The 71067-nt window shown below is 51.8% G+C and overlaps 1 protein-coding gene across 1 annotated transcript; it reads right to left on the reverse strand.

Moving 5' to 3' along the window:
- Window positions 1-14700: 14700 nt before the first annotated feature.
- On the reverse strand, window positions 14701-59824 carry SFRP1 (secreted frizzled related protein 1). The gene is made up of 3 exons (XM_082863921.1): window positions 58107-59824; window positions 52855-52932; window positions 14701-18046 (listed from the first exon to the last, which is right to left on the reverse strand). The coding sequence occupies exons 1-3, from the start codon at window positions 58630-58632 to the stop codon at window positions 17724-17726; spliced, it is 927 nt and encodes a 308-aa protein (XP_082720047.1). The 5' UTR covers window positions 58633-59824; the 3' UTR covers window positions 14701-17723.
- Between the last annotated feature and the right edge of the window lie 11243 nt (window positions 59825-71067).

Below are 71067 nucleotides of genomic sequence, written 5' to 3' on the forward strand. Positions count from 1 at the left end.
TTTTCTGTCTTCTGCCAATCACCTTCCTTCCATTTATTTATTATTTAATTAATTATTTATTTTTATTTTTGTCTGTGTTGGGTCTTCGTTGCTGCGCGCGGGTTTTCTCTAGTTGCGGTGAGCGGGGGCTACTCTTTGTTGCGGTGCGCGGGCTTCTCATTGCGGTGGCTTCTCTTGTTATGGAGTGTGGGTTCTAGGTGTGCCGACTTCAGTAGTTGTGGCACACAGGCTCAGTAGCTGTGGCTCGCGGGCTCTAGAGCACAGGCTTAGTAGTTGTGGCGCATGGGCTCAGTAGTTGTGATGCATGGGCTCAGTAGTTGTGGCTTGTGGGCTCTAGAGCACAGGCTCAGTAGTTGTGGCGCACGGGCTTAGCTGTTCCGCGGCAAGTGGGATCTTCCTGGACCAGGGCTCGAATCCGTGTCCCCTGCATTGGCAGGCGGATTCTTAACCACTGCGCCACCAGGGAAGTCCCTTCCTTCAGTTTAAAATGGTAAGAAAGAGATGGAGGGAGAGGGTTGGTGATAATGCATTTTTTTTAAATTGAAGTATAATTGATCTCCAATGTTCTGTTAATTTCTGCTGTACAAATAATACATTTCTTGAAGAAGGTTGGTGGCTTCATAAAAGTAGATATAGATGTGATCTCTCTGTGTACCACCTCAGGCCAAGGGGCCCTGGGACTAGAGCAGAGGTCAGCAGGAGAGTTCCCAGAGGAGCATAAATAAAAGTGTCCCCTGGAGTTGGGAAGTCCTAGGGTCATGCGTCTGACTCTCAACAGTAGACCTCTAAAGGCAGCAGGTGGGTGGTTATTTGGAAAGCCAAAGTCATGAGAGGGCTGCCCTGGGAGTGGCTTCAAGGACCAGGCTTTCCCACTGGGGCAGAACAGGTGGCTGGGAGGAGCCCATCTAAAAGGCCCAGGTGACACTGGCAGACAGCTCTGGGATTGTCAGCTGGAAGATGAGATATCGAGGTATCTCTATGGGGTGGGGGGCGGGGCAGGGGGGGAGGATTTCCAATAATTTATTAAAAAATATTTTAAAAACCATGAGAGAAAGCGTCTAGATTGGGGCACCATCCAAATTAGGTGGCCTCTAGTCCAGACGACTACCTGCTAGAAGAATGAGAACTTCTCCTGCTGAGCTCCCAGTGCAGGGGGGTGCAGGACAAAGGGAGGAAGAGACCACCTCCCCTTTCTCCCCTGTAGGTTTCAGAGGCTGGAGGGGGGAGGGAGGGAGACGCCAAGCCTGAATAAGAACTTAAAACTTTTTAGGTAGTCTGGACTCTTTGGTCCATGAAAACGAGATTCCTCCTTAGTACCTGCAAGGACCAGAAAACTATGGAAGTTGCATGAGTTCTCGGAATCGGGATCCAACCCAGCAGGTGGGAAAAGCAGTAGCTGGAAAAGGGAGTACTGTTTCCTCATTTCAGGCCAAGTTCAGTTCATGGAATAAACCAGGTACAAATACTAAACATGTGAAAATAGTTTATAGGAAAAGAGATGGGGCTCCAAAGGTCAAAGACAAAGGCCAGCTGCTGCCGGGCCTCCCCTGAGCCCATGATGGTGGCCTTGCTGTGGCCGAACCAGGGTCCATATCTACCTTACCACCCAGAGTGCCCACTCCTGTCGTGGACACTTTAGACCCGTGTCCTGCCCCACTGTGTGGGCTTCACATGGCTATGCAGACACAGCAGGTGCCACGTGTGGTCCATCTGGAGAGAGGAAAGAGACTGGGCTTCACATGACAGACCCCAGCAAACAGTGTGAGGGAGAATGGGGTCTGTTTCAGGAAAGACCACAGCGGTAAGTGAAGGGACTGCTCCCCCAACTCTCTGTCATGAAAGACTCGTGAGGTTTTTCTTTCCAGTCTGTCCAAGAACTCTATATATTGTAAGATACAATAAAAACAAATTGTTAGGAAAAAATTGAATAAAAGCAAAGCATACAAAATCCAAGTTCAACATTCGTATCATTAGATTGGACATGCAATCACTCCATCAAATAGCAATTTTGTATCATTAGATTCGACATGCATTCACTCCATCAAATAGCGATTTCTGCACGCATTTCGTATTTCACGTGTCTAGTGACAGCCCTCCATGGTCGTGCTCTTGAATAGCACTAGCCGGGTCAGTTCAATGGCAGCCACTCGCTTCTCAAGCAGCTCAAGCCAGGCTGTGTCTGTCCTCCTCCCTGACGGCCTCTCCAGGCTCCTTGAAGCAACTTCTGATTAGGTCCGTCTCCAGAGCGCGGGTGGGTCCCGCGGCATCAGCTCCGTGCCCTGACTCTCTCTCTCAATGTTCGTGCTGTTCCCTCTGCGTGGGACACCCTCTTCTTGACTCGGCATATCCCATCGTCACTCTTCTCTGGGGCCCAATGTCAGTGCCACCTGCGCTTTCTCCATCCTCCTGGATGGCATTGCTCTGAGGCCTCTCTGATCTGGTGCTCCACTTTCTACGTAGCACTGTGGTCAAGTCCATGTCTTCCCTTCCCTAGGAGACCGTAGGATACTTGGGGGAAGGATTCATTTATGCTTGATCTTGGCGGCCTTCATAAAGGCAAATAGTGAATTGCCTCCATGCCAGTGGTTACCCGAGAAAGTTGGCTTTTATCAGTGACTGGCAACAACAGAACCGTCTCGCAGAGTCTGGATGGAGCAGGCCGGGCAGAGAGACATGGTTGTTTGTCTGTTCTTCCTAACCTCGAGGGCCAAGAATGTCCAGGCCCTGAAGGCCCCTGGCCAGGGAAATCCCAACAGCACTAAGAAAAGCAGCGGATTGCTAAGGGGACCCTTTTGAAGGGCTCTGTGCCTCTCAAAGCTCTTCAGAAAATGAGGCCACCAGCTGTCCCCTGCCTCAGTCAGGCAGGACGTTTCCTTTCATCTCACTCAGGCCTCTCCCTGCCCAGCAGGGTGTCACAGCCCAGAGCCAGTTGTCCCAAGCCGGGGAAGCAGACCTGGCAGATGGAAGACGGGTCAGCTGTGTGTGAAGGGAAGCAATTTTGTTTAGAGCCTCGCGTGCACGGCAAGCACAAGTCTTGATTACAGGGTGATGAACCATGGGAGGAACGCGCCACCTGGGCTGGGAAACCATCGTGGCTTGTTTTTTTTCCTGCATCCAAGGACAGCACGCAGGCAAAACGTGCCACATTTCATCCCTACGGGAACGGACCACGCCCCTCCTGTCCCTCAGTGAGGCTGCCGTCCCCTCAACTCTGCCGTGATGACCCTGCTGCACAGCAAGCTTGGATGCCCTCAAGTCAAAGGCAGTGTGAACTGGCTGGCTGAGAAGCGTGGGGAGCAGGGCAGCCTCTGTAAAGGAGGCTGCCTGACCTGGTACCGCGGGGACAGAATCCCCGAGTGTGCTCCAGCCTGCGGGAGAGTGCCTGCTGCATCCCGCCTCAAAACACAAGTCCCCGAGCCAAGGATTGTATCTGGCTGTGAAGGGGAGCTGAGAAAGCAAGGGGAGAGCTCGGAAAACAGGTAGGAAGATTGAGGGTGGAGCAGGGGCCGGAGGCAGAGCTATGAGGAAAGATGATTTTTTGTGACTTTGAATATTTTTATTGAAATATATTTGACCTGTAACACTGTATAAATTTCATGCATATGACATGTTGACTTGATACATGTATATATTGTAATATGATTGCCATCATAGCAATAATTAACACCACAATCATGCCACATAATTATAGTTTCTTTTTAGTGGGTGGAACAATTTGGATCTAGTCTTTCAGAAGGTTTGATGATTATAACACGACACTTTTGTCTGTATTCACTATACTGGGCATTAGGTCTCTAGGGCTATTCACTGCTTGTTGCAACTTTGTACCCTTAAACCTCTGTGCTATCGCCCCCAACACACACAGCAGGGATGGACTGAGAGAACATTATGTTAATTAAGTCACACAGAGAAAGACAAATACTGTATAATATCACTGAAATGTGGAATCTAAAAAAGCCAAACGTGTAAAAATGGAAGGTGATTCAGACATAGAAAGCAAACTTATGGTTACCAAAGGGGAAAGGCGAGGGATAAATTAGGAGTGTGGGATAAACAGATACACACTACTATATATAAAATAGATAAACAGCAAGGACCTACTGTATAGCACAGGGAACTATATACAATATCCTGGAATAACCTACAAAGGGAAAGGATCTGAAAAAGAATATCTATACGTGTGTGTGTGTGTGTGTGTGTGTGTGTGTGTGTGTGTAACTGAATCACTTTGCTGTACACCTGAAACTAACACAACATTGTAAATCAACTCTACTTCAATTTTAAAAATGGAAGATGATGAAAGAAAGAGAATGGAAAAGAAAAAAGGAAAGAATGAGCAGCAAGAAAGGAAAACAAAGGAATCTTAAAAGCCGGGGGGGTGGGGAAGAGAAGGCAAATAGGGAATAATGTTTGCAGAGCCTCGTGGATTGATGGGTGCTGTTGCTTGGATACATGTTCCCTCCGAGTTGGGGCTTTTGGTCCAAACTCCGTCTTCTCACACCAGCAAGGAGCAGGGCCACACAGGTGAAGCCATGAGCTTCTCAGCAAAGCCCAAAGCAGCCCCATCCCCTTTCTCCTCCCAGTACAAGTCCTGGGGGCCCGGGGGGGCGGCAAGTTCAGGGTTCCACTCCAGCCCAGCAGGGGCACTGGGAAATGGTGTCATTTCACGCAGGACATCTGCTGAGCTGGCTGGAAAGTGTGTGCATGTGAGTGTGTGCCTGTGAGCGTGCATGCCTGTGTGGAGGGGCGGTTGAGGAGCTTGCCTGCCCGGGTTGGAGAATCTCGCCCCTCGGAGAATTCTGCTCACTCTTGCTTTGGGTGAAGCTGGTTTCCCCTTGTAATCCCCAGTGTGGTGGGCAGAGGAAGTGGGAAAAGCACCCCTGAGGTTTTTTCCATTACGGAGGCCACGAAATTGCACAAGGAGCTCAGAAATAAGGGTCTGCTGCACCCGTAGCTTCCGACTCACATCGTCCTGGGCTCTGGAAACCCTATTTTGTCCCGGAAATGCCCAGGAGAGATGGAACAGTATTTTTTAAAATTATTTTTAATTGTGGTAATTACACATGCCAAAATCGACCAACTTTTTTAAAACTTTACCTTTTATTGAAGTATAGTTGATTTACAATGTTGTGTTAGTTTCTGCTGTACAGCAAAGTGACTCTGTTATACATACATATATACATTCTTTTTTATATTCTTTTCCATTATGGTTTATCACAGGATACTGAATCTAGCTCCCAGTGCTCTACAGTAGGACTTTGTTGTTTATCTGTTCTATATATAATAGTTTGTATCTGCTAATCCTAAACTCCCAATCTTTCCCTCCCCTCCTCCCCCTTGGCAACCACCAGTCTATGCCCAAAATTTACCATCTTAACCATTTTGAAGTGTAGAGCTCAGTAGTGTTAAGTACATTCACATTGTTCCCTTTTCATCTCACAGACTTGAACTCTGTGTCCATGAAACAACTCTCTATTTTCCCCGCCTCCAGCCCCTGGCAAGCACCATTCTACTTTCTGTCTCTATGAACTTGACTATTCTAGGGACCTCATCTAAGTGGAATCACACAGTACTTTTCTTTTTGTGACTGGCTTTTTTTGTTTGTTTGTTTGCGGTATGCGGGCCTCTCACTGCTGTGGCCTCTCCCGCTGCGGAGCACAGGCTCCGGACGCGCAGGCTCAGCGGCCATGGCTCACGGGCCCAGCCGCTCCGCGGCGTGTGGGATCTTCCCGGACCGGGGCACGAACCCGCGTCCCCTGCATCGGCAGGCAGCCTCCCAACCACTGCGCCACCAGGGAAGCCCAACCTCTTGTTCTTTTGAGTACATACCCAGAAGTGAAATTGCATGGATCACATGGTAATTCTATTTTTCATTTTTTGAGGAACTGCCATATTATTTCCCACAGCGGCTGTGCTATGGTTCCCTCTCTCTAGCGGTGCACAAAGGTTCCAATTTCTCCACATCCTCGCCAATGCTTGTTATTTTCTGTGTGTTGATAGTAGCTATTCTAATGGATGTGAGGTGGTATCTTGTTGTGGTTTTGATTTGAATTTCCCTAATGATTCGTGATGTTGAGAATCTTTGCATGTGCTTATTCGTATATCTTCTTCAGAGACATGCTTATTCAAGTCCCTTGCCCATTTCTTACTCAAGTTCTTTATGTTGTTGTTGTTGAGTTGTATGTGTTCTTTATACATTCTGCGTCTTAAACCCTTATCACATGCATGATTTGCAAATTCTCCCATTGCATGGGTTGCCTTTTCACTCTTCTGATTGTGTCCTTTGATGCACAGAAGTTTTTAATTTTGATGTAATCCAATTCATCCATTTTTTTCTTTTGTTTCCTGTAAGAAGAGTATTTTAGCCAATTTCAATACCATGGCTCTTCTCAAGATGCCTTTAAGTGAGAGAACAAGATAAAACCCTGTGCTGATAACGGGTGGCCTGGATCGCAGTGGCCACCCTGAGCAAGTGTGGCCCAGGACAGGAGCTGACCTTCCCTTTCTGTTACTTTCCGAGTCAGAGTTTGTACGAGGTTATAAGAAATCTTTTTTTTTTCCAGACCTATGCTAAGCTTAGGGGTTTGGGTTTTGGCTTCTTTGTTTTGTTGTTGCTGGTGGGGTTTTGTTTCGACGCTGGGTGTTTTTTTGTCCCTGCCTTCTGGGTACACATTTTCCCGTCGTACAGCAAGGAATCTTAAAGAATTAACTTCACATACAAGATCCAAAATGAGCCACTTATTTAGGAGAAAATATCCCAGGTTTTCTGGCCAGTTCAGATCTTCATGACTTGCATCCGACGGGACCACCCTAAAAATCAATAAAGGGTCCCCAGGGGAGTGAATGCGAACATTTAACTGCTCTGAAAGATAAGGAGCTGAAAGCATCTTAGAAGAAAGCACTGAGCATTCAGGTCTTGGCTCTGTGCTTTATGAGTCCTAACTCTGATCGGTGTCAGTTGCTGAGTCCTCTGCCAAAGAAATACTGGCAAGCCAGCTTTCCCTAATTCCCTCGGTACGCCAGCAGCTGAAGGTCACCTTCTGTGAGGCCAGACCAGCCTTTAATACATTCCAGTCTACTGGCATGAACTCACCACCTTCCTCTCATAATGGAAAAAGCAAAGCTCGTTTAATTGAAGACACTTTCAACCCAATGGTGCCACAGGAGGTGAGGAAGGGCTCCAGGGCAGGGACAGCAAAGCTACTGCCACACTGCCCACCCTCTTCACCCTTCCACTCTCTTTCCTCCCTCCTGGGAGGCCTCACACATGCCCCCATCTGCAGATTCGGAAGTCCCATTGTTTCCACCCATCCCTCTTGTTTCTTAACCATAAAAACAAGTTACCCATGTGGACAAGTTACCTGAGTACAGGCCATGTGCAAGGCAGTGGAGGGGGGTGACCCAAAATTAGTATCACACAGGTATAATGTGGGTATAACTTATTACCATGTGTAATGCATGGTATAATGTATATTACATTAGTATTAGACCTCATGTGCTACAAACAGGTTGAAGGGATTAAAAGACATCCCAGGAACAAGAGAGACCCATATGAGAGAGACTTGTCACCGCACCACTTAACGTTCCATTATATATCAGGCGTGGTGGGTGCTCAAAGAAGAGGGGCCTGTGAGGAGGGGACCACCACCGCCCCCCCGCGGTCTGGTAGTAGAGCCACGTTACACACACAGACACCAACACCAAGGCGAGCACACACGTCCCAACATCAGCTCCTGCACGCTCTGACACACACACACACACACACACGCCTTCCATACACATCCACACCCTGCAAAGAGATGTGTTCTCCGCACACCAGTTCACGGGTAATTGTTTTTTGTTGTTGTTGTTGTTGTTGTGTTTTTCTGCGGTACGCGGGCCTCTCACTGTTGTGGCCTCTCCTGTTGCGGAGCACAGGCTCCGGACGCGCAGGCTCAGCGACCATGGCTCACGGGCCCATTCGCTCAGGGGCATGTGGGATCCTCCTGGACTGGGGCACGAACCCGTGTCCCCTGCATCGGCAGGTGGACTCTCAACCACTGTGCCACCAGGGAAGCCCCGGGTAATAGTTTTTAAGTTCCTCTGCTGAAAGAAATGAGAAACGGACAAAAGCACATAGCTTTCTAAAGAAGTTTGGGCGGCCCAAGAAGGCGCTCCCCGCTGAATTCTTTTTACTGAACCATAGTTGATTTACAATGCTGTGTTAGTTTCTGCTGTACAACAGGGTGATTCAGTTATATATATATATATATATATATATATATATATATATATATATGCACACACATGTACATATATATTCTTCTTCATATTCTTTTCCATTATGGTTTATTACAGGATATTGAATACAGTGGGACTTTTGTTGTTTATCTCTTTTATGTATAGTAGCTTGTATCTGCTAATCCCATACTCCTAATTTATCCCTCCCCCACCCCCTTTCCCCTTTGGTAACCATAAGTTTGTTTTCTGTGTCTGTGAGTCTGCTTCTATTTCGTAAATAGGTTCATTTGTATCATATTTTAGATTCCACAAATAAGTGATAGCATTCACATTTGCCTTGGTCTGTCTGACTTAGTATGCTAATCTCTAAGTCCATCTATGTTGCTGCCAATGGCATTATTTCATGCTTTTTTATGGCTGAGTAATATCCATATACATATATCTACCACATCTTCTTTATCCATTCATCTGTCAATGGACATTTAAGCTGCTTCCAGGTCTTGGCTATTGTAAATAGTGCCTCTATGAACATTGGGGTGCATGTATCTTTCTGAATTAGAGTTTTCTCCAGATATATGCCCAGGAGTGGAATTGCTGGATCATATGGTAACTCTATTTTTAGTTTTTTAAGGAACCTCTATACGGTTTTCCATAGTGGCTGCACCAATTTACATTCCCACCAACAGTGTAGGAGGGTTCCCTTTTCTTCACAACCTCTCCATTGGCTAAATGTATAATGTCATCCTCCTTTTGCCCCATTACAAACAGGCTTTATAAGTAATCCATAAGAAAATGCACCCTAAATTCCTGGAAGGGTTGGGCTTTTCGAAGGAGTAAATTAGTGTCCATGGGAGGTGGTCGCTGGAATTTCAGGTGAAGAAGAGAAAAGTGCGAAGCATTCATCCCGGAATTTCGAACGCTCTTGCGGTTAAGCGTTTATCCCATGAACAGACGCTGGCCTCTCTTTTCATGGACTCTGGCTCGTTTCCAGCACAGGTCAAGTTCAAATGCTTTATGCTGCCTAGACAGTTACTGGGCCGTGAGCAAGTCCAGGTGGTTCTGATCAGGTCTAGAGACGCCTGGCTTTTCCACTAGAGAATCGGGGGCTTCCAAAGGTCGGCATTCCTGCCCCTCGGTCAAGTTTCATGCCGAATGGAACGTCGTTTCCCGGTTCAAAGTGAAGATCCTTGATTCCTTTTTCCCACCTACCCTCCTCACAAAAAGTCATAAGGAAAAAAAATGGTTGGCTTGGAATAGAGGCCCTGAGGTTTGTTTGGATATCACCCACCCCTTGTAAATCAACATTTTAATGAGTTAAGCACACAGTGAGAAACACAGGGGTCACATTCCTCTGAAATACTTGGTCGGGGTGCATTTAGCCTAATCCCAAATCAGGTGGCAGGCCAGGCCCTTGTCACATCTCCCTTGTCCCCAGGTTTGGCTCAGCACCCAGGACCCCAGATGGTCATGACAGAGCAGGGGCTCACAGCCTTGAATTCCTGTGCTGGTGGGTGACAGCTGCCTGACTGGCCTGCCTGGGGAGGGCTGGGGGACACCGGCTTCATGATGGATACCAACAATTCCCACCGCTCCCGCCCGTGATGGCCTCCCCGAGGGGCAGGCAGGTAGAATAGGAGGCAAGTGATAATGAGAACAGTGAAAGGGTCTGACATGGAAATTTCAGTAGGAAACAAGCAATTACATGAGAACAAACATTCCCAGCGCCACTCACAATCATCCCAACACATAACAGTGATTATAAAAACGATAGCAACAAATTGAGACCCGGAGCTGTTTGCACTTTGAGAAAACGGTCCTTCTGGGGCGGAGCTGTCTGTCCTCAGGCACGTGTGTGACTGTGTGTGTGGTGGGGGGCTTCTGAAACACATGAATTTCATTTGACTTGATTTAAAACTGGATCTCTTTCCCCTGCAGTTGAAACCACTTCTCCTGAACAAACACATTTCCATCCACCAGGAGGGGAGGAAATAGTGAGTCAGAAAAGAGGGGAGGATTTTTGTGGACCTGCTGTAGGTTCAGTGGAGTCCTGATTGGAAGCGTTCAGACCCGAGAAGAATGGTCCCCAGGGCAGAGCTCAGGCTTGGAGGTCGGATCACAGTGAGGAGGGTCTAGGACGCAAATATTTTGCTGGGAGCCTCACTGACCACGAGCTGTCCTTTTTTTCATCAAGAGTCACAGCACAGTCGAGCTGGTTCTTAGGGTTTTAAAGGTGAGTTCTTTTCCTTCCAACTCACTAAACGGAAATAAAAGTAAGTCTCTGGGTCCGGCTGTCCATCTCAACTGTCCCTACATCGTGGGACGCCTTCATCACCCCTCTCCAGCCCCCACCTCGTAAACAGCCTGAAGAGAGGAGACGTCCAAGAGTAAGGAGTCAGCTCCGGAGAATTAGGAGCGGGCTCGGAGAGTTTAGCTGTGACAGTGGCTGGCAAGTCAGGGGCAGAGCTAGAGAGGCTTCCTGCTGCCATTAATTGCCGTTTGCAGACTGGGGTGCAATTTTCCTCTAGCCGGCTCCACGCTGTGTCTTCCCATGCCTCTTCCTTCTCTGCAGGGGTCTTGAGGCCTCCCCCAGGCCTGGCCCAGGTCAGGGCCTGATTTGCATGCCGGAGGGGAGCTACTGTTGCTAGAAGTCACTGAGTAGCCTGCGGGATGGGCAGCCAGACTTGGATGTCCCGTGCTCTCAGCTGCCAGCCTCTGGAGGGAGTGCTGACCCCCCAGGAATCCAGTCAGTTCTGTGGAACCCACCCTGGCTGTCTCTGGGTCACACTGTGAAACACACACTTGGGTTTTGGCATGCGATGCCTTTATTCCTTCAGCTGATGGGCTAAATCTTCTAGGCAAAGAGGCAAAATTACCCAGATCTGGTCATTACAGACTCTCCAGAGGACTCAACTGCAAAACTGGAAACCGAGGCCCTTAAAGCCCCTCCCACCCCCAATCCATTCCCAGGTACAAACAGTGACGGTGATGCTGGTGTGAATTATTAAAAAGCGCAACAGAGGTGGGATCATGTACAAAACACTGCAGCAGCATCTCCTCTTTTCTTTCTAATTCTCTCTCTCTCTCTTTTTTTTTTTTTTTTGAAAGGAAATCAAATGTGCACTTCTGGGGTTTGATGGCTTTATTTATCTCTAAGTCCTGACATCCAAGGAACCTCAGAGCAGCCCTAGCCCAGGATCCCACCTGGCTAGCTGATGGACAGGCTTCTGCGGTGTGCTCAGGTTCAGGGCCCAGGACTCAGGAAATCCAGGGAAGAGAGAAGGTAAAACCATTGCTTGCATCTCGTGGATGCCTACAGCAGAGCTTAGCTGAAATGCCGAGGACAGGACGGTGAGAATTCCGAATCCTTCGCCCCCCGCCCTATCCACCAACTCTGGTGCTCAGGTGACGGGAAGGTCATCCTAATTAAAGCCACGTGGTGGGGTTTCAGCTGTGGAAAAATTGCTGGATCCTTTCTCCTACCTCCCATCTCCTCTGTCTCTCCTTAAACATACACATGCAACCTTCCCTCCCTTTATTTAAGCAAACAACTCTCTCCGTGATTAAGTACAGCCCCCGCTTATCTAAATAGTCCACAGATCTATTAAAGACACAGGCACTCTCGGGTGCTATTCCGAGCTTGTTCTGGCTCCCGTCTTCTCCAAACCTACAAAGAGCAGCCTTCCTCGGCCTTTGCTGACAGAAATTCCTCACGCCTGTTCCCCGGGTAAAGCAGCCTTGCTCGGCAGGCTGTCCTCAATTTATCAAAGAGGTGGGATTTCCCCTCCAAATACTTCATTCCCCCCGCCACCCCTCTTTTCGTGGCCTCTCCCATAACCTGCGCTTGAAGCTGCCCAGATGTGAACATCGGAACATGAAAAGCCCCCGTTCTGTTGTCAGATTCTGATTCTGTTTGGCGGTGGAGGGGAACACCATCGAGAGGTGAACTCCAAGGCCCCCCCAGTGGGCGGGGCTGGGGGGAGGGATGGCGGGGAGGTCCAAAGGCAGACCTGGACAGGACAGGTCTGGATGGCTAATAGTTTGCTGAGGAAGGAAAAAAAAAAAGGGAAAGGAGTCTGGGGAAGAATCAACCCTGGAGAGCTAGGACAAAGAACCCTAACGAGTGGATGGAGAGGATGGGCCCCCAGCTTTGGGTTTCGAACTGCGACTCTCCCACAGTTTGATTTTCTTTCCACCCCAACGCATGGTTCATATTTTGAGTTCCGAGGAGATGGGCGCTGCGTGGGGACCCAGAGGTGACATTAGTAGCGCAGGGAGCCAGGACACTGCTGAGCGGGCAGCCCTTCTTCTATGTGCCGCTTAGAGCCTCCGAGGACCCGCAGCGCCAGCTCCGCCCCTCACCCGGGAGCCAATCAGAAATGCAGAATTCCAACCCGCCCTCAGATCTATCCAATCAGAACCTGCATTTTAACTCGGTCTCCAGGTGACTTATATGCATCTTAGAGGTTGAGAAGTACTCCTTGGAGAGCAGGATGTACCTGGCAGTAAAGAGTTAGGTTCATCCCCTCCCTCGTGTATCTAACTTACCTCTGTTAATCAATACCTAGTTAAGAATAACTCACAGAACTTCAGAAAGGGCTGCAGCAATATGAAGTGTGTGAGTAGGGAAAAGAGATACCAAAATAATCGTCTGCCTCTCATTCCCAAGCCACCACGTATGTCCTACTAGAACGTCATGCAAAGTAGACCCAGAGGACTGCTGGCATCTGGAAAACCTAGAGCACTACCTCAAAGTTGAGATTCTAGGGCCCCATGGCAAACCTCTCGAATCTAAATCTCTGGGAGTGGAAGACAGAAACTGCCCGTTGGTAAGCTCCCCTCGGTGACACATGCTACAATTTAAGAATGAGCCTCCCTATTTCCTTTAAGTACTGTTGGATTGTTGGTACGGATTTCTCTTCCTCCAGAGAGAAAGTGAATTGCTAGTACTTCTGGATCCGTGGTTGCCATGGAAATAAGACCCACCTAACTTGGATAACACTGTGACCCTGATCTCTTTCTGCCCCTGAGTTGGAGTTTCTGCACCTGTACAGTTCCTTCAAGAGGTGTGAGCGCTATGGAGCCTGAGCGTAAGGCTGCTGTTCTCAGCCCTGCCAACCCTCTCTTAGTCACGAGGCTCTGGCAGTCCTGACACTTGGAACAACCCAAACTCCAGGGCGACGCCAGCTGCTGAAGCCAGGATGCCTTTGAACACACTTCATCATCTTTTTGGTGATTTGATTTTTTTTTTGGATAATTCTATTTTAACTTTTAAATTTTTTTAATTTTAATTTTTTTAATGAAGTATAGTTGATTTACAATGTTGTGCCAGTCTCTGCGATACAGCAAAATGACTCAGTTATACTGATTTGATTTTTAAAAATGCAAAAGAGCAGTGAGAACATATGGGTCGTGGTGGTAGGGTTCAGTGGGGTGAAAATGATATCCACGCCCAGCCTAAAAGAGATTTTCCTTCTTATTAACCACAGAGGAATAAAAAGGAAATGCCAGTATCTTCCTTGGCTGGGCTGGCATTCCAGGTACAGGTCCACTAGTATGGGAAAATCTTTTGATACCAGAGCACGACTTAGTGGAATTTTTACAAGTCCTCATACCACGCCTTAAAAATGGTGTCTCTGTGCTTAGGTGTGGTCTGGGGTCACTTGGAGTATTTGCTCACTTCTGGGTGAGACTGCCAGTTGTCTGAGGTTTGGAAGTGCCTTGTTAGTCAGGGAAAGACATGAACTGAAGTTGTCAGTGTCATCGCTCACAGAATTAAAAATCACAGCGAGGAATTCCTTAGGCAAGAAGCCTATAGCAGCCTATAGCCTCCTATCAGAGAGCTTGGGCTCGCCAAGTGACACAGTCTGGGTCCAGAGGGAGGCTCAGCTGTAATTCAGACCTTGATCCCATAGGACTGGGACTTGGGAGCCCTGGGTTCTGGTTCCAGCAACGCCAGTGACCTGGGAGCCCCACCCTCCTTGGGAAACCCTAGCCATCTCACATCTGGCTTCCCATCTGTAAATTAAAGGGGCAGACATGGTCTCCTCTATGGCTCATGTGGGTCTCAGACTCCAGGTCCCAAAGAGTTTTCAGATTTTAGTTGGAATTTTAACATAGAATTGGCTGGAGGGGAAAGATCATCTGAAACCAAAAACATGGAAAAGAAACGCAGGCAGGTTGAAAAATACATTCTTGGAGAGCAAGTATTTAACTTTCTCTCTGATCTGAAACACACAGCCGGGGGAAACTTCTGGAAATGATTCATGGGAGCAGGTGGCGTATGTGGGATGGGATGAGGGTGTCTGCAGGGCACCCCAGGTACTCCTCTGGCCCACCATGCCCCGTTACCATTTGAAAGCTGTTAAACTGGGACCCGAAAAAAATCAAGAGAGGGGTATGTGCGCAGTGGAGGAGGGTGAATTGTGCGTCACTGGCGGGAAAAAGTCACCATGCACATTACCGTTGATTAATTGAGTGATTTTAGTTGAGTGAATATTGATACATGGCAGGAAGGCATGAAAATAAAATGAACACATACGGGAATTACTATTAACATAAGTGATAACATCAAAACATCTGGTAAAATGCAGTTAAAAAAACAACACACAAATGAAATGGAATGTAAAACATTTTCACAGTATTCAAAGCTTTTGTAAGAGATTTAGACTCTATAAGAGGAGTGCTACGTGGAGGAACTAGAGGAAACAGGAATCTCGTCTGTGTCCTGCGCATCTGCTGGTGAAAGGTCAGGAGGGCCAGCACATTATGCCACGACAGTCTCTCCTAAAACAGAACGCCTGAGCCCAACACATCCACGGGTTACAGCAAAGCCATTAGTTACTTGGAGTCTGATGAGAAAGACAGACTCTAGGTTTGGGCAATGGGGTTTCTGTAATTTACAGACCCAGGTGCCTTAGGGAGCCCTCAGTGCTAATTCACCGACACCCAAAGCCAAGTGTGACACAGGATGCTCTAAAAATGAAGTGTTCTTGGAATTCTCACCTCACTTTCTATCTTCTAAGATAAGTACTAATATTCTTCAAAGATTTAGCTGAGTTCTGCCCATGACCTCACTGGATTCCACCCAGAATGATGATTTTAAACCTTCACAAACACAACCTTTGCACTAGCAATAATGACCAAATCACACACAGACCTCTTTTGGAAACCAATGAGAAAGCCAGTGAGTCTGCACATCGTTTTTGTTACATCCTTTGTTGAGAAAAACAAAGGTTTGTGATCAAATGCGGCTTTGGGCCCAGAGCCTCCCTTTGCCCTGCAATGGTTGATGTGTAATAGTCAAGGCTGTCCCAAGTCCACGGTGAAACTCAGTCCCGGGACTCTGTGGCTGGACTCTACAATTGCAATTCACATTTCCAACTTCTTTTGAACTCTCTTACTGCTTCCTACCTGAGAATTCCCACTTAGAGAGTCCACCTGTTCATTTATAACCTTCCTGGGGTAACTGCTATGGCCCACACAAAGCCTTTCCCAAGGCCCTCACCCTGGACAGAGGCCTTGTTGCCTGACCCGCTCTGTCCAAACAAGCAGATGCAAACGAGCACAGAACTCTTGAGTTAATCAGTCAAGACCATACGCTCATGAAATTGCTCTGAATTTCAGTTGACAACAGGAAAGTAGAACATCTCTAATTAACTAATATATATACACATTTTAAAAAAATCATCCAAAATTACAGGCAAATCACTTAAGATCCCCAACACTTTATGATTAAAGGTCAGAGAGAACCAAAAAAAAAAAACTATTAAATGATGGGTCACTAATTGTCAGGGGTTCATTAGATCAGGATAACCCTCAAGAAAGTACTGAAGTCGGCAGGCTGGCTTTCAGACTGGAGTTTTGGGAAGTTAACAGACTCTTCCACTGTTTCTGTGTCAGGCAGAGGCCATGCGGGTGACGCCTTCCAGCCCCACTGAAGCATTGGATTGGGTATAAACATTTGCCCAGAGGGACAATCGTTAAATCCTCGAGGTGTTACAGAGAATTAAGAATCAGGCTTGAGGGAGAAATTAATTTGGGAGGAATTACTTCCTATACATTGAACAACAGAAGTCAAGTTGCTTCCGTGAATGGGTTTATGTACATCACTCATTAAACACGATGGCTTTGAGAATTATCTTAGGGCCCTTGGGGGAAAACCGTAGCTGCTTTGCCTTTTAAACTCCCTCCTTGGACTGGGACCCTTGTAGCTTAGCTTTCCCTCTGCAGAAATGAAAAAAGCAAAGCCAAACAAACATTTTTTTTTAGTGCAGAGGACAGGCAGGCAGGCTATTCTGAACTTCTCGGCTCTCTAGGCAATCAAGTTCAAAGGAATCCATTTCTTCACAGGAAAGACAGGAATGGGATGTACTGTGAGTTTTGATTAGCATTGTGTTCGGGCCAGGGCAAGCCAGAACCCCTCAGGAAGGAGGACCCACAGCTACACTACCAGGAGAATCCACCTCCCACCGGAAATGCTCAGAGAGACAGCCACTCAGCTAGAAAGTTGCCTCAAAGGCACCAAGAGACCCCAGTCTTACCACACCTTTCAAATGCTCAGTAGAGATTTTTTTTAAAACCTTGAAAAGTAAGTGGGTCTGTTGGTCGCTTTAAAACAATGTGAAATGAACAAACAAGGGAATTAGAATACTAAGGTCTTTGCCCAATGACAATTCACCCTAGACTAGCAACTGGCTCGACTGTTCTCAATTTTTTCTGTTTTTCTCCTTTAACTCTGTTTTTTGAAAACCACCGTTGCCTTCTCAGTCTACGAATCATCACCTCTGTCACACCAAGGCAGGCCCGTGCCGCCCTCCACGTGTCAGGAGGTGAGATCAAACCCGAGGCTGGCGGTAACCACCTCCAGGGCATCTGAGACTGGCTGGTTCATATCAGAGATGATACATGGCCACAGGGCCAAGCAATGCAGGCCCCTCCCTTTGTTCTTACTATTTCTCCTGTGCACTGTCACTCTCTGAGTGTGGTGTGTGTGTCTGTTTCTGTCCACGACGGACAGAAAGAGAAACTCCTCTGGAACTGAAAGCCATGCATCTTACCAACAGTTAGAATTTTCTAGTTCCAAAGGCGTAGATTAGCGGATAGATCCATAAGCAATCTGTAACGACACAAAGAGAGTGGCAGAACCTAACGTTTGCTGCCGCCTCTCCCTTGCTGCCCACCCCCTTTCTTTACCGGCAGCGTTTTCTTTTGTAGTGACTGTGTCTCTGATTGAGATGATGCTGCACCTCCCTTCCCCTGGGGACGTGCTGCTCCACACTGTAGGTCTTCAGAAGCTTCCTGATCTAAATGGGTTTCCTCATCTGGGCATGCGGCTTTAAATATCGGCTATACTGGGGTCTGGAGCATGGGGATGGAGGGAGGGGTGGGAAATGCTGCAAGGGCAAAGTAGCTGGATTACGATGCCCTCCACCTCCAAGGATCAGGGGGTGTGAACCGCCGAGGGTCCACGGGTGTCCTCTCCCCCCTAACCCACCCCGCGAGAATCACTTAAAGACCGACTGGAAAGTGGGACATTCGTGATTCTTCATCTTCTTCATGAAGTTTTTGAATTCTTTGTTTTTCTTGTCCCACTTATGGATGGCCGTCAGCAGGTACTGGCTCTTGACCTTGCGGCCCATGATGAGGAAGTGGTGGCTGAGGTTGTCCAGCTGGTGACAGGGGCAGTCAGCCCCGTTCTTCAGGTATAGGACCAGCTTCTTCAACTCCTTCTTCTTGATGGGCCCCAGCTTCAGGGGCTTCTTCTTCTTGGGAACAATCTTCTTGTCGCCATTTTCCTTTTTCACTTCTTTGATTTTCATCCTCAGGGCTAGAGAGGGGGAGGACAGAGAGGGAAGAGGAGAGAAGGGAGAGAGAGAGTTTTAGAACACGGCTTTTCATCAGAAACCACAACCCACCCGCGGGCAGAAGAGCAGGAGACATAAAAGGCAAAGATCACCTAAAAGAGGGAGGCCCTATCTGTCTATTCTATAGATAAGGACCAAGGTCTCAGCTCACCTTCACGTACCAATCCTGCCCCCTGGTTTTGCAGTATCTGATGGTATCTCAATGGTTGTCACAGGATGCCGTGAGAGTCTCAGATAAAAGTTCAAAACCAAATCATGTGTCTCTTTTTTAAAACTCCAGGACTCAGACTATCATACGATGCTTTAAGAGAAGAAGGGGATCATCTAATCCAATCAAGTCCACATAATCCAATGCTACCAACATCAGCACTCAAAGAAAAAACTTACCCTGTTTTGTTTGTTTGTTTGTTTTAAGGAGAAAGTTATTGGTTTACGTTTTTTTAAAATATCCAAAGGACCTAAAATTCTTTGTCAGTTGGGTCCTGGAAAGAAGACAGACAGAACCTGTGTGTGTGCAGTCAGCAAGGGAAAGCTGACTGCATCAAACGTCAGCGTCCACCTTTGTCATCAGAGAAACCAGGGTTCCAACCACTGGGCCTCCAGGGCGTTCAGACAGCAGGTACCATTGACGTGCTGTCCACCACTCATCAACCACTAGATGGCGCCACTAATGGGCTATCCTACCCACGTGTAGACCCACAGAACCAAACTCGACTTTGACCTCTCGATCCATTCGAGCAAGTCCTGGTGAGGGCCTGATGGATAAATCCAGGTGGTGATTCCTTAAATCTCACATGGTACCTGGGCTTCTTCCATTCTCAGCACGGCTCCCCGAAGAGGGGGAAAGCCAGCCCTCTGCCAGCTGTGCCTTCCGGCCTCTTTGTCTCTACAGAGCCTGAGTCAACAGTGCTTCAGGGTTAGTGTGTGGACCACACACTCTAGTGCTGGCTTCATGGGGTTAATTGGTGAGGATAAATTAGCGTGGAGGCGTTCTAGTCATCGGAAATGCACCAGAAACACAAACACAGCGTCCTTACAACAGTCAACTCCCCTGGAAGCCTCGCCAGCCCTGGAGAGTTCCGAAGGAGTTGGAAATCATTTCTAGATTCTGGTCACCAGATGATGTGTCCATCCCTTGAATTCTTGTGAATTCCAAATCACCAAGCCCTCTCTTTTGAATAACTCTAAGCTTCCACCCACATTCCATGAGGAAAGACTTGAATCGAGCTACAGAACAGTAGCTAATGACTAGGAAAGCATCTGGATGCCCTCAAGAGCGCTGAGTATTTTCCATGCACTTCCTCAGTGAAACCTGATACCTCCACGAGGAAGGTGCAATTATTTCCCCCATTGAACAGATGAGAAAACTGAGGCGTAATGGTTACGTTTACTTACCCAGAGTCACTGACCCTAAACTAAACCCACGGACTGAGTGTGCACTTATAATCACCGTGCTGTCCAGGCCGAATTGCAAAATTCTTTATAATGAAGCTGACATTTCAAGTGCTGATTAAATGGACCAAGACAATACGGGAAAAGGGCTCGGGCTCTCTTCCCAGGTTTACCCACATTTCAAAATGACTTTACTTACGAAATGCTAAGAGTTCCTCCTGGTTGAAAGGGAACACCGCAAGAGCGAAGGCTTTATTATTTATTCTTTAGCTGATTAGAAAGCACACCCTTGGCCACCCCAAGAATTAGGAGAAATTCTAGGAACAAAGCTTCAGTGGATGTGTCAAAATCAGGAAATCAAACGCACTCCCATCCCTTTTGCTTACAGAAGGAGTCCCAGCTCTGCAGCCACCGAGCCCCGGGTAACAGATACCCCAGGCCCGCAGCCCCCAAGGGTGGCGGAGGTTTTGGGGACTGGCCCAAGCAGCAGATGGTTAGCCCTGACCTCGCAGGCTGGCCCAGCCCCCTGCCCACGGGAGTGCACTGAGCACAGTTTCCCAGTGAGCTCCTCTCTTTACTGCCCCCCGCCCCACGGAACCAGCCACCGCCCAGCACCTCTGATTTTGCTCGATTCCTGCACCCACTCCCACCCTGAGGGCAGAGGCAGGGGGACCAGCAGGTGGGAAAGCCGCAACTAGGAACCAGCAGAGACCACCCCTCTGGGACCTCCGCCCAGACCTGCCCAAGCAGCCCTCCCTCTCCCACCCCGGCTCAGCTCCCCTTGTCGGCTTACCATCCTTGTACCCGGTGGGTCACCTGAGAAAAGACTTCACCTGGGCCAGTCTATAGTTCGCTCATCTAGAAATGTGTCCGGGGGGTTGAGCCAGAGGAGACTCCCTGCCCAGGCCCGGGCAGATCAGGGCTCCATCTCTGCCCGCCCTCCGCACTGCGAGAACCGACTGACCCAAGGAAGGCGGCCAGGGACTGCAGGAAGGCGAGGCGGTGAAGACACCCTCCGAGAAGTGCCCCGACGTGTCACGTGACCCAAGGTCTAAAGCTGGGATCAATTACATCACTGGCAGGGACGAATGCATTTCCAGTGACAACTGGGCAGCCTCTTTTCTGCAGAGAAGTGAGCCATCATGTTTTTTGGAGAACCCACTGTGTGCCAAGCACAGGACAGGTGCTCTCTGTGCGGCTCTCCTGACTTAATGCACAGCAACCGCTGTTATTACTGACGACGATCGAGGAGAAGGACTCAGGTTAAGGAACGACACGAGGCCACACTTTGTGAAAAGAGACTCAGGACTATAGAACCCACCCCTGACCCCAAAGACCACGCTGGTTCCTACTATACCATGACGGGGTTTCAGATGCTATTGCTTCAGTGGAAACTATTTCCCTCTTTTGATTGTGTTGCTTTTAATCACAACTCAAATCAAAAATTAATGTTCCTTTGCCATGACCGTGTCAAGGAATTTAGTTTACATAGGTGGGAGCATGGTGGGGAGAGGGAAAAGCAAACGATGGAAATGTGTTCTGCATTAGACTCTTCGTGTCTTGCCATTTGGCTCCTTTCTCTTTTTGAGGTAGGGAGAGCAGGGAAGGAGGAGGCACATGTGGCCAGAAATTACTAACATCTTTCCATCTTTCAGGGCTTTATTTCAGGGATGCAGATTACCAGCAATGTTTGGATAGGCGATTAGCCATCCCAGGTCGACTTCCCCCTGCCTTGTGGGTATGTGTGCAGCCGCCCACCACATACACCCAGGGGCTGCTGGGACGGGGTGGGGGGAGACTGACCACTTCCTTTTCCCCCACCCGGCCTCCACCATGCAGACAGCCTGGACCCCAGGGATTTCGCTCGCCCAGGGACTGTGTCTGCGCTGCAACCGGTGCTGGTGGGCAGCGGGGAGCAGCCCCAGCAGGCAGCAGCTGGGCTCACGACTGGGGCGCTGCTGGAGTCCCAGGTCCTGGGTTCTAACTGGGTGGCCACAGAACCTGGATCTGAGCTCCTGGAGGCTGTAAAGCGTGGAGTGCAGTCTGCCTGCCGGCCTGGCCGGTCGGGCATGCAGAGGGCCCGTGCTGGGCAATCCCAGGCAGACTGCTGCGCCCACCCTGTCCCCGTCCTTCTCTGCCCCCTCCCAAGCCTGTCTCCCACAGGGTGATGATTCTACACCTGCCTCAGGCCCTTGATCTCAGCTACCCGTGACAGCCAGGCCCTGAACTAAAACAAAACAAAACAAGAAACAAAACCCTTCTCTGCGTTTTTTCTTAGCAGCAACTGAACGCCCTCCAACAGTAGGATATGACTCCTGCCTTTCACCTTGCTGGTCAGGGCCAGCGAGGATGCAGAGACCAGAAACTTTGAAAACTCAAAACTTAAGGTCACAGTTAGGGGCTGTCTGGGTCTTTCTCCGCAACCTTAAAATAAATAACCCCTTCTATTCAGGTTAGACCCTGAAAGTTTCATCCCACTTGCAGTCACCGAAACCATATTTTTTGCCCACAAATGATACCCCCTCGGTAGCCTCCCCATAAAGCCTGGCCATTTTCTGAGGCTGAAACGAGCAGAGGAAGCTTGTTACACTCATCCCAAACCCACACTCTCTTCAAAACCATCTTTTTCTCCTGACCTGCTTATGCTAATGGGGCCGCCATCCTTCCAAGTACCCAGACAGGGAGCCTGGACGAGAGGCCACTGTTGGCCAAGGGCCAGGCATTTACACGATCCACAGTGTGGAATCGCTGCAGGAGTGCAAGAAAGGGCCTGAGATGGGGAAGGTGCCGAAGAGGCTGAGTCAGTCCCCAGCTTTGTGACTCCTCTGATTACAGATAACGGTTGCAGTGAAGAATAAAGTACAGAGACGAGAAGAGAAGGAGGAACCTCCACTGGGGAGTCCCTGCAAAGTCATCAGAGGCACGGATGGAAAACTAGGTAGCTCAGCGTCTCGGAAAGCACAGGGGGAAGGCGCTTCAAGTGGAAGAAATGCTCCTTCATCCCCAACGCTGCAGGAGCTTAAGAACGAGCGTGGGACCAGCTTGCCAGCCTTGGCAGTGGGGGGGTTGCTGACGACCTGTGGGAGCCACAATCCCAGGGGGTGAGGGAGACTCCCAGAGAGCTCCAAACCAATGGGAAGTGAAAAGGTTTTCCATCCTGACAACCACCAAGCGTCTGGAATGTTTGTGAAGAGTCATCGCTGGCCACTTCTAGCCAAACATAGTAGATTGAGCACACAATCATTTCCACCCCTCTAAAATTATAGTTTAAAAAAAGTTATAAACACACGCAAGAAAATGGTAAAGAAACAAGGACATCACATTTAGTATAATAGGAAGCAAATGGATGGTGGGTCCTGGCTTGATGAGAAGAGAAAAGCTGAAACCCAGCTGCTAACAGAGGGAGCTGACAGTAAGAAAGCAGCAGGTCCACATGGCAGGACCCAGACGTGCTCGTGAACTGGGGCCATTGGGTGCTTCTGCACTCGATGACAGAGACTGTATTAAATATAGGAACTGAGGAGTCTGCATCAGGGCACCCAGATCCACCAGCCTGGCCATAAATCCAGATGACTGCCCCTCACCAACTCCAGCGGCAGCCAAGACGTTTATTCCGTACAGAAGGTCTGAACCCAGACAGACTGGGCTTGCGGACACCAGCCTCACAGGAGGACGGAGTAGGGGGGAGCTGCCCCGACACCAAAGGGTTAAATGGAAGTCTGCACAGTGAAGGGCGAAACCCTCAGGTCTTAGAACACTACAGCAATACCCCCAGTCAGAGGACTGTAGGGTTTCTATCTAAAGAAACTAGTAGCCCCAAAGAGAAGACTTACAGCTCCCCCTAACAAAATTCCAAAATGAGGCCCAACAAATCACAGGCCATGCATGCACGCAAAGAGCTCCAAGTTAGTGCTTTACTCTTGAGCTCCAGCGGCCGGCCAAGATCAGCAGGCTTTTAAAGGAAAGACTCTACATGTGAACGAGAGACCAAAACGCACGGAACACACAGAAAAAAAGAAATCAGAGATAACAGAAACAAGCTATGGCACAGAAGAAAACTGTTTACAAAGATAATGGAAGATACTGTATTCATGAAACCAGCACAGAATGCTGTTAAAAGGAATGTTCAGAGAACCAAGAGTATTTGAAGTTTTAAAAGGTAAGAGCAGAAATAAAGAATGCAACACACACGTGCTTTAAGATAAGCTTGGAACAAAACGACAAAGAGATGGAAACAGGAGAGAGAAAGATAAAAGAGAGAACCCAACCAGGAGGTTCAACATCTGAATAAGAGAAAACCAAGAAGACAAATGAGAGAAAATACCAAAGAAATAATGCAAGAAAAATTTTCCAGAAATGAAGAATGCAAGTTCTCAGATTACACAGTGCCCGGGTCAATGAATCAGCATTTAGAAACACCAGAGGTAAAAAGAACTTATAAAATCCTCCAGAGACAAAGCGAGGCTACATCTGCTGCAGAGGACCAGGCATCAGCATGGTCCTGGATTGGTCAATAGCAACACTAGAAGCCAAAACAATTTCCAAATTCAATACTGAGCCAGTCAATGTGGGACAGGAGAATAAAGACAACTTCAGGCATTTAATGGTTAAAAAAAAAATCTTCCACGTATCTGTTCTTAGGAAACTGCCCCAAAAATGCAGCACAAGACCCAGGATCAGGAAACTAAAGCTCTCACATAAGATAAAAGCGATGGAAGTCTTAGAATGGTTCCTCCAGAACAACTGTGTGGCCGGCGCAAAGCTCAATCAGTCCGGACTGAAACAGGAGGACAGAGGGATAGATGTACACCTGCAGGAAGGTCTGGGGCGGAATTCGAAGCACAAACACGAGGAGCCAGGAAAATAAAATGAGGCAACTACTATCTCAAGGGAAAACAAAATGGTGTATAATAAAGGAACTATAAATGCAGTACACTACACGGCTCAGCTGCAGGTAATATTGACATAATTACAAAAATTAAACGCTGAATGTCAATTTAAGCGGAAGTGTGATATGACTATATTGAAAAGAATGGGGAGAAGAGGGAATAGGGTATAAGACAGATGTCTTTATCGTCAATCATAGAAAAGCAATAAATAGTGTCTAAAAAGTAAAACGAAGAATTTAACTAAAAATTAAAACTGTGTAAAAATTAAACAAAAGTGAGACAGATCTTTGTCTTCAATAATAGAAAATCAATAAGCAATGTCTGAAAATCAAAATTAAAAATTAAAATTAAGTATGGTATTTATTTACTCCATTTTGCTATCTATCATAAGAAATAGCTAAAATAGCTGAAAATTATTACCTCTGGGTTGTGGAAATTAGTGGTTGGAAGGCATGGGGCAGAGGCCTGCAGTTTTTTGTTAAAAGCCTTTTAATACTATTTGACGTTTTAAATTGCATTGATTCTGAAGCAAAAAACTTAGATTTTAAAAAAGCTTGCTGTCTAGTAAAGAACTGAAATGTATATAAAATGTCAGTGAATCACAAAATGGGAGCTCTTAACAGAAACACAAAGATTACATTCCCTGCCCTTCACTCCCCGTTCAGCAGGAGCAGCTTGGCGTTAGGGCTTCTCAGGAAGGGTTTTGTTTAAGAATTCTGCTTTTTCCACTGTTTATTTGGGAGCACGGGGTAGCCTATAGAGCTTGTCAAGCCGATCATTTTTCAGATAAAAAACCAATTAGGTTAGAATTCGGATTATTTACTTTGAATGCAAAGGGACGTCAAACCTGGTTCAGCTGAATAGGCTGCCCGAGGCTGGAGGTGCCCACAGCTCCCTGCCTCTCAGCCCAGCCACAGCTCCTCCAAGAAAGGAGCAGGAAAGCATGGGGTCCCTGCAGATTCTGGGGACAAGTGACCAGCAGTCAGATATACTATCTCCAATAAGTGCTAATAAAAAATCATCCTAGGGCTTCCCTGGTGGCGCGGCGGTTGAGAGTCCGCCTGCCGACGCAGGGGACACGGGTTCGTGCCCCGGTCTGGGAGGATCCCACGTGCCGCGGAGCGGCTGGGCCCGTGAGCCATGGCCGCTGAGCCTGCGCGTCCGGAGCCTGTGCTCCGCAGCGGGAGAGGCCACGACAGTGAGAGGCCCCGTACCGCAAAAAAAAAAAAAAAAAAAAAAAAAAAAAAATCATCCTAGGGGCTTCCCTGGTGGCGCGGTGGTTGGGAGTCCACCTGCCGATGCAGGGGACGCGGGTTCGTGCCCCGGTCCGGGAGGATCCCACATGCCGCGGAGCGGCTGGGCCCGTGAGCCATGGCCGCTGAGCCTGCGCGTCCGGAGCCTATGCTCCGCAGCGGGAGGGGCCACAGCGGTGAGAGGCTCGCGTACCGCAAAAGAAAAAAAAAAAAAAAAATCATCCTGGGGCAGGTAACCCACCACACAGTCTGACTCCTGACTTGCTTGCTTTCCTAAATTACTTTCTCTGACAGACAGGGCTGAAGTTCCCAAACAGATGATCTGTGCAGCAGATGGACAAACTCTTTACTGAGTGTCCTGTTCCCAGACCCCAGGACCAGAAAGAGCCCACAGGTGGGCGCCTGGAGCATCAGCCCTGGGGGTTCAGCTTACACCCCTCCTTCCACCCTGCCTCCTGGTGAAAGAGCCTGTTCAGATAGCAAGACCTCACAAAGCAGTCAGACAGAGAGGACCTGCTTTTCTACGTCCCAGTCCCAGCCCCGTTTTCACAAATCTCTTGGGTGGGCGACCCTGAGGCAGAAAGCGCCATCCCCAAAGCCAACTGTGCAAATGAGATTTGGTAACAGCGCTGGGTAAGGGCGGGGCTGGGAGAAACTGCCGCTGCTTCCAACACTCAGCAGAGGGTCTGGGCACCGCACAGGCTGGCTCGCAGGCACTGGGATCCAAATGAGTCCTGCTGACAAAGGCCCTGCAGAGGCAGCTCAACAGACCTCCGTTCCCAGCAGGGGCCAGTGTTTGCATCATTAATTCCTTTAGCAAAGAAAGGGGCTCGCGCTTGGTACAATACCTCAGACTCTCTCCCTGACCACAAACCACGTGCTGCATACTTACAGGCATCTACCGGCTGCAGGGCAGACGCTACAGAGAGAGAAGGAAAACAAAGACAAATCAAAACAAACAAACAAAAAGACTGAAGCAGCTTTTCTTTTTTCTCATTTACAAGAAAACAGCAGATGTAAAAAATGCTCCTGAGTGACTTATTTGAGACAAATTGTTTAACTGAAATTGTCCTGTTTTCTGGATCCCAGACCTCTTGGGGAGGGGGGGGACGGTCAGGCGGGAGGGTGGAATTTGCAGCTCTGTGCCCTCCCAACCCACTGACAAGTACTCCCGCACACAGCACGGCGGCGGCGGTGTCAGCCATCGGAATCCCGCTGCCTAAGCGCTTGATTTCGTGGCTTGTGTTGAATCCCCACTGATCGAAGCTAATGGTGCAAAATGGAAACCCCACTTCGAGAGCAAAGGGCTGCCTGGTGTGGGTTTATTAGGGACGACGTGTGCACCGCGGCCCAGGCAGCAGGGGCTTGGGCCCCTCTCCTCCCCCATGCCTCCCCAAGCAGTCGGCAGAGGAGAATAGGAGACTTGCTTAAATAAAGTCACTCAAAAGGATTAATGGAACCTTGGCTCCAAGTCCGGGCCAACCGGCCAAGGCAAACAGTCCTCCTGCCGGAGGGCTCACTAGTTTTCCATTCCACCCCGCAGTGTTCACGCCACACGGCACGTTGGAGTGCGCAATGGTCCCTTGGAAAGAAGACGATGGGGAGTGGGTTTCAGAACCAAGAATCGGAAAAGCCATGAGCTAGCCCTAGCTCTGAGAGATGCTCCGGAGAGGGGTCCTCAGGATCTCCTGGAGGACTTGTTAAAATGCAGATTGGGGGGCTTCCCTGGTGGCGCACTGGTTGGGAGTCCGCCTGCCGATGCAGGGGACACAGGTTCGTGCCCCGGTCCGGGAAGATCCCACATGCCGCAGAGCGGCTTGGCCCGTGAGCCATGGCTGCTGAGCCTGCGCGTCCAGAGCCTGTGCTCTGCAACGGGAGAGGCCACAACAGTAAGAGGCCCGCGTACCGAAAAAAAAAAAAAATGCAGATTGCCAGCCTGCCCCCAGAGTTTCTGCTTCAGCAGTAATGGGATGGGGCCTGAGAATGTGCATTTCTAACATGTTCCCAAGTGACTCTAATGCTGCTGGTCTGGGGACCACACTTGAGAACCACTGGTCCAAAGGGTTTGAGGGTGGGCTTTTTGGTCTGTCACCTTGGTTATTCAGTGACGCATTCTGAGGACGCTTTCTTGGATGGTGTTTAAACTTACTGGAAGCCCAGGGCAGCCCTCCAAACTCATTAAAACTCAGGCTGAAGTCAGCACGGGCAGGTCCAAGACCCAGCTGACCTTGGGCAAGCTGTTCTAGTGCCATTTTCAGAATCGCTGAGGTCTCTGGGGCCCCTACCCCGCAGAGGTGGAATCTTGCAAAGTCAGGAAAACCAAGGCTTTGTTGGCGAGAGGCAGCATCTTTCAGAGTAAAGGACTCTAAGTCCAGAATCAGCCAACTCCAGCTCCTGGTTGGGATTCCATCACTAACTTTTGTACAAATCATTTTACTTCTCTGGGTCTTCATGTAGCCATTTGGACCAGTGAATCTCAATTTCCATTCCAGCACGGGCAATCTGTCTAAGTCTTCATACTTCCTTTCTCTGTCTTGAAACTCAGTATAGATTATCCAAGGGAAAGTAGCCTCTGTCTCAGATGGTGCCGGGTGCCCTCGCCGGCTCGCGGCGCCCGGGGGCCCTGCTGACAGTGGCCGCAGCCCAAGCCCACAGAGAACACAAATGGTACAAGAGCCTGGCCCTGGCTGTGGGGTTGTCTAAACCCAAAGGCAGCCCCCGAAATCATCCCCAGCACGGCGGCAGGCAGGTCTTCACACTATCCCATCTGACGGATGGGAGAAGGGGCCTGGCAGTGCCCTGACCCCTCGGCTGGGAGATCCCCCAAGCAGCTGTGAGTCAGGCCCCTGAGAAGCGGCGGCAGGCACGCCTCAGATCTCCTCCCTTCACTGTTCTCACAGTTGATCCCTCTGAGCAGAGGGTGTGCTCCAGACAAAATTTATGCTTTTCCTACCCATCCTTCCGGCCAAGCTACAGATCATCTTCTCCCTGACGGTGATCTTCTCCAGCCCTGACCTTCAAGGTCCCACCCCGCCGTCTGCATGGACTCAGCACAGGTGGTAATTACCCGTGAGTGTGCTTTCTCAGCGCCCTCCCACCGTGAGCCTGCAGGCCTGGCCCACCTACCCACCCCTGTCCCTGGACTAGTGGGCGCCCCACGCATCCCAGAGCTCAGCTAACACTGATACACACGCGAACGAAGAGATGTAAACAGCACAGTCTGCCCTGAAGTTCACAGCCTCACTGGTGAGACGGGCTTCATTCACTCAAACCTCTGCTTCAGCAGCAACAACGATGGCCAACGGCTACTTGGCAGATCAGGCCCTGGTGTAGGTGCCTTTACACGCTAACTCACCGAATTCTCTAGCAACCAACCCTGATAACTGGCTTGCTGATCGGGAGGCTAAGGCAGGATGGCTCAAGAGACTGGCCGAGGTGCCACGGATCTCGAGGGGACACTGTGCCAGGAGGAGTGGAGGTGAGGCCATCACCGTCCACCGCCTGAAGCACGGACAGTGCTCAGCTAAGGTCCAGGGGACCCAGGCCTCGTGCGAGGCCTGGGCCGGTGGCCGCTGCAGGCTGGGTCTCACTAGTTCTTCCCTAACACACAGAGAATGTTCTCCGACAAACCGACCCCAATCACTGTCCCTAACAGAGGTATGCCTGTGAAACCCTTGCATGGTACCTATAACTAAGAGAACATTTCAGAAACTAACACCACATTGTAAATCAACTTTACTTCAATTAAAAAAAAAAGAGGACACTGATACGTTGAAACAGTAAGTAAAAAAAAAAATCTCTGCCTTTGAAAGGCCTAGGGTGAGGAAAACTGCAGAGCAATTTTAGGGGTGTAAAAGTCTACCACGTAAATTTATTTGGGAAGCAATCTGTATGCAAAATTGTGCACATCAAAGACGCAGAGGAGAGAAATACTCCAAAATGTCGGCAGTCGCTGTCTCTGGGCTCTGAGAACGGCTGATGTCTAAGCTCTTTATTGTGTTTCCCTTTATTTTCCAGGTTTTATAATTTTTATAGTGAGAAAAAAAATTATCCCAAAGAGAAGAAAGTCTTGTCGTACTCTGGGTAAATAAGAAGTTTACAGCTTACAGTTCATGACTCTTCCAGCAGGTGTTCAGCGGGTCTTCACAGAAAGCCCACGAGACACCAAATTAAACATCGATTAACCCTGTGTGCATTCGACCAGATTTCCCAAACAAACAAAAACTCAAATTCTTTGCTACCCCCTGAAGTTTCCTGGGGCAGCCAGCAGGGAAAAGCCCTGGTCATGGGCAGGGAAGCGAAAGGAATACAACTGAGCCTGCAAACCAGGACACTTCGGAGACAGGAAGGGCCATTCGTTTTTACGCTGGGACCACAGGAATAAACGGGGACCTTCCTGAGCAAACAGGGTATGTCGCCACCCTAACAAGCAGGTGGTCCGTGTGTAAAGGGGAGGTGCATGCTTCACAGGTGTGGCTGACATGGAGGTGGTGACGAGTGGCCTGGCGGAGGAGAGGGCAACGGAGGCCCTTCTTCTCCCTCTCCTGGCTCCCAAAGCTACCAGGCAGGTGCAGAGGTCAGAGGGTCCGCACCCTGGCTGACCGCGGGGCTGCCCACACTTCCACGGCCCTGGCTGGGGAAGCAGAGTCCAGTGGATACAGAACCATCGGGCTGGAAGGAGCCTTTGCCACAGCCGTACGTCCCACGTCCCGTTCCCTCAGTGCAGTGAGGACAGCGAGGCCCGGTAGTGCCAGCGCCGCCGGGAATAATAAGCAGAACAGGAGACCCGTGTCCTAGGGCCTCCTCCGCCGACGGGGCCTGGGGGCAGGCAGCGTCCTCACTCAGGAGTCACTGTCCCCCTTTCCCTCCCAAGGGCGTTCGAGGTATAAAAGGATTCGGAAAGGGAAGTACCTCTCTGCTTCCTCACAGATGTCTCTCAAGTACCAAGTTCGAAAGAAGGCAAAAAAACAGCCTATGTCCAAAATCGTTCATTCTAACCATCACAGGATGCACAGGCAGAGACAGAGGCTGGTCCTACCTGAGCCCACCCCTCGCCCGCCATGAGGCTTCTTCCTGCCCATCCGAGATCCTGACCACGTAGCTACCCAGCTGACTGCACGTGAATGTTTCTGTTTCTTTTTTTCAGTCTTTCTAGTCTTTGTATAAAGAGCAGGGAGGGCAGAAGGCCCAGGCACCCCGGCAGCCTACCTGACCCCGGCCTGGGAGGCGCCGAGCGTCAGCCTGAGCCCAGCCCGCCGTGCACACCTTCCCCGTCCATCAGGTAGGGCAGCACCCGGCTTCACCCCAAAGCCCCAGGGAGGGGCAAGAGCACACACGTTCTCCTGCCACCCGCCCGGCACTGCCCCACCACAGACAGACGTGTACCCCCTTGGATGAAAACGTAATGCAATCAAGATGGAGAGGAATGCTGGTCTCCCGAAGGTGAAGTCTGTCTTGGCCTCAGGTAGGTCTGGATGAAGCCAAGAATCTGAAAAGTTAATGGCAGTCGGCACCCGGTCCTAGCTCTGAGCTGGCCTCCTCTCGAAAAGGGAACCCTCCTGCACTGGTGGTGGGGATGTAAATTGGTGCAGCTGCTAAGGAGGACGGAGGTTTCTCAAAAAATGAAAAATAGAACTAACATAGGACCCAGCCATCCTACTCCTGGACATATATCCACAAAAACAAAAACACTGTGTATGTTGAAAAGATACATACACCCCAATGTTCATAGCAGCATTATTTACAATAGCCAAGACGTGGAAGCAATCTAAATCATCCAGATGAATGGATAAAGGAGATGTGGTGTACACACACACACACACACACACACACACACACACAATGGAATACTACTCAGCCATGAAAAAGAATGAAATTTTGCCATTTGCAGCATAGATGGACTTGGAGGGCATTATGCTAAGTGAAATTAGTCAGAGAAAGACAAATACTGTACGATATCACTTAAAAATCTAAAAAATACAACTAACTACTGAATATAACAAAAAAGAAGCAGATTCACAGGTATAGGAACAAACTAGTGGTTACCAATGGGGGGGCATGATGGGGGATGGGGAAGGGGGTGGTACAAACTGTTGGGGGGAAGATAGGCTCAAGGATGTCTTCTACAACACAGGGAATGTAGCTAATATTTTGTAAATGGAAAGGAACCTTTCAAAACTGTATAAAACAACGGATACAATACATTGAAAGCTGGCCTCCTCTCTACTGGCCAGCCTCCTTGCTCCCGGCCCAGGAAGCAGGCGCGCAACGTGGCCCGGGGTGTCGGCCCCGAGCTGGGGGTCCCGAGTCCTGCTTCCAGATCCTGACTTCACTGCGTCTCCTTTCTTTCTCTCCACCCACCTGGAGCCCCACACACAGGTAAGGGGGCAGATCTGGGTGCCCCCCTTGGGGCTCTTTTCTGCTTCTCCAGGAAAACTACTTATTAAAAAGAGACGGAAACAAAAATCAATACATCAACAAACAAACTTCCCCATGGCTGCGGAAGCCGCTGCGCCCCGGGGCCGAGTTGGCCCAGAGGAGACCCCTGGGGAAGCCGGTGGATGGGCAAGGACTCGGATGATGGGGACAGAGCTTCTTGGGCAGCAGGTGTCTGACCACATCCTGGGGCGGCGCACCAACTGCCAAGGCACGCCTACCACTCAGACGGCCAGTGCTTCCGACGTGTTTACCAAGCTCCTGGCTCCGGAACCGACAGATTTTGGTTAATGGGCCCCAGGACGCCCCGTGTGCGGTGCATCCCTTCCTGCTGAAGACAGTCAGGACCCCGGGGTTCCGGGCGATGGCTCTGGCTCAGTCTGCTCCCCAGCATCTGGCTCCCTGGCCAGGCGTGCCCTTCACTGGCAGAGGTCAAGAGGGCTGACCCTCTGAGCCCACACACTCGCTTGCCCCCAGTTGTCCCCCCAGAGCTGGGACGAAGCAGGAGGAGTCGGGAAGCTGGGCGGGTCCCCCCGGATCCGCCCAAGAACGGAGGTCACCGCCCTGCTCACGCGCCAGGCATCGGGGACTGATGTCACCGCCACTGACCAGCGATGGTGGAAGACGAATGTCACCCGGCCTACGATCAGAGCTCCGGCACCAGCACAGACACTTCAGGACCCAGAATGCTCGAGCTCACGGCCACCACCCAGCCATTGCAGATAAGCTGGTACTACGTAGGAGGCACCTTGTCACCTGTCAGCACCCGTTTTGATCTTTGGTGGACAGACGTATAGACACCGTACACCCAACAGCTACAGTGCCAATTTGTCGTAAATTGAGGATTTGCAGTGAAACCATCCTTAACACGGCCTGCATGCGTGACTAATTACTGCTGGTAGCCTGAGGGGCTGACACACCCTCTGTATGAAGAATTTCATTTGCTGGCCAGTGAGGAAAGATGCGGTTTCAAGACCCAGGCCCCCGGGCAACGCTGCTGGCCGTCCTCTGGCCTTCTGATCTCCCCCAGTCGCGATTTCTCCAAAGTTCCTCCCTCCTGTGAATGCATATTTTGTGCCTCACGTTCTCCTGCCTCACGTTCAACAAATAAACGGTTTTTAAAGGGTCCTCATTTTCTAAAGCGCTTCAGATGAGCTGCTGGGGCAAACCCATCCAGCTGGATGGTTTCGGGTGGAGCTGCTGGAGACCCTCGGGGCACTGCAGGCCAGGGGCACAGAGGGGGGCTCCACGATCGCTCCCGCCACCCTTTAGAACCTGTTCCAAAGATGCCTTGGGAGCCGACCTTGCCCCACATCTGCAACTGACTTTCCCTGGCTTGGCTGAAGGGAGACATCCTCTCACCTCTGATGCTCTAGACACTGCACCTTGAGGTCCTTGCTTTTCTGCGGTTCTATTCCCAAGCTCACCTATAATGTTAGAAATCGGCCTTGTAACACCGCTGCCCCCAGCAGCTAAACAACAGAGCCAGGCTGTATTTGGAGCTGCTCCCTGCTTCCCAGGGGCCACCAGGAGCCAGGCCCTGCTGTGTGTGACACGGCACTCAGCGGGCCACCATCTCACATCTAGAATTTTCTCTGCCAGGCCAGGTGCTCCAGACCAACAAGGCTTTTTATCCCTTACAAATGCCTTCCACGATTCGCGCATTGGTACTCACCGCGTGAAGCCGGCTTTCTTTGTCTGCGACTCCATCACGCCTTTGACGACCACCGCCCTCTGCTGCCACCTCCCAAGTCCACCTTAGGGACCCCGGTACTGACCGCAAGTGTCAGGCATCATCCTTAAGGGCCTTACAGAGACCTGGTAAAGTCGGTACAACTATCATTCACCTTGTAAGACAAGAGGATTTAGGCTACAGTTTTCCAAAAGACAACAGCTAGTGAGTAACGGAGAGTTCAGTAGCGTGCCCCCAAATTCACATGCAACTGGACCCTCAGAATATGACCTTACTTGGAAATGCAGTCTTTTCAGATGCAATTAGTTAGGATGAGGCCACACTGGATTTGGTGGATCCCAAACCCAACGACTGGTATCCTTACAAGAAGAGTAGAAAGGACACAGACACCAGAGAAGAGCCACGTGGAGACAGAGCGGAGACTGGAGCCATGAGTCAAGGGATGCCGGGATTGCCGGCGGCCAACAGAAGCCAGGAGAGGGCCCTGGAGCAGAGTCTCCCCAGAGCGTCCCCTGGAGAGCACCCCGCCTTTGGTGAGCAGGTGGACCCCAGCAAGTGCAGGCTGGCAGGGCCACACGCTGTGGGCAGCAATGTCATCGTCCATACCCACAGGGGACAGGCCAGGGGACACTGGGTAAAGGCCCCGATGTCCGTCCAGGAAGAAACTACACAGCGAGTGTCTCATCGGATAATCACAGCCCCTCTTCCTTGAGGTAAGACACCCTTCCACACACCCAGGAACCTCTTAAAAGAGTAAGGGTCAGTCATGCACCGCGAGTAAGAAGTGGCCAGGCCAACCCAGGTCCAGGCCGCCCTCCTCCAGTGTAGAGGCCCCCGTGGACCAGTTTCTATGATGAAGTCAGGGTGAGATTTCCTTTGAAGAAAGGTTCCACTTCGTGGTGTGTGTGTTTACAGAACACCACGTTAGGACACAGCACATGCCGAGAGCGACGTGGGATTTAAGAGGCCATCCAGCCAAAGCCTTCTTCCAGAGATCAGTGAACAGGGGCTGAGAGGAAACAAGGACCCGGCTCATCAAGAGCTGGAACCAGGACCCCCGCTGCCCCCCGCCTCGATCCCCTGCGAACAACCCTCCCCCTGCTCCAAGGCCAGAACAAGATGCCCCAAACCGGAAAACCAAGCTGCAGCCGGGCTGCAGGACAACCCCGGCTCGCTCTCACATGTCACTTCCTCCAAGAAACGTGGCTGCAGTGGAGGAGGAAAGCCGGGGCCAGAGGTCCCTCTGCCTGTCCCCCCACCACTTCAAGGAGAACCTGGCCCCTCACTCTGACCCAGGACCACCCATCAGGCAGAACAGCAGGCTGCGGCCCAGCACTCCATCCCCTCCGGTCCTGGAAACTCTTACTGAGCCATCCTGGGGCCTGTCCTCGTGAGTCCCAGACCTGCCTTCCTCTGGGGGCCTTTGGGGGTGAGTCAGTGGCTTGGACGGCAGGCTGCACTCCCATGCGTACCCTCATTAGAGAGCCGCCGGGAAATGGGCTCTCAGGCCTCACACCCCCGTGACAGCCAGACCCAGGGGGAACGCCAGGGACCCTCCAGGCCACTGCACAAGGAGCTGCGTGCCGGTTTCCTGAGCCAGAGTTTTTTGGGGTGTGGGCCCGCCTGGAATTTCCACGCTGAGGGCTCCCAGGGAGGAACAGGAAGCTTCTCAGCTCTGGCTGGGGTTCCTCATTCTAAGGCCCCGGGGCCAGGCAGGAGCACAGAGAGTTCTCAGCTGGTCCAGACCGGATTCCACCCCCCAACCCGCTCGGGAAGGGGGGACCAAGATGGGGGTGGTGAGCAAAAGAAAAGGAAAGCACCGGTGCTCTGCGGGGCCTGAGTAATTCGAACAAGGAAACCTGCCAGAAGACACATTAGGTCTGTAAGGAAAGAAGGCTGCAGGCGAAGAGCTGTCAGTCACGAGCAAACCCACACCAGCCACGGAGCCCCGTCCTTCCAGAGAAGCCGGTCCCGGGCTCCGCTGCCCCCAGCGCCTCGCACACACACCCTCACACACACAGTTACACAACTGGGAAAGCCAAGTCCGCAGGAAAGCTGATACCCGGAGCGGGGGGTGGACCAGATGTCCCGGCTGCATGAAGGAAAGGCCAGGAGGGAGGCCCGCCTGGGCCTGCACTTCATTCCAGGTCTGTCGGCCTCCTCCCTGGCAACCAGAGGACCGGTCCCCAGGAGTCAGGGGCTCCAAGCTGCCTGGTCTTCGCCACAAAGACACGCAACTCGGACCAGCTTCGAGGTTCTACTGTGCACACCGGAGCCGGCCTTTCCCTCCTGAAGGGTCTACGCGTGAGGGCGGGGACTCGAGGCTGGCATCCCACGTTGCTGGGTGACTTGACCAGGCCGCAGGCTGTCCCTCCACCTTCCTCCGGAAAATCAGGCGACGTCCTCCCGAGAAGGAAGGTTCGCCCTCCGACACAGCCACCTTCCTGGGGAAGCCACCAGCAGGAGTGCCGCCAGCAGGTGCCCTGTGGACCACGGACTCTGTGGGGCTGGAAGGACCGGAGAAGTCATCCTCCTGCTTCCTGCCAGATGCAGCCCTCTCGGGTCCGCAGGCAAGAGGCCATCCCGTCTGTGAACGGCTCCCTGGGGAGGGGGGACCCCACCACCTTGTCAGTCAAGGTTTTGTTTCCTCAGCAAGCCGGGTTCTACCTGAGCTACACAGCACATGACTTCCCTTGGCTGGACAAGCCAGTCCCAGTTCTCTCAGCCACTGTCCTCCTGGCACTTGTGGTCCTGAGAGGCAAACACAGCCTTGTCGTTTGAAGGAGGAAGTGGGAAGAGAATCACCAGGCCCCAGAGAAAGCGGGAAACACCCAACTTTGACCCGGTAGCACCTAGGTGTGACGCTCACAACCTACCTGCTGACACTTCAAGCTGCTGCCCACACGAAGTATCCAGCATTGGCTACCACGGGCCAAAGGGATGTTGGGTGCTCATTCCACACGCCGGCATCAGTGCAGAGGACCAGTGCAGAGGGTGTCAGTAAAAGCCCCGGGTCACTTGCCACTGAGGGACAGAGGCTCCCAGAGGTGACCTGTCTGCACCCGGCTTGCCATGGCCACTGGCCCCTCTCGGGGACAAGACTGACGCAAAGTCTCCGTCCCAGACGTTCTGAGTGTCCTCTCCACCTGATGATTTGAACTTTAGTCTTCAGGTGAGATTTGCTCCCCTTGTGACCCCAGAGATGTCTGGGGGGTGAAGTCTGTGTGTATTTTAATAACCTCTAAAATTACTGTGAAGCTCCTCTGAGAAAAGCATCACCATTAAGTATCCTGGTTCAGATCTGGTCTATCTGTAAAATGCATTCATTTTATTTTTTCTTTTTTAAGGAAAGCCAAGTGTGTGGCTTAGGTTAGAAATGCTTTAGGGAAGAGCGGCCATGCGGGGTTGCCCAGCAGAGCTGTAAGATGGCACGTGGGACCGCAGCCAAGGTCACAGGCTTGGGGTGGATTTGCAGTGTGTCCTTTCCGGGACACATCGGTACAATCTCATGGGGTCTATCCACCAGTTCTGAGAAGTATACACAATTATCCCGATTTGGCAGGTGAGAAAACTGAGGCCCAGAGAACTGGAGTTGGCCAGAGTCTCGTGGCTGACAAATCATGGGGCTGGAATAGAAAATCGGTTCTGAGGTTTGGAAAGTCCTCCTTGGAAATCACCCGCACCGTGTCTGCAAATGGGTCTCCCATCAGGCTGTCTTCCCCGCACAGGTGGAGAGGGTCCCCACTGTCCCTGGGTTTCTGAGGAAGCATGGGGGGACACGTCCAGGAGAGGGGCTGAGGTCGGGGTGCCCAGCAGCCAGCCAGGCCCCGTCAGGGGATGCGGACCTGCTGTGGACCAGTGCCGCTCCCAGGCTGCGGGTCCCACAGCTGCACCGCAACCCAGCTCCTCCGCGACGGCCTCCCACTCACTGCTCAGCTCTTCCACACACGCCTGAGATGGAGACCCAGGTCCCCAGCAAGCAGGGAGGTGCCAGCAGAGATATTTATCAAGAAACCAAGTCACAGAGTTTTGCGGAGCAAAACCATAAGATTTCAGAGCTGCAAGGAGCCTTAGAGGTCAGCCAGGGTGACCCCTTCAACTTGCTTAAGGAAACAGGCTCAGAGACGTCACCGACTGGCCGAGTGGCAGCGCTGGGTCACATCGCAGGACTCCAGGATTGGGGCGATTGTCTGTCACATCCCACTTTATCTCCTCGCACGGAAGTTTTTAAGTTTGTTTTATTGTTGCGTTTTGTGTACAGGTGGGTAAACTGAGTCATGGAGCAGTGAAGCGGCTTGCCCAAGCTGACACAGTAGGTGGTGGGACCAGGCCTTGAACTCAGGCCTGTATGACACCTCAGGCCGTGCCTGTTTCTCCGGATGGATTTTTCATATCCCAGGGATTACACCATGCCCTTCCCAACAACCCCTGCGAACCGCTGGGATCTGCCGAGGAGGTGGCTCTCGCCCAGAGAAGCAGCGGTTCTAAGTGGACTTGCTGCAAACACTGAAACCTAACAAAACCAGCCCGGCTGGCATCTGGAGGAATAAACAAAACACGGGGACTGGAGGAGGGCTCGCCGACCCGCAGAGATGGCCCTGGGCGCGCCTGCTGCCCAGAAATCCCTGCCAGGCTCCAGAGCCCTCCCGAGTCTGGGGAATCGGTGGCGGGTTCTGGAAGGCCTCTCTCTGGAGCGACGGGGAAAGCAGGAGGCCCCTGACCTCGGCCGTGGAAACTCAGCCCCCGGAGGGGTGACTGGCACCCACGCTCACCAGGCAGACACGCTGTGCACAGATCAGCGCGCTCAGACCTACCCACACACGCTCAGACGCGCGCACACACACAAACCACACTCGCACCCCAGCCGAGGCCTCCCCCGCCCCCGCCCCCGTGTGGCCACAGCCCCTCTTGCCTCCCCCTCCAGGAGGCCCCAGACCCCTGGGTTGACTCGGCCCCACCATCACAGGCCTGGCTCCACGGGCGCCAAGCGTGCCGCCCGCCCGGCCGCTAACGAGGTCTGGAGAGCAAGTGCGCAGTTCACATCGGCTCGGCTCCTAATGACCGCTGCTCTCGGGAATGACCGGCTCGGCGGTGGCCCGCGTGCGGGCTGATGACACTCTCGGGCTCCTGCCCCGCGCACCCCAACGGAGGTCTCCCGGGGCCCTGACCGCAGCAGATGGCCTGCCCGGCTGCCCGAGTCGCGTGCCGACCTCATCAGAACGGCCGACAGCGGCGCCTTCCAGTGGGTGGCCCGGCACCGGCCGGCGCTGCCCTGAGCCCACAGGCCCTCCTGTCCCAAACCTCTCACCCCTGACACCTGAGGCTCTGCACATCACTGCTGTGGATGAATGAGCACCTCCTCCTTCAGTTTTCCTCCTCCCCCTCTTCCTCCCCCTTCCCTCTCCCCTCCTCCTCCTCCCCCCCTCCCCCAGACCTTCCTCCCTCTCCTCTCCCTCCTCCCCCTCCTCCCCCTCTTCCTCCCACCTCCCTCCTCCCCTCCCCCTCCCCTCCTCTCCCTCCTCCTCCTCCTCCCCCTTTCTACTCCTCCTCTCCCTCCTTCCCCTCTCCTCCCCCTCCTTCCCCCTCCCCTCCTCCTCTTCCCCCTCCCCCTCCCCAGCCCCTCCTCCCCTCCTCCTCCTCCTAACCCTCCCCTAGCCCCTCCCTCTCCTCTCCCTCCTCCTCCCCCTCCCCTTCTCCCCTCCTCTCCCTCCTCTCCCTCCTCCCCCTCTTCCTCCCCCCTCCCCTCCCCTCATCCTCACCCTATCCCAGTCCCTCCTCCCCTTCCTCTTCTCCCCTCCTCCCTTCCTCCTCTCCCTCCTCCCCCTCCCCCCTCCTCTCTCTGCTCTCCACCCAAGCCCTTCACTTTAAAATAGGCTCCTGGCCCCTCATTGCCAACAAGACAAATGTTCCTTTCTTCAGCATGGCATTCAAGGCCCTGAGCTGACTTTTGACTACGCTGTCAATCTCATTTCTAGATACCCGCCCCCATACGCCTTATAAGCCGTCCACAAAGAGAATCACCACTCCCCCATATACAGATGACATCATGCCTATGTGTCCTGGTCTCTGAGGGGTCTACCACTTAGAATATTCTTCCTATGTCCATCTTTTTGGTGAGAAACTCCAACCAATCCTTCAGTGGACAGCACAAGGCGCCTCCTCTCTGAAGCTGTCCCGACCCCTCCCCAGGAAGACCTGCTCCCTCTCCTGTGCTTCCATGGCCCCAGTGCTTACCTGTTACAGGAATTTCAGCGTTGACGACGTGATCTTATACTTGCCTGTTTTCTCCCCTCTGTCTCCTCCAGACCGTAAGCCTTCTGAAGGTAGAAAGCACACCGCTGTCGTGCGCACTCACTGCTCCTGAGTCTGCAGTGATACAGCCTTCAATTCCGCCGGCATTTACGACATCTCTAACGCAAATGCGGGACTGGGTCAACCACTCACTTCCCTCTCAAGGGCAGGGAACACCATATGGACTGGCACAGAACTGGCGGGTGCCAGGTCCCGAGAGGCAGAACAGAAGCCCCATGGGGAAGCCCCCAGATGAAGCTTTGGCCTCAAGCTGGCTCCAGGAAGAGGGAGGGTGAGGGGCCCTGGTCTTCCTATGAGGTCACCTAGAGAACCCCGCCCCCCGAACACACCACAACCCCCTCCACCTCCACCACGTCTGGATGGAGGCCTGATAACGTGGGCCACTCACCCCCTCAAGGCAGCTCAGTGCAGGCCTTCTCACTGAGAATGCAGTTTGAAAGGCTGCACACGAAAGGATGGACGGAACTGCCCCCACTACAAAGCTCCCCTGATGTGCACAGGTAAAAGCTATCTTCTGCCTGAGGTCTGACCTTCCTCGCCAAGGGCAGAGCACCTGCAGAGAAGAGACAGCCGCTCTCTTTGGCTTTGACTGTGCGGACCCCCCTCCTCCCAGGCTCTGGGAAGAAACAGTACAAACACTCCTGTCTCTGGATGTCTGTCGATCCCAAAGTCAGCATACGTAGCTTAAAGTATAAGCAGGGCCGTGTCCTCAGCAGAAGCCCAACAATCGTCTGTAGGATCAAATCTGTGCAAGCCTGCCCACCTTCTGCGATCGTTAGACTTTTCAAAAGAAAACACACGCACACGTCATATGCCTGTTTTTAAACGAATGCATGCCAAGAGTAAAGGAGCTGTCACCCTAGAGGCTGGGTGCTAGCTGGCACCTGGCACGCTGTGGGCATCCGAGCCTCCGCATCTCAGAACGAAGGCCAGGCCATGACTCTCTCTAGTCAGCCCCCTCCCTTTCATGGAAGCCGCAGTAGTTGACATGAAGTTAGAGGCTGTCTTCGTAGGCTCAGTTGCCCAGGGCAGACTGCCACACTCCCCCTGCAGCCATGCCCCGCTGGCAGGATCCCTGACTCGGACCCACAGACATGCTGGTTGGGTCACCCCTGGAACACACCTGCTCCCTCCGGCTGTTGCTCCGTCTGGGGCCCCAGCATGCTACCAGCGGGGAACCTGGAATCAGAAAAACCACCTCCTTCCTCACACCTCAACTCAGCCCTTGAGTCCCTGGGTTTCAGCCGGAGCGAGTCCTAACAGGACGCCGAGTCAGCTGCCTGAACCAACAGATGACCTTCTCTACCTGTGCGGATTTACCTGAACCAGGTTTTGTCAACTTAAGAAGTATTATTTGATACCATATGATCTCGCTTATATGTGGAATCTAAAATATGACACAAATGAACGTATCCATGAAACAGAAACAGACTCACAGACACAGAGAACAGACTTGCGGTTGCCAAGGGGGAGGGGGTGGGGGAGGGATGGAGTGGGAGTTAGGGATTAGCAGATGCAAACTATTATATAGAGAATGGATGGACAACAAGGTCCTACTGTAGAGCACAGGGAACTGTATTCAATATCCTGTGATAAACCATAATGGAAAGGAATATGAAAAAGAACGTATATATATATGTACAACTGAGTCCCTTTGCTGTCCAGCAGAAATTAACACAACATTGTAAATCAACTATACTTCAATAAAATAAATTTAAAAAAAATTTTTTTAAAGTACTATTTGTTTTGAGTCTTAACTCCTTTCCCAGCCCTCACCTCCTGACACCAGGATGCCTTCCTTGAATTTCTCCATTAACCTCCATCTCCTCTAGGGAGCCGCCCTGGATGTATCCAACCCCCGCGGGAGACCCTGCCCTCCTACAGGCCTGAGAGCTGGAACCCGGCACTAAAGCAAGAGAACAGGGACTGACAAGCCTGGCTCCGGCCTGCCTCATCCTCCAGGCCCTCAGATCTGTTCAGGACTTGATGCGGAGCTGAGACCACAGGAAGGAGCACAGGTCGTCCCTGCCACAGGCACAGACCTGGGTCCAAGAGGCCCCAGTGGAGCCTGAAGGGTTTCACGTGCTTATTCCAGGCCCCGATTCTAGCTCTGCGGCCATAGCCACGGAGGTGGGGACTTCCTTCAGCCCTAAAGCCGTCTCCAGAAGCCAGCTGGATTTGCAGTGAGAGACACAGCAGTGTGAACTCATTTTCAAAGGGCTCACAAAGAGCAGAGAGCACGTCTGAGGAACTCCCAGAAGGAAACGTCCCAGGGAAAATGCTGACGGAAGAAAATCCCTCTTGGTTCTCCTGCCTGAATGAGACAGAGCGTCGTTTAGGGAAGCTGGTTCCTAATGTTTCCCTCTGCCAAAGTCCTATTTCGGCATCTCTTTCCAACTCACAGACATCCTTTCAGAAACTGTTGTAAAGGATTTCCCTTAATTCCTGCCCTGAAGAAATACTCCTTTATTCCCCTAAATACCCGCAGGCCGGCAAGCATCCGTTACCTGCACATAAATCCCTAGGGCGTTACACACCCACGGCTCCCCCAGCCGTGAAAGACCAACACCGTTTCCTCTCCATCCTCAAACGTGAGCCCTGACCCCGACCCCCAAAGCCCTCGCAGGTGACATCATCTCTTCTAGGGTCCTTGCTTCCCCTCCCTGACCCACCAAGGAAATCAGGATGAGCAGGACCCAGGATGGTGCCTAAATAAGAGGTGGTACCCACAAACCCCTTCAAACACAGCCTTCCATGAGGACCCCAAGACCAGGGTGACCCAGAAGCTCCAGGCTCCAGGGCTGTCTGAGAACAAGCAGTATATTACCCAGCAGCCCCTCCCTGAAAAGCCACTCTAGATAGTGCCGCACTATCTCCCTCAGAAAGACCTGGAAGGCTCCGTTTCCTCTCATTCCAGCATCACCATTCATCCGTTCATTCCCTCCCTCCCTCAGACAGGTCCTGGGCACACGTGCCTGTGCCACCCTCACAGGGCTGGATCTTCCCCCTTTATTCCTAAACGGAGCTCTCACAACCCCCAACGAGCAGAGCCAGAGACCCTGGGAAAGCATCTCAGCCCTCTGCCCCCATCCTTCAAACTCAGCAGAATCTTCAAGGTGATTTCACCCCCGACCACCATGCCCCGGCCTCAGCTCCCAAATCATTCAACACGCCCCAGCCTCCTGCCAATTTAGTTCAACAAACGTCTATTTGCAAAGAAAACTAAGGTGGCCACTTTTGGACGGGCTGTCGGTGTGATGCAGAGGGAAGCCGGACTGAGGCTTGCCCCCTCTGAACCAGGAAGTTCCCTGTGCCACACTCAGTGGCACTCGAGCCCAGGGAGGCCCACGCAGCAGGGGCAGCTCCGGCACACAGGGGCCCTGCCAGTCCTTGGGCCTGGCAGCCCACCGGCCCGGCTGCAGGGCCAGGTCCTCCGGGGCACGGCGGGAGTGACAGTGCTGGTGACAGGCCGGGCCTCTGACACAGCAAATCTGTAGCTCAAATATTTATTGTATGCGTCTGGCTTTCACACAGAATTTGCAATCTGCCAGTTACCAGTGTTTACCTTGGTAGAAATTCACGGGAAATCTTCGTCTGAACAGGCCCAGAGTTTATTTTACTGGCAGATAAACAACTTTCTTTGATAAATCATCCATGTGACAGTGTTCCTGAAAGACTAAACAAAGATTTCAAGTGCAATCTATAGGGCTTTGAGAAGCCTTCCAAAGCTAATGCATGTTTAATTGGCTGCTCCAAGCAGGCTGGGGCAGGGCGAGGGCCTGACATCTCTTTGGCCATTTGCTCTCCTTCGAAAAATAAATACAGATTGGAGCTTCTGGCTCATTTCTGAAAAACTGGAAGAAACCTGCCAATACTTAAATGCTCACTTGCTTCTGAATATGGCCTATTTCTTTGGCTCACGGGAGTGCATATCACAAATATCACAGCTGCTGGAAAAAACGTGAAAACTGCCCCAGAGTCAGTGCCTGGGAGAAGGGGACAACACGGACGCCTCTAAGGTCTCTCTTAGACCCAATAAATTGTGAGCAGAAAAACTCATATCAGGAATAAGATTCTAAAAATCACTCAAAAACAAAAGGACAAAGTTCAGTGGGCGTGTCCTAGAATCAGCAAATACTCAGTCCAAGCTCTACGTATTCTGCGGTCATCACTGTCCGATGACTTCCAGTTTTTACAGTGACTTTAGGGTGTCATTTCACTAAAGCACCGACTGTCTAACTTCTGGTATTTATAGGGTTGCTTTTGGTTTGGTTTTGGTTTGGTTTTGGTTTTGTGAACTTCAGCACCTTGAAGCCTCATCAGCCTTTTAAAGTTTTCCCCAGTGGGGTTTGTAAAAGATTTCTCCAGTTTAATCCTCTACTAACCAGAAATTCATCAGGACATTCCATTCCATTTCCTAACATTTTGTGCCAAGCAAGCTGGTTTTATTAGTGCTTGCATCCTCCTACCGAGGCCAGTTTCCATCCTGAAACAATTCTTTCCAATAAGAAGAGATAATAATGGCTATGGCTGGAGCAGGCGCCATGTTCCAGGAACTGAACATGCTTGACTGACCCAATTCTCCTCCCAACACATTCACACAGGAATCACCATCCACAGGTGATAGAGACAGGCTCAGAGAGGTTAAGAGACTTTCTCGTGGCCGCTCAGCTTATAAGGGTGGGATTTCATCCAAGTCTGTCTGGCCTGAAGCCTATGTTCTTTCTATGCAACAGCACCGCCTGCCCCTCCACAAAGAAACCAACGATCGCCGAGCTCTTTCCCTGTGTCAGGCACAGGCATCAGTCCATTTATACCCGGCAAACTCTGAGAGCATCCAGGGCCCCTTCCCAGAGAGCCTCGTCTCCCATTCCTGGCAGGATGGGAACGTGATGGGCATGAGGGGACATGAAGGAAGAAGGGTGTGGAATCCAGACTGGCTACCCAGCTAGGAGCTGCTGGGAACAAAACCGGTAAGGGATGCCAGGCAGAGTGGCCTTGGGCAATCTGATGACTAACTCCTTTATCTGAGTCTTATTTTCCTCCATCTGTAAGCTGAGCGCCCTGCACTGGCTGATCTTTGAGGTCCCATCCAGCTCAGCAGATCTTCAGAATGACAAAGGGGTACGGAGGAGCAAAGCAGCGCCCAGAGAAATGCGCGAGCAGCCCCCCTTGTCTCAGCTCATCCGCTACGCCCCTCCTTCTCCACCCACCCCCAGAAAGCCTCCAGGGAACAGAGGTGAACTTGAGGGTAAACCCTTCCCTTGGCTTCCCTTCTCCATGACCGTTTATATACACATCAAATGATAAGGAGGACATGATGCTAAGTGAAATAAGCCAGACACAAAAGGACAAACAGTGCAGGCTTCCACTTACACGCGGTACCTGGAATAGTCAAAGTCAGAGACAGAGAGTACAGTGGCGGTTCCTGGGAACTGGGGGGAAGGAGGAGGGCAGTTAGCGTTTGGGTGCAGGGTTTCAGTTTGGGATGAAGAAAAATCGCCAAAGATGGATGGTGCCGATGGCGGCACAACAGTGTGAATGCGCTTAACGTCACTGAGCTGTACACCTAAAAAGGATTAAAAGGGTGCATCTGGGCTTCCCTGGTGGCGCAGTGGTTGAGAGTCCGCCTGCCGATGCAGGGAACACGGGTTCGTGCCCCGGTCAGGGAGGATTCCACATGCCGCGGAGTGGCTGGGCCCGTGAGCCATGGCCGCTGAGCCTGCGCGTCCGGAGCCTGTGCTCCGCAACGGGAGGGGCCACAACAGTGAGAGGCCCGCGTACCGCAAAAAAAAAAAAAAAAAAAAAAAGGGTACATCTTATGTCATGTATATTTCATCACAATAAGTTTTTTTTTTTAAAAAGGAGGGGAAGGCAGTGAGGCGGGGCCACTCAACAGGAGAATCACGGAATGGCAGGTTGGAGGGCGCGTCAAAGGGCACCCAAACCCCGCGGTCTGGCAACTGACCGTCCCAAGGAATAACCTCTTCGGAGCTGGACTCATCGACAAAGAGGGAGCAGTCACATGCCCCCCCCCACCCCGCCACGTGTCTTGGGTCAAAGAAAGCAACGACTCCAGCAGGATGTGAGACAGGGAAGGGCTGGAAACAGGATTCGGCTCCGGAGAGGTGTCAACTGAGAGCCTTGGAGCTGCGCACCCTGCTCCTCTAGAGAAGGGAGGCCTCGTCTGCTGGGAACGGAGGGCTGGGCCGCCCGTCCTTGCCAAGACCCCCAGGATGAACAGGTAGTGAGTCCAGCGGGTGTGCGGGGCCCAGGGCTGGGCTCCTTACACGAGCTCATCTGCTCCTCACGAAAACCGATGCTGGGTATTAGTGTCACCTCGCGGGGAAGCCGAGGCCTGGAGAGGTTCTGAGATTTCCCAGTGTTGCCCGGCGCACATATAGGGGCAGAGGGAGAAATGAACTCAGCTCCAGGGGAGCCGCCTCCACCCGTGGATCCTGGGTTGTTGGGTCCTTTCCCAGGGCCAAATATGCTGAAGAAAAGTGTTCCTATTGGCATTTGCCTTATCTAAGAATCTTCCTGCCAGGCACAGCCAAGAGAGAATTAAATGCGCAGAGAGTGCTCACCGGAGGGGGAAACTTGGCTCTTTTCCCAGCTTTTCCTCGCGGAGCCTCAACATGGCTTCAGCGCGCAGAGTGGTCCCCATGGGATCTCGGCCCGAACTGCCCGGGGCTTGATTCCCCCAGCCAGGCCCCCAGCTCTTCACTGGGAGGCCGTGGAATCGCCACCATGACCCACCCAGCCCACTGGAGGGCTTCAAAGCCCTCAAGCGTTCAGCAGTGGTCTCTGCACGGAACAAGCCACCCCCATCACGGGCAAAGGATTTAGGATGGGCCACAGGCCACGAGCTGGGAGTGGCATTTCCAGGGCACCTAAAGCTCTGACCCCGTGTTTCCCTGAATGGGAAATGCCATACAGCTCCTTCCAACTATTTCCAGATCCGTGGATGGGCTGTGTATTTTAGAGACCTTCACTGACAATAAAAACCAGTTGTTTTCAGCCTACCAACTCCACCCCGGGGTTACAGTTCCTTCCTCTATGTCTATTTAATTTTACTTTGACTGAACTAGATTTCTAGATATTAGGGCTTTTTTTTTTTTTTTTGAACATATACACTCAGTCACCCAAAACAGGGATGCAGTTTCCCTCGAATTTAATAAACAAGTTACACATACTCGTTTGGGAAGAAGTTTTCTCCTTTTACAAAAAAAGGAAAGCCATAAACAACAAGGTCCTACTGTATAGCACAGAGAGCTATATTTAATATCCTATAATAAACCATAATGGAAAAGAATATTAAAAGATGTATATATATATAAAACGGGATCATTTTGCTGTACAGCCAAAATTAACACAACATTGTAAATCAACTATACTTCATTAAAAAAAAAAAGAAAGAAAACTGGAAAACAAAATAAAACCAGTGCTCTGTTACTTTTTGCCTACAAGGTGCATCTACTGCCAGAATAATACCGTCTATTCACCGGTTTTCCATAAGTACTAGTGGAATGGGATAATAGTGAAAAAGGAGGATATACAATGGTTAGGTCAAAAACAGGCGACCCATACCATAAGTTAAAAAGTAAGTCTAAATTATCCCAATTGCTAGTCATCTGGGAACATTTTAATATTACATAATTTTTACATTGTTTTTCTCACTTAAATACAACCTAACCTTGTGATATAAATGTACTCGTTCCCATTTAACAACTGTGAACATTAAGGAAAGGCATTTCCATGCACACTGTAGAAAATCTAGGATTTGTACTCAGATGCGTACTATTATAATATTTTTGGATTTAAAAATTCCTATATTATTCATCTTTGTGAATTTTAAGATGATGCAACATAAAACCAGGTTGTAGTTACTTTAACAGAAAATAAACCGGAAATTAAACCACTCAAAAAAAAAAAAAAAGGCAAATTTCCATCTCCCTACCTTGCCCACACACTGTCATTCACACACACGTCCAACGAACTTTTATTTTATGCCTACCGCGGATAAGACACCATACCAAGGACGATTTAACTACACACAGGCCTTGTTTTGTTCACTCTAAGACACAGATTCTCTTCACATTTTAATGTGAAGTATGTTTTCTCTGTGGGTGGGGCATCTCCCGTGATGGATGGTGTATCCCGCGATCAATGGGTGTCTTACCGTTAGGTAAAATATGGTATCAGAGACAGATTCTGCTCTCAAGCAGCTTACGGATGTTGCAATTACCGTGCTGGCAGCTACCGTCTCCTCCTCTGTGGGAGGAAACCCAAGGTTTAGTTTGGAAAGGCTGAGCCTCCTTTTTGCAAGAAATCAAACAATGCACCTCCAAACAGCAGCCCAGCCAAAACACCTTGAAAGCAGAGTGAGCCAGAGCGAGAACAAATTAGTGAAGGTCCAGAAACCGCCGAGAATGCTTCTTCTAGGAAATACTCCCAAACACTAATGGTGAGAGCCAATTTTCTTCTCTTTCCTCTTTGACTCAGTTTAGTGTTGCAGTGTACAGTTTTACTCTTTATGAGGAAACATATAAACAGGGAAAAAAATACTTCCAGAAGGCAAGGAAAATTCCTAGGGGCCAAGAAATCTTTTTCCACAACCAGAAAATACTGGGCTAAGGAAGTGGCCACTTGAACTCAAAAAAAAGGAGAACCTGAACTCTCAAAAAAAAAAAGAGGAGAAGCCAGTACAAGAGGAAGCTCTGAACTGTCTTAGCAGAAGTATATTATCCCACACATTTCTACCAGGAAAGCTCAAGGGTGTTTACAGATCCAGAAGCTACAGAGAGTGGCCAGAGGCAGGATCCTAACCGCACAGCCATTATAAATCAGATCCCCCATCCCTGGGATAAGCTGAGCTGAAGGAAAGACAGTTATGGGTGCTGAGTTGTTAACAGCAGGATTATTAGTGTGGCAGCTTGCAAATAATATATTGACCCGTCGAAGGGAGAACAGCTGCACCCTGCTGTCATGGAGCAGGAAAAGCAGAGAGAAAACAAGCAGCAGGGCCGGTGTTCTCATTGAAGCCCAGCAGGCAGCCTGGCCGCCATGTTGAATCCACAGACTTTGCACCGTCTAACTTCTGGCCGTCACACATCTGGTGCTTGATCCAGGCTGATCCAGCTGCATTCCTGAGCATCAGCCCACAGGTGTTTCTACTGAGGCTTTTCCCTGCTGGGGGCAGAATATGTGCTCTGAACTGAGGAGGTACAGTGCAGGGGTGGAGAGAACCAAGCAGACCTGCCAGAGAGTTAAAAATGCACCGCCCGGCGCAGTGGTTAAGAATCCGCCTGCCAATGCAGGGGACACGGGGTCGAGCCCTGGTCCGGAAAGATCCCACATGTTGCGGAGCAACTAAGCCCGTGCGCCACAACTACTGAGCCCTCGTGCCACAACTACTGAAGCCCACGCGCCTAGAGCCCGTGCTCCGCAACAAGAGAAGCCACCGCAATGAGAAGCCCGCGCACTGCATAGAAGAGTAGCCCCCGCTCACTGCAACTAGGAGAAAGCCCACGCGCAGCAACGAAGACCCAACACGGCCAAAAATAAATAAATAATTTTTTTAAAAATTGTGCCGCCCGGGGAGCCGGTGATAGGCCGGGCAGGCCCAGCTCCACGGGGGCGGCAGGGGTCTGAGGACGCACAGGCAGGAGAGGGCGAGGGCGTGCTGACCCAGAAGGAAAGCACCCCTTGTTCCTGGAGTTCCCAGGGAGCCTTCCAACAACCTGATGTCTTCCCACAGGGGATGTCAGGGCCGCTTAAAGCAAAGTTTGATCCCTGGAGTAGGGAGTAAAGCATTCTTTTTCTTCTCTGTTGTGTGTCAGCTTGCCCTGCTGCATTTCTTTGTCTCTTAACTGAATCCCATCAGCGTGGCTGACTACCTCCCTTACTTGAAATGAGCTGAGCTAGGAAACAAGTTTCTCAACAAGGCTGCATTCTCCAGGGTGCCGAGAAGGGCAGAGCTGAGCTCAGCCCCTGCAGAGAGAGAGAGAGAGGAAAAAAAAATCCTATTTACTGCCTTATGATACCATGACACACAGAAAACCCATAAAAGTCTCTCCTGCATTCAGATAAAGAAGCCTGGCGTCCAGGACACCCAAGCAAGGAGGAGATAAATGCTCCAGGAGGGAGCCCAGCGGCTGTTCATCTTCTCTTAAGGGGGGAAGGCAGCGTGACAGCGAGTAAAAGAACTCCAGTGGGGCAAGTCAGACGCCTTATTTGTGAAATAAGTGGACTTGATAGGATGACCTGGAGGATCCAGGAGAATTCAAAAGTTCTAGGAACTCAAGAAGGAGATAATCTCCCGGCGAAAGGAACACAGTCCCAAACAGCCAATCAGATTGCCCAGGCCCTGACTGGTTATTAAAATAAGATACACCCCTGGCGCCTGCACGCAGGGAGCCACTGCCGCAGGGAGAGGATGTCCCTCCCCAGTAGGCTTACCGCAGCCCCCTCCACACCTTTCCCCTTCACCCAAAGGTCAACCTTCACACTCAAATTCTTTCCCAAGGTTTGCTTCTTCAGCCCATGTCTAGCGAACGGCTCTAGTTTAACGAGTTGCCACTAAAGCCCCCAACAAAAGCAGATTGGTGGGTTACTGAGAATCTGACCGAGAAGGTGCGGATTCTCTTCTCACGACTGCCGAACATCCTTCGCCTGGAGTCTCCACGGCGCCCCCTTCAGGCGGTGGGTTCTATGACACCACGATTCTCTAGGAAATCACTGATTCGTGTTTGGTCGGGGTGAAGAAATTTCTTTAATGAAATTTTCGTCTATTCTAGGTCCGTATTTGAGGACACGGTATCTAGCACAGAGCTCTGCACTCAAGAAATGTTGACTGGACGCGTGGCTCAGTCAATGACTGGACACACTGAATCTGAGTCGCGTCCTCCGCACACGCAGTCCCGGGAGAAGTCATCCCGGGAGAAGTCATCTGAACGTAGAACATCAGCTAATATATTACCTTTCAGAGTGGGCTCTAATACGATTGCCTGGAGTTGCTGAAACGTCAGGGAGTCGACTTCTAAAAGTGAGTGTGGTGATTTATACTATCGGAAGAGGGTCAGTGAAATCTAAAGGCGGCCCCTGAGTATTATCCACACTGCCTCCGGCCCCCCGCAAGGAAGGATGCTTCGGGATAACAGCCACATCCGAGGAGATTCTTCCTGTCACCCCCCCACCCCCCCAATCACGCAGCAAAAGGCTTCTCATCAGGACTTCTGAGAGATTTTATTTCTGGCCTTTTTCTCGATGCCCAAATGCCTCTTTGGGAAGGAATCTCGCGCCGTTTGTGGAAGGAAAGCTTGTGACTCGGACAGGCTGGGGCCGCGCAGACTCTGCCGCAGAGACCCGCCAGCCTCGCCGGGCGTTGGGCTCCCCTTGATGGAGCAAGGGTGTGAGCCTCAACAAGCAAGTGTCACCGCCGTCAGATGGAAGGGTCATCAGAGTTCGGGAACACTGCTGCAGGTCCCTCTACAATTTATCTGAGTTCATTTAAAATGAACCAGAACAATGAACCAGCAACCAGAACAAAGGATGTGACTCAAACACAAGCAGTGGAATGCTTGGGAGACGAAATCGTCCCAGCGGTCATTCACCAAGAACCAAGAAGGCAGGGAGAGATACTCAATGCAGAAATAGGGCACTAGAAAACGTGTGCATTCTCAAGAAGCTCTCCGTGGCAAAGGGTCAGAATTCGCCACTTCCCGCCTTCAGTCACAATGACAAATACCTGAGACTACACCTGTCACATGTACCATTTCCTTCAGCTTACAAGTGCGCACATACACGTGTGCAGCTCTCCAACACGGCACTTTGCCAGCACGAGGACCTTTCACGTACTTTATTATGCTTGGTTAGTGAAAACCCGGAGTAGGTAGCCCTGGATGGACGTAAACATTCACGTTACCTACCATCATGCTTTCCCTGGGAGGAATTCTGTAAGAAATCCAGCCTCGGGGACACAATGGCCAGAATCGTGAGAACCTGTCCTTGGCAAAGCAGGCCTGGCGGCAGTCACTTCTCAGCATCCATATAAAATAGAGGCAGGCTGGAGGGAGTCGGCCCTTCAAAAGGATGCAGTTCACGTCTACTTTTCCAGAGGACAGCCTCCCACGGTGTGTGAAGCTCGGTCTTCTGCGGGGCAGACTACCGGGGACCGTCCCTGAGAGGCTCCCTGAGATCTGCCCCCGGGGCCACATCCAGCCCTTCTCCTAGGGCTGCAAGTGCTCATCCAGAATTGCCTTTTAGCCCGGAGTGATTTGCGAAGAAGGGAAGGAAAACCCCTCACTGTGGGATTGTCAGTTTCCTGGCCTGGAAGGACCTGAGAGCCGCCGCACCCACTACCTGCCCGCCCCGGCAATGCCCTAAGCGCATGGAGACTCCCCTCCCAGATCCTGGGCAGAGTGGTGCTGACACCTAGGGGTGGATGGAAGAAGAGCTGTGCCGAGAGGCCAGCCCAAGCCGCCTGCTTTCCCCCAGCTCCTCTACAGCTCTCCCCAAGCCTGCCTCCCTCCACTCCTCGAGAAGTTCCCCCCAAACCTGCCGAGTGATCCCACACACGGAAGAACAGAAGCCAAGTTTGACTTTCATAAAAACCGGCCGGTTCCCCATCCTATCTGGCCTTCCATCTGCCTGAGAACAGCAGCCGTCCGGGGAGGATGGAGGGAGAGAATACACATCTCCAAAAAGATGCTCCAACAGGCTCTGCACCACGGATGCAGAATGGGAGCAGCCAGGGATGCCCAACCTCCCGGAGGCGGCCAGGGACGCTTTCTTACCAAACTCGCTGGCACAGAGATGCTCGATTATGGCTTCAGATTTCAGCTCGTTGTCACAGGGAGGACACACCGTCGTGCCTAGGAAGGGCAAGGGGAGAACAGGAGCTGAGTGACTGCGGTAGAACGCGGGGAGGACCTGCCCCTGGGGCCCGGATCAGCCCAGGGACCAGGCTGGAAGGAGTTAAAGGTCTTCTGGAATTCCTGATAGGGCAACTTGAGAAAAGACGAGTCCTGGAGACCAAAACAGACGCATAATTTCTTGAAAATCTGGGGACTAGAGCTGTTGAATATGGTACAACTATGAAAACCAATATGATGTGGGGCTGGATGGGGTGGGTCCTGAGTCATGGCTTGATGGATGTGGTGGGTCCCTAGGAGAAGTTGACTTGTAACCAAACACTTCTACCCCAGTTGTTTGCCCCCGGTTCTTTCTACCTCCCTCTGATTCCTGCCCACTTCCTGTTCCCAAACTCCCCAAAAGACGGCCGATCCGTCCGACCAGCTCTCCAGGAGCCAAGAAAGAAAATCAGCCCGACTCACAAACTCCAACCACAGGCCCTGAACACCCCTCCCCAGAAGGGCTATTGCAGCGAGCTCCTGCCAGGGGCGGGAAGCAGGAGAAGCTGGTGGGGGCTGGGAACGGCACCAGCCCTGCTGCCCAAGGGAAGGACTTGGCGAGACATGGGAGAGACCCTCTGGAGGCGTTTTCACACTGTGAAGGGCTTTGAAGAGGAGGTGTGTGTGCTGCAGGGATGGGGGCCACCGGGGGCAGCTGAGGCCCCGGGGGAGGGGGAGGCCTCGGAGGCCAGGGCCAGCGGGTCCTCCCAGCCAAATGCTGCTGATGCTGGAGAGACCCCTGGGAGGTAAGGGGGCTCCGTGGAAGGGCAGGGAGAGAGCGGCCTAGTGGGATCGCCAGAAGGGAAGGCGGCTTGGCACCACCGCCGCCATCCCACCGTCACCTCCATCATCTATCAGACAACTTGGAGTTTTATCCATGATGCGGGAAAGCACGAGCACATTCTAAGGGTCCTCCACCTCGGCAGCACTGGTGGAGGCCATGCCCGGCCACGCTGGGGGGGGGGGGAGCGGTCACCCCCAGGGAGGACGGGGTGCTGAGTGACCTTCGCTCCGACTCAGGCTCTTCATCCTCTTCCTCCCCCTCCGTCTTCGTGGCTCCTCTGGCGGCATCTCCTTCACCTTCGAGCACTTCTATGGCTCAGAGAAACAGGCAGAGCCTCCCACGGTGGGTGAGAAGGGAGCTGTACAGCCCTCCGGGGCCAGTGCCGCCCCCAGGACGCAGCTGGTCCCCAGCTCCGGGGAGGTGATGCGCGACCCCCCTGCCCCACTTCCAAGCAGGGTCCCTGCGAGGCGCAGCAGAGGCCGTACACCTTAGTCTTTACTGACAGATCCCTGTCCCACCTTTACTTTGTGCCCAGGGCCGCACTCCATCCAGAGTCCTGCAGCAAGAACCACAGCCACACCCCGAGCAGGAGACCATGGGGCTATATTTTGGCCCGGATGCTGAAAATGTGCTTTTCAGCCAGAACTTAAGATCGGATTCCAGAGGTTGTGTTTCTGACAAAAGGGAAAAACTCACCCAGAATTTTGCATCATGGTTCTTGCTTCCACGGGGAGAAAAACGGAAAGGAAATCCCGCAATGTGGGAAGGACCGTGGTATCTACTTCGGAAGTGTGGACTGTGCTTTGGGGCTTTCCTTGTTTGGGTTATTTTTTTTCAGTGGAAGTTATCACGTTGCAAAGTTCTATGAATGTGACCTTGACCAAACAACCTGCAGGGCAGGACTATCTGAATACAAACACCGGATTCCCCTTGTTCGCTCACATCACCTTGTCTAGACGCTCTGAGTTCCCCGATCCGACTGGCGGCCCGGGCTCAGCTACGTTCGGCCCTCAGCGTCTCCCAGGCGGGCAGGAGCTGGCTGCAGTGAGTTCTGCGCGTTCGCACGGCTTGCCCCCACCCACAGCCGACTGGGGAGCAGCTCTAGACTGTGTAGGGCGCTATTAATCTGTGGCCTCTCTGGTTCGTGCTGGGGGGCCCTGCGAGCGGCCCGAGCAGGAGAAATCCACCCAGTCGTCCATCGGAGAGGCAGAACTAGATGGCTGTTTTAAGGTGTATTTAAAATAATGTTTAAAGCAAAAGAACCAAAATCCAAAAGGTTTTGTGTTTCATCAGTAGTTAAGGGAGAGGACGGGAAAGTCCAACACTGGAATCAAGAATAAGTGGATTTTTAAAAATCAATGCACACGGCACACACCCCCACACAGCACACACACACATACACACAGAGAACACACTCACACAGCACACACACACACGCACACACAGCACACACACGCACACACACACACAGCACACATGCACATGGCACACACACCCCCACACAGCGCGCACACACACACACACGCACGCACACACACAGCACACACACACACAGAGCACACACACACACAGCACGCACACACACATGCACACGGCACACACACACCCACACAGCACACACACACGGCGCACACACGGCGCGCACACACACACACACACACACACCCCACACACACACAGAGCAGGTCTTCCCTGGCCAGCTCTTCAATACAGGGAAGGGACCCTAAGGAAGGCTCCCAGGAAGGATGAGTGCACCGTGGCCTCTGCAATCTGTGACTAAAACAGCCAGGCTGTTTTAACGCACAACATGCCTAATCAACAACAAAATAAAACTAAAGGTATGTGCTCGTTCGCAGAGCTTGAATCAGTAAAACCTGGCTGGGAGGAGGAACGACAATTTGTCGGCCTGGGAATGTACAGGTCTAATGCAAGGGCAAGATTTAGAAATAACTTTCCTGAAAACAAACAAACACACACTTTTCCTCTCCCATAACAGATGCGGAAGCAGCTTGGGCTGAAGCCTTTTGGGGGTGTGGGGGGGTGTCTTTTGACTCAGTCTCATTATCAAGTTTATCTTTGATAACATGCGGCCCCAAAGGCCTGCCCAATACCCCCAAACGGTGCTTGTCCAAGTATGTGAACAGAAACCAGCCTGCGGCATGCAGATATGCCGCTGCTTTGAAAATTCCATTTTAAGTTTACAGAATAAAAAGAAATAAAGAATAAAAGTAGGGCATGTATACTTGGTCTCCTCCAAAAGTACCAGTTCTGATGCTGGAGCCACCAGCCGTAAGGTTACGAGGACCAGTCTCCACCTGCCCTACACACACACACACACACACACACACACACACACAGCCCTCCCACCTCCGGGCTCAGCTGACAGTCAGTGGCCACTCGGCCCCAGAGAACTGACTCCTATAGGGGGTCCCTCCCACTAAGGGGCCGCAGTCCTGGGCAGGAGCGAAGCCTCCCCCAGAGCCTGTCACCAAAGACTCGGTGGGGACAACCGGGTCCCAAGTCCCACACGGGACTGGTCCCTTCATAACTGTCCGTGTGCAGCTGGTCTCAGGAGGGTGACGACCTGAGCACTCCTGGGATGGAGGGAGGAGAGGAGATGGTGCAAAGGGCAGACTTTGGGAGCCGCCAAGTGGGACACAGCCAAGGAGTCGAAGCCTCCAAGAAGAGAGCCTGGGTTTGGTCCCCCTACCACCACCCCGCCACCCCTGCCTTTGGGGCATCGAGGTGGAGGATGCTCGTCCCTTCACAAGTAGGCAGCCCAGCCAGCACCCCTACCTTCCCGTCAGAAGGGCTTCCCCCTCAGAAGTGTTCTGTCGCTGATTGTACCAGAAAGGGGCACTTGGGGGTGGACTCAGCCCCAGCAGAGCTGGCCGCGGCCTCCGGGGGCAGGGCTGGGCTAGTCTGCCCGCCGGCAGTGCCGACGGGGAGAAGGAAAATCCCGTGGGTTCCACGCGGACAGAACACAAAGCGCTTTGTCCGCTCCAGGTAACGGCTCGGCTCCCGTTCTCAAAGGGCTGCGCCTCCCCGAAGGTGAACTCTGTGCAGACCCCCAGGAAAGGGGAGCAGCGGGACCCAGACCTTGCCCCCGCAGGCGGGCCGCTGCCCTGCCCACCCGCCAGACCTGCCACCCCACACCCGCCCCTCTGGACCACCTCCTCCTTCCCTGGAATAAGCCAAGGCATTCAAAGTTCGGGGTGCCCTTTCCCGGGACTACCCCGCCCTCACTCTGGGGAGTACGCCCCTCGGAGGACCTTTGTGCTTTGGCATCCCTTGGAGATGAACTGAGTCAGCCATGAGCAGGTTCCCCCCACCCTAAACCCGTTCCTCAAAAGCCCCTGGGATGCGGACCGCTCTGCTCAGCGCCCTGGGTATGGACCTCCACCTCTTTGAGCCTCAACTCCGCTTCCGAAGAATTTGGGGTTGAATTCACTCCTCTAAAAGTCAGGCCACAGTGCTGGGTTGTTTTCGTTGGCTTGTTTGTTCTGTGGGGTTTTGTTTTGGTTTATTTGCTTGTTAACTTGTTTCGTTCTGTTTTGTTGCCTCCCCGGGATGGTTTTTCCTCCCCCCCCACCCCCACCAAGAACTGCCCTTGAAGTGGAAGGGGTTTCAGAGAAGTACCTCCGGCTCATCCCTGGGGCTGTTAGGAAAGCCTCCAATCTGCGGAGCCTCGCTCCCCAAGGGGAGCTGAGCCCTGAGCTAATGACAATTTTATCTTTCTAATTACCTGAGGATTTGTGTAAATGAGAGAAGCAGGGGGTATGCAAGAATGAGGGAGAAGAGCCTTTCCATCCCGCCCCCGCCCAAACCTTCCCGAAGCTGTTAACTGAAAGGGGTAGAGAAACAGAAAGCCTCGCAATTTCTGAACTTTTCTTCTCGGCCAGTTCTGAACCAGTCCTGGAGCTACTTGGCTGAATGACTAGCTAAGGAAAGCGTTTTAAAAAAAAAAAAATTCTCCTCAAACCTAAGAAAATAAACAAAGCTGCACCTTAGCATTTGCTCGGCCGTTCTGAGCTTCCCAGATTTGGGGTTTAGGCTTTTCTTTTTTTTCCCCCGGCGCATCCCATCTGGGGGGTTCAAAACTCCGATAGGGACTCGGTTCCCTCGCGAGGGACAGAAGCGCTCTTCTGGGAGCCAGAGCTAAGGCTTTGTTTCACCGTTGACTGGATCCCAGGACAGCGGCTCCAGGACCCGGACCGGGTGCGCGCGGGGCTCGCCCCGCCGGGCACCACCTCGGACGGGCCGGTAGCTCTCAAGGCGGTCGGGCACGGCCGAGAGCACGTCCCCAGTCCCGGGGCGCAGCGCGGACAGCCCCGGGAACCCCCCGCCTCACCTTGGGGCTTGGAGGCCTCGGTGGCGTTGGGCGGGGTCATGGCGATGCAGACGTCGCCCTCGGGGAACTTGTCGCACTTGAGCATCTCGGGCCAGTAGAAGCCGAAGAACTGCATGACGGGCTCGCACGAGTCTCGCACGGCCTCGCAGAGCCAGCGGCACGGGTAGATGGGCCGGTCCAGGCAGACGGGCGCGAAGAGCGAACAGAGGAAGACCTGGGTGCCGATGTGGCAGTTCTTGTTGAGCAGGGGCACCCAGCTGCTGGCCTGCTGCTTCACCTCGGCCATGGTCTCGTGCTCCAGCAGGTTGGGCAGCACCATCCTCTTGTAGCCCACGGTGTGGCACAGCCGCAGGTCCACCGGGATGTCCACGCACTGCGGCGGCTTGGTGTAGAAACGCCCGCTCTGGTACGCGCCGACGTCCGACTGGAAGCTCACGTAGTCGTACTCGCTGGCCGAGCCCGCGGCCAGCAGCCCGGCGGCCAGCGCCAGCAGCGCGCCCGCCGCGGCCCAGCGCCCGCCGCCCATGCTCGGCGCCCCGGCCCCTGCGACGCGGGGCGTCCTCGGCCGCCTCCCCGCGCGCGTCCCGCCGCGAACTTCCAGGAGCCCCCGGGCACAAAAGGCGCCGTCCGCACCCGCGCCAGGCGCTGGCGGGGCGACCCTGGGGAGCTCGCGCGGGGAGGCGAGCGCGCGGCCCGAGTGCGGCCCGGCTCCCGAGGCGGCGGGACCCGAGTGTCCGGCGCTCCCGCGGCCGAGCCCTCCGAGCCGCGCCGGCCAATCAGCGCCGGCCGCCGCGAGCGCTCCGGGCCCGCCCGTCAGTCACCCGCGTGGCCGGCCAATCGGCTCGCGGGCGGGAGGGGTCGGCTCCCTAGAACTCAGCGCAGGTCAACACCCCTTAAAAAACAAAACCAAAAAATAAATAAAGGAAGGAAGAAGGGGGGGAAACGAGAAAAAGAAGAAAAAAAAAAAAAAGGAAGAGAGACTGGGGACGAAGAGAAGCGTGCGGTGGGTCAAGACGATGTTTAATGCTGCTGTTAACTTGAGTCAGATGGCAGGAAAGTAAGGAACCTTAACAGTACTTGCAAGTCCATGAGATAATCAAGACTTTTTTTTTTTTCCAAACAGTTTTCCCTAACTTTATGCAGCAGCCCACCTCCTCGGTGTTGTTCTCTGTGGCTGCAGACGAAGATGGGCCGTTTCCGACAGACCGGGGCTCAGGAAGGCTGCGGTGAACGAGGTCTGCTTTTCAATCCCCAGCCCGTGGGGCTCGGCTCCCGCAAGGGCCAGGCGAAGGTGTCGCCGGGCTGTTTGCTGGCTTAAAAAGGCAGCGCCTTTCCAGGTGGGATAACCGGATGACGGCCCTCCCACAACCCGGAGGCAGTGAGGCAGGAAAGGGTGCTAACAAAGGTGTTAACTCTGCGAGAACAGTTTAAAAAAAGAAAAAGAAGAAGAAGAAAAAAGAGCCCTACTCAAGGCCCAGCCCAAGAGCACGTCTGTGTGTGCACGCATATGCACATTGACATGTTTGTGGTCTAGAAAGCCAAAACATTAAAAACACATGTGCACTTATCAGCGTGGCTTGTGTAAATATCAAGTCCATCACTCAGGCACACATGCTACATTCAGAGCTGGCCCAGGAACTTCAAGTCAAAAACCAGGGGTTCTGTTAAAGCAGGAGGCAAGAGGGAAGTCTTAGCAGAAACAGCCCATCCTTCCCATCCAGCCCCCCGGGAAATGAAGTCCCTCTGCCACTGCCACCTCAGAGCTCCTGGGGATTCTTTGTATGTTTCAAACGGGACCCTGAGAGGAAGGCTCAAGCTTCAGGGACCTGAAGTGTGACCACGACTGACCCCAGGGGCAGAAGACAGCAACAGCAGTTCCTGAGGTTAACTGGGTCTCCACACTGCTTGTGTCCTGAAATGTGGGGTGGAGGGCGGCCAAGAACGCTGCAGACCACATCTGAGCAATGTGGCACCTCCCCAGGTGGCAAATGGCCACAGAGCTCCGGGCTCAAGGCAGACACCGGAGGAGGCGCTGCCTTGCTGGGCCAGCTTGTTTGTAAAGCTCTGGGGAAGCTTGCTTTAGATTCTGCAGACCAAATTTCTTGATGGACACATTCCAAGTCAAACGACTAGAGTTTCTGAAGAAGCGAGGCTATTTTCTTAAAGCCCTGGTGCCCCTAACGAGATGATGATTCCACTGTGCACACAGGAAGCAACTGCCAATGGTCACCTTCCCTGTCATTTCTAAGCCAATGAAAGGTGCATTAACACGAGAGGGGCAGCGTGGAGGCAAAGAGATGGCGGGAGAGCAAGACTTTGGGTGGCGAAGGGTTAATCCCTAAACAATTGGTAATGCTCAGCCCCAGAAGCTGGGGAAGACATTCTTCACAGACACAGAATAGACCTCAGGAAACCAGGCAACTGTGACTCGATTCAAGGGGCAGTTAGAGAAAAATGCAGTTTGGTAGGGGTCCTTTTCTCTCCTCCAGGCAGGCCCTCAGTCCCAAGACAAATGTGTCTGTTTACGTACTCATTGCAAAGAGTTGTGTTAGCAGATAACATCCTGTCACCTCTGGATCCAGGCTTTGCCCAGCTCTCACTCATGTTTGCACTGTTTCCCCAAATGGTGGGAGGACTTGGGTCTGCCCACCATGAAAATCCTAGAAACTAGTCCAAGTGACTACACCTCCACCGGTCCTGGGGCGGGGTGGGGGTGGGGGGGTCTCGAGTCTGGAGTAAATCTCACAAATCCGTTCATGGGAGGGCCTAGCCTAGGTCTTGCTGTTTCTCATTGATCACCCACAAATGGCCTTAGCGAGAGGCCTCTTGGGGCAAGCCAGGGACATGACTGTCCTGAGAAATACAGGGAGTGTGGATGTAAGACCCCAGAATCCTAAACTCAGTACATTTCTGGCTCCTCTCAAGGCCCAGCTGGAAAGGAAAGGCTCAAGTCTGTCCCACTGACAGACTTTAACTCACACCTAGGATTTTGGAGAATGACTGCCCACCACCAATCAGTGCCCATGGAGTTTGGAACTGCACTGAGCGTGACTGCCCAGGTAATCTTTTAAAATGTTTTTAAAGAAAATGTCTTGATTTTCTTGAAATTGAGGAGGAAGCTAGCACTAATTTTTATAAGGTCATCTCATATATAACAAGAGATGTAATGATTTCTAAATCCAGATATTCAGAGGCTAAGTGGAAAATTGAATAAATGATTAGCTCTGAGCAGACAACTCTGGTGAAAATTTACTGAAACAGTACAAATATTATAAATTCTAAAAAAATATGTGGTACAGCTATCAGTTAATAAATTTTAAATTAAATCAAATAATACAATTGAGCAAGTTTGTTAATCTAATAAATTTTAAACACTTTAGCTATTGTTTTTGTTTGTTTTCTTTTTTCCGGTACGCGGGCCTCTCACTGCTGTGGCCCCTCCCGTTACGGAGCACAGGCTCCGGACGCGCAGGCTCAGCGGCCATGGCTCACGGGCCCAGCCGCTCCGCGGCATGTGGGATCTTCCCGGACCGGGGCACGAACCCGCGTCCCCTGCGTCGGCAGGCGGACTCTCAACCACTGCGCCACCAGGGAAGCCCTAGCCATTGTTTTTGATACCTGAATATTTACCCTAAGTTGACCTACTGCTTTTTAAGAATAAACACCATCTCTTCTTTTTCCTCTTCCCCCCTCCCCCTCCCCCAGAACAGCGCCAAGCAGAGCAGCCTGAACACTTCATATTTTAGAGGTGCATATGCAGCTGTTGGGTTTGTGTGTGTGCTTTGTCATATTGTCAAAACTTTGCACTTCAAAGCCCAGTGTCCCTTGCCCTAATGGCAAGAATGTGTGTGTGTGGAGGAGAAAGTTCTAGAACAAAGGTTCTTTAAACATGTTATTGACATGACAGAGCTCTCAGAAACCAGGGGTCTCCAGTATGGTAGTTGTGAGCCAGGCACATCTTTCCTTCTTGAATGAACAGGGGCAAAATACACCTTTAAACTTGTGGTTTTCGTTTCAAAAAAGTGGAAGTGGGACTTCCCTGGTGGCACGGTGGTTAAGAATCCGCCTGCCAATGCAGGGGACACGGGTTCGAGCCCTGGTCCGGGAGGATCCCACATGCCGCAGAGCAGCTAGGCCCATGCGCCACAGCTACTGAGCCCGCGTGCCCAGAGCCCGTGCTCCGCAACAAGAGAAGCCACCGCAATGAGAAGCTTGCGCACCACGACAAAGAGTAGCTCCCGCTCGCCGCAACTAGAGAAAGCCCGCACGCAGCAGCAAAGAGCCAACGCAGACAAAAATAAATATATAAATTTATTAAAAAACAAACAAACAAACAAACGTGGAAGTGTGTTCCCTGTTGCTTCATAGCCCGGGTCGCCGAAAGCTGAATGTCAGGCTACGCAGGGTCACTGCAGGGCCTCCCCGGCGCCTACACACAGAGCTCCATCCTGCCCTCTTCCGAAAAAACAAGGGTTGCGGGGTGGACCTTTCCGGCCGGTTTCTCCCATTCTGTTTCATTGTCATATCATCAGTGATTTTGATGACGCTCTCCAGAGGTACACTCAGCATTCTCTCCATCATCCTGGAGCGAGTGTGCAGGGCGGAGGGTCTCCTGCCTGTGGCTGGGTGGTGATGGGTCTGCGTTCAGACCCAGGATGTACGGAGTATGGCCCCAGTTCTGCTCCTTACAGGCTGGATGACTCACACTTGACTCTCTGCGCTGAGCTCTCATCTGTAAATCAGGGCTATTCATGCCTGCCCTGCTACCTCAGGAAATAAAATATGTGGATTCTCAACATCCAGCGTCAGGGAGGCACACAGTCCTAACTGTGTTCTACAGTCTGCAGCGTTTAAAATGGCATTCCATACAAGACACCACAAAGCACAGAGATGTTCTCACTTGGATGAGCTTCTTTTCCGCTCCGCCTCTGCGGAGGTGCAAATGCCCGGAGGTTCCCATCCCCTCTGACTCAAGAATTGGCCTGACCTAGGGACTTCCCTGGTGGCGCAGTGGTTGGGAGTCCACCGATGCAGGGGTCACGCAAAAAAAAAAAAAAAAAAAAAAAAGAATTGGCCTGACCTGCTGTCTGGGATTGGGAATGTCTGGGAAGAATCATAAACATTTGGAGTTAAAGGCATAGTCCAGCTCCACCTCCTCCCAGGCAAGCACCCCTCTGCATCTTTCTTTTTATTCATTTTTTACTGTGCTAAGAACACTTAACATAAGAGCTACCCTCCAAATGCATTCTTAAGTGTCCAATACAGTATTGGTGAACCTCTGCACCATTTTTTAAAAAATAAAATTATTTATTTATTTATCTATGGCTGTGCTGGGTCTTTGCTGCTGCGCGCGGGCTTCCTCTAGTTGCGGCAAGCAGGGGCTACTCCTCGTTGCGGCGCGCGGGCTTCTCGTTGCAGTGGCTTCTCTTGTTGCAGAGCATGGGCTCTAGGCGTGCGGGCTTCAGTAGCTGTGGCTCGCGGGCTCTAGAGCGCAGGCTCAGTAGTTGTGGCTCACAGGCTCAGTATTTGTGGTGCACGGGTTTAGTTGCTCCACCGCATGTGGGATATTCCCGGACCAGGGCTTGAACCCATGTCCCCTGCATTGGCAGGTGGATTCTTAACCACTGCACCACCAGGGAAGTCCCCGAACCTCTGCACCATTCTTGATGGGGGCTGGCTGAGCACCAAGCCACCACCACTGGACCCTTTCACTTCTTGGGGACACAGCCACCAGGATCAGGCAACTTCATGAGAATGTTCTTCCTTTCCTGAAGGGAAATTCTGCTCCCTGTAATTTCTCCTCCCTAGGCCACCCAAGCATTAGTGCCCACCCTAATCTACCTCAAGGCCACGGACACACAGCCCCTGCCTGCCCCACTGCTCAGATAGACCCACCTCTCTCTCCCCAGAAGAGACATTGTCAAACTGGGCTTGGCAATTTGTATTCAATTTTGAATATACTACCTTATTTATAGATATATACATTGTAGAATTTATGTACCGCCTTCCAGAAAAGAAGGAACGAAAACACACATTTTTAACATAACTTTTTAAAATCTCTAATGGGCTGGTTTTCTGATTAAAACCCTCACAGACTTTTTGATTGTCCACAGGAAAAAGCCCAGACTCCAGAAGAATATCAAGATCTTGCCCTCCAATGTCCCTCTAGTCCCTCCCTCTTACACATGTTGTTTTGTCAGTAACACCCTCCTTCACCTTCGTACAAACTCCAGCTCATAAACTTCCCAGGTTTAGCAAATGAAACTATAGGATGCCCCCGTAAAACTTGAATTTCAAATGAACAAGAAAAAAAATTTTTAGTATAAGTTATATTGCATGGAATATACTTATACTATACATTATTTCTTGTATATCTGAAATTTAAATTGAAATCGGCATCCTGTATTTTATGTGGCAAACCCGCCTGTTCATCTTTCTAGCATTGCTTCTCCCCAGCAGGTTTGTCTGACTCCCTCTCGGCCCATCACCTCCCTCCTTCACCCCAGTCGGATTAACCTCTCTCTCCTGTTGACCTTTTATAACTACTTGCTTTGGGGTGTCTTTTACACAACTGGGAGCTCTTGGAGGATCTTATTTTGTCCCCTTTATCCTTGCATCCCCAGCATCTAGCATGGTGCCAGGCATACAGTAAGTGCTCAATAAGGCTCTGCACTCCCCAATAAATGCATAAATATGTAGTAGAGAGAGGCAGATGTGTGAAAGACCCAGGCTAAGAGAGGTATGCCCTTGAGCGTCGATGTTACGCTGTGTTTCCTGAGAACCAAGGCAGTAAGTAAGAATGAATAACTCACATGGTTTTCTCCGTCTGCAGAGGAACTGATCCTCAGCGCCTTATACAAAGACTGTAAACAGAGTGTGGGACTGTTGTAAGATATATTATCATCTTGCAGCCTGGGAGGTCAGAAGCCTCTCTGGGCTACAATCAAGGTGGTAGCAGGGCTGCGTCCCTCCGGGAGGCTCTGGGATTCTCTGCCGTTTCCAGCTTCTGGACGCTGCCCACATACCTTGGCTCCAGGTCGCCTCCTCCATCCTCAGAGCCAGCAATGGCGGGTTGAGCCTTTCTCCTGCATCCTTTTGATCCTCACATCCGGCCTTGGGGACAGACACGTATCCAACTCACCTCTCCCCAGGGCCTGCACCAAGTAGGCTGCTCAGTTGCAGATGGGCATGGAAGGTTGGCAAGTTGGTGAATGTACTGGCCGATTTCCGGAGGAGAAGAGAATTTCCTGCAAATCCTGCGTGGGCACTGACCCTAACACAGCCCTGTTAAAAACAGGGTCTGGGGGCTTCCCTGGTGGCGCAGTGGTTGGGAGTCCGCCTGCCGATACAGGGGACACGGGTTCATGTCCCGGTCCGGAAAGATCCCACATGCCGCGGAGCGGCTGGGCCCGTGAGCCATGGCCGCTGAGCCTGCGCGTCCGGAGCCTGTGCTCCGCAACGGGAGAGGCCACAATAGTGAGAGGCCCGCGTACCGCAAAAAAAAAAAAAAAAAAACAAAACAAAAAAACAGGGTCTGGTACCCAGAAGGCCGGCGTTCCTGAGAGCCTCTGACAGCACCTGGGAGTGGAGAAGGGGCAAAGAGAAGCTGGAGAGGGCTCCGCAGGGTGGGACCTAATACCAGGTCCTGGCTCAGAGCCTCGGGCTTTGCTTGGACATCACAGAGCAGGGAAAATGGTTCTTTAGGAAAGCCCCCTCTGGTGATCCAGGCAGTGAAAGTGAAGTGACACAGGCTTCGGAGGCCCGTAAATCGCTGGGATTGCTTCCGAGGATGGGGTGGGGAAGGCCAACGGGGACACATTCCCCAAGGAGCCGCGAGCTGCCTTTCTCATGGGTTTGGTATAAACGAGGTGCGGGGAGAGGATGAGTGAGCACCCGTCAGGTGTGGTGACCACACATGCGCTTTGAAGGCGCTCACCCCCTGATCTCTATCCACGGCTGGGGGGTCTCCTCTCCTAGTCTCCCTCCGCCTGAATAACGCACCGCGTCCTAGAGGCCCTGCTCCCCTGAGCTCAGGCACACTGCCCCCGGTCCCCATCCCCTAGCCCCAGTAGTGAGCTGCCATTCTTCAGTCTTTCCCAGTCTGCAGTCTACCCGCACTATCACCTCTGGACCTCACAAGAAGCCTCTGAGCTGGCGCAGCAGTTCGTTATTCCCATTTTTCAGAAGAAGACCCGGAGCGTCAGAGCGGTGGGACCGCCACCAGCAGTGCAGTATTGAAAGAGGGAGCGATGGAGAGATAGGTCTGAAGCGTGGGCAGGTACATGAGGGGTCTTCCTGTGAGTCCTAGAACCAGGGAAGAGCGGGATGGAGTAGCGGGTGCCTGCAGGGGTCAGAAGTGGGGGCTTTGGAACTGCTGCAAGGAAGGGTGACCCGGCCTGTCCTGGGTTGCCAAGGAGACTACAGTGCTCTGTGCAGGCAGCATGTGGATGCCCAGAAGAAATGCTCTAGGGGAGAAAAGACTGGGAGCCATGCAAAGAAGGGGGGCTCACTACACCTGGGAGAGAGAGAGAGAAAGAGGGCTGTGTGAGAGCTGGTCCAGGATGTGAGGCAGGAGTTCTGTGTACGGTCCTCTTCAGGGTCTGAACACCTTGAGAGTTACGTGGTCTTTCCAGGGGGGATATTAAAAATATTTAAAACCCCTTATGGCACAACTGATCAGATTGTATGCCAGACAGAAACCACCTGTGCAGCCCTACAGGCGTGCCAGCTTCATCCCAGCACTGGGACGGTTCCCATAGAGGCGTGAGAAGATGCACCATTCCCAGAATGCATCAGGCCAGCTGTCTTCCCAATCGGTACCCAAGACTCAGCTCCCCATCTTCTCTTGGCTGGCCACTTCCCAGGGTCCCCCTGCTAGAAGTAGCCAAGGCAGTCCTCTGCCCCTGTGCACCATGGCTATCCAAGCAGCCCTCCTCAAATACTATTTGCTTGTTTACATGTCTGGAGCTCCTCCAGAAGCTTCTTGAGGACAGAAGCTATATCCTTTTGGTCCTTGTATCTTCCGTACTCAGCCCACTGCCTGCCATGTTGTAGACACGGGATCCCTGAATGAGATGGGTCCTAGGACCCAGCTCTGAGCAGTAAGAAGTAAGTGCAGGTTGGTAACTGGGGCACCCTGGAAAGCATTTTAAAACAGACAGCCTTAGGAAATTCCCCAGTGGTCCAGTGGTTAGGACTCCATACTTCCACTGCAGGGGGCCTGGGTTCAATCCCTGGTTGGGGAACTAAGATCCCACAAGCTGGGCAGTGGGGGGAAAAAAAAATCCAGATAACTTTAGAAGGCATGCACCTTGACCCTCCCTCCACTCTTCTGCCTGCCTGGAATTCAGATGTGATACCAAGAAGTACAGCAGCCATCTTGCAACCGTGAGACCACAAGCATGAGGATAAAGGCTCACACACTAGAGTGGAGGGACAGAAAGATGGAAAGAACCTGGATCATAAGCAATGACCTGAGTGGCTTACCCTGGAATTCCTGTTGGGCGGGACCTATAATCTCTCTGCCTCACTTGTTGAAATCCAAAGTCATTTGGGTTTTCTCATTCATACAGAGAAACAAATCTAAGTGATACAGGTCTCTCATTTAGAGGCTCTCACAGCAGACAGGAAGCTCAAAGGCTGAACATTCCAATTTTTACTGTCTCCTGGGACATTACTATTCACAGTGTGGTCCCCAGACCAGCAGCATCAGTAGCTTCTGGGATCTTGTGAGAAATGCAGAATCTCAGGCCCCACCCCGGACGTATTCAATCAGAATGTGCATCTTAACAAGGTTCCAACATGCATATTATGCATATTTAAGACTGAGAAGTACCATCCTAAGAAACTCCTCCAAGGCTAGGAAGTTGCTTTGTCTTTCTCCTGTTTCAATTCCTATGGCTGCAAAAACAACCTATTTCTAGGTGTCAGTGGATTTGTCACACATGGGCACCCACATTGCTCTGCATTCCGCGATTTAGCAATCAACTGGAAGGTGCTTACGGATCCCCACTTTTCAGAAGAGGAGAGTAAGTCACAGAGAGGCTCGTCAGCCACCCCAAGGACAGAGCATTCAGACAATCTTTCAACAATGAAATCAAGCTCACAGGCCGAAAGGGCGGACAGGCAACTCTCCTTTCTAAAGGAAGCAGCGCTGCAGGGGTGCTACAAAGCAAAGGGCAGGCAGCACAGAAGCGCTGCCCCTTGGCACCTCTGAGGCTGACTGCAGCAGCCAGGGGCAGACAGAGCCCGCTTTCTTCCCCACATGTTGCAATATAAGCAGCTGCGCATCTGGAGGCTTCTGTAATCTTCCAGCAGCTCCAACCTGTATCATATTTAATATCTGTCACTAGACAAGCATGGCCTTTTATGGGTCCTTCTAACACTTATAGTGTTGCAAGAAAGCCATAATCCCCAACCCCCCAGGAAAGCATAATTTGTCCATCAAACCCCTCTGTTCTTGATTTTTAACTGTAGTCTATTAACCAAACTGCTTAAAACACAGTGTAAGCCCCATGAGTAACAGCTTCCCCAGTATAGCCTCTCAGCCTTGGAGTGCTTTCCAAGTTCTGCATGAACTCCTTGGGTGTGAAAAGTTTTCCAGCCACGTCAGTCCATAAATATATAAGCGACCACTTCCTGAATTGCCACATAATCCTTACACTATCACTTACGTTTTCCTTTATTGCCATCATCATTGGCGCCTTGACAGGAGAATAAAATACTCTTTCTGGAGGATGAAATGCTCTGCATCCTGCATAATTTTAACTCACCCACAGTCCCAGATTGGGGGTTTTATTTCCATCTCCACTGCAAGGAAATTGCCTCTTCATAATCAGTGGGGATTTCAGATTGGGGGTTAATTCCATCCTCTCTTTTCTCCTGACATAAGCTTTGCCTGAGCTGGGTCCTGTGGGGAAGAGAGGTCTTCTAAGAGGTACCCCCAGGTCCCTAAAACCATAGAGATGGGAAAGAAAGACACACATCAGAGACGGCTGAGGGGGCCCAGTGTACGCAGAGCAAAGTTGGGGGGAGTGGTGGTACGAAGAGCGTGGGTGACGGGTTGTCACACTCTGTCGGGACAACATGCTTTATCCTGGAGCTGCATCTGCCCACCTATTGTCCAGCAACTCAGGGAAACCAAGGGACATGCTAGGAACTCGGCCCCAGAACAAGACCCCAGAACCCCGCCTCACCCCCACTGTGGTTTGCAGCACACAGAGACCCCATCTTCCTCAGGTCCATCGTTCTGTCAAGCTGGGAGACAAGTCTCTCTCTCTCTCTCCCCACGCCATCATTTTGTCCACCCCCGCCTATCCTAAACAAGGAGGCTCTCAGCCTCGTGATACCGCCCCCAAAGGTTGAATGGTTGCTGTCACGAGAATAAGTACACTTGTAAAAGATTAAAGGGGGTGGCAGGGAGGAAGAACCAGGTGGTGCTGAAGTCCAGAGGAATCACACTTCCAGACCTCTGTCTTGTTAGGAAAGACCTAAACCAGCGGACCACACCCTGCCTTGCCTCCTTCCTCCCCTGGCTGAGGTCCTTTCTAGCCCTCCAAAGTGAGGGGAAGCCTGGGATGGAGGCCCAGCTTTGCAAAAACACAGGGAACTAAAGGTAGTCTCCCCAGACTCACACAGACCCCTTCTCTGTGCTTAAAAGGGCATATATGATAAATGTGTCAGCCCAGGCTCTCCGTCTCCAAGCCCTTCCCTCCTTATCTTTCACACATCATATTTCTCTTGCTTCGGGCATAACTGACCTTGGAACCAGAGATCTGTAGGCAGCTCAAAACAAATCCAGTGACCCCTCTTGTCCTCGGAGGTGGAATGTTCTTGATGGGAAATGGATTGCAGAGGAGAAGGGGCTGCTTGATTGGTGACTGTGCCCTGCAGAGCAGGGGTGAGGGAGACAGGGCTGGACCACCAGGGCGAAGTGCCTGGCTCTGTGGAAGCTCCCCACCTTTCCACTCCCATCCCTGGCTCGCTTCCTGGGCTCCTGGCTGCTCTCAAGACCCTTTCTTTCCACCCGAGGGGTTCCAGATGGGGTGCCTCCCCCCCCACCCCGATTTTCCCTGGGAGGTGAGGCACCCATGGCCCCAAAGGCTGTCTGAGCAGCTCCAGCTCTGGGGGAGGGGCGTCTGTGGAATGCAGCCCTCTCCCCACGCTCAGAGGCCAGCCCAAGGGGCACAATAGAATACATTAGTCCCACAGCCCTTTCAGCTCTGCCTCTTTAAGAACAATGGCGGCCACTGAGCTGATTTTTGCCAAATGACTGGCTTTAGTCCATTCGGAGCAGAATGGAGGCCGCCAGACAAAGTCCATATTCAGGGCTTCAGAAGGGGTTGGCTAATGGGCACCAGCCCAGGCTACTTCCTGGGACCCACTCTCAAAGCATCCCAGTGGCCAAGAAAGAGCCCAGCAGCTGACACCAGCCAGCCAAGCCCATCCCCATCCTGGTCAGAGCCACGCCGCTCCTGAGACAGGTGACCACGCTGCCACCCTGAACACAGGCAAGGCAGATTCTCTGTTTAATTTGAGAGTCCTGGGACCAGTGGTTAACTCCAGAACAATCTTAAGTATTGCGAGTTTTATTTAGGGAAAACCAGCTTGGCTTCTGGAAGGGAATGGTGCCGTAATAACATCAACTCTGTGACGTTAGGAGTCTAGTTTTCCAGGCTGACCAAGCAGAGGGACTTACCTCTCGATCTCTCTGAGCCTCGGGGCCTTAATTTGTGAGGCAGTTGGGCGATTTAGGCTCTAGACCCCTTCAAACCTTGAAATTTTATGTAGAAAGAAAACTCTGACCATGCCTCCTTTACTTTACATCTCATACTGCGTTAGGAGCTCTGAAAACACCAGAAAACCCAGAAGCCCAGGGCAAATATTAGTGATGATTATAACCAGCAAATATCAGTGTGCAAAAGATCGGTGTGAAAAGATGAATGTGAAAACAGCAAAGGCA

This window comes from Leucopleurus acutus (genome assembly GCF_964270905.1).
Source record: "Leucopleurus acutus genome assembly, chromosome: 21".
NCBI classification, from domain to species: Eukaryota; Metazoa; Chordata; class Mammalia; order Artiodactyla; family Delphinidae; genus Leucopleurus; species Leucopleurus acutus.

What these genes read in the sequence shown, in the direction of transcription:
- SFRP1 (XM_082863921.1), bottom strand. Translation starts at nt 58,632, where the DNA reads ATGGGCGGCGGGCGCTGGGCCGCGGCGGGCGCGCTGCTGGCGCTGGCC. An exon ending in CGAGGCCTCCAAGCCCCAAG is followed by an intron (nt 52,933 to 58,106) that starts GTGAGGCGGGGG and finishes TGCCCTTCCTAG; the next exon opens with GCACGACGGTGTGTCCTCCC. An exon ending in TCTCTGTGCCAGCGAGTTTG is followed by an intron (nt 18,047 to 52,854) that starts GTAAGAAAGCGT and finishes CCCCCTCTCTAG; the next exon opens with CCCTGAGGATGAAAATCAAA.